This window comes from Oncorhynchus gorbuscha, linkage group LG25, assembly GCF_021184085.1.
Source record: "Oncorhynchus gorbuscha isolate QuinsamMale2020 ecotype Even-year linkage group LG25, OgorEven_v1.0, whole genome shotgun sequence".
Lineage (NCBI taxonomy): Eukaryota > Metazoa > Chordata > Actinopteri > Salmoniformes > Salmonidae > Oncorhynchus > Oncorhynchus gorbuscha.
The window spans coordinates 6,926,709-6,998,797 of NC_060197.1; the positions used below are offsets into that span (position 1 = coordinate 6,926,709).

At 46.3% G+C, this 72,089-nt stretch overlaps 3 protein-coding genes across 9 annotated transcripts in view; 1 reads left to right on the top strand and 2 right to left on the bottom strand.

Moving 5' to 3' along the window:
- The window catches only part of LOC124014107 (KICSTOR complex protein ITFG2-like), a 39,228-nt gene extending 30,237 nt beyond the window's left edge, over positions 1–8,991 (bottom strand). Inside the window, exons 1-8 of one of the 2 annotated variants that reach the window (XM_046328820.1) lie at positions 8,684–8,991; positions 8,078–8,173; positions 7,558–7,893; positions 7,182–7,325; positions 6,137–6,291; positions 5,703–5,794; positions 5,502–5,619; positions 4,615–4,788 (exon numbers count right to left, since the gene is read on the bottom strand). In XM_046328820.1, the coding sequence (XP_046184776.1) occupies positions 4,615–4,788; positions 5,502–5,619; positions 5,703–5,780 (370 nt within the window). In that variant the 5' untranslated portion in view covers positions 5,781–5,794; positions 6,137–6,291; positions 7,182–7,325; ... (1 more) ...; positions 8,078–8,173; positions 8,684–8,991. The remainder of the gene's footprint in view (positions 1–4,614; positions 4,789–5,501; positions 5,620–5,702; positions 5,795–6,136; positions 6,292–7,181; positions 7,326–7,557; positions 7,894–8,077; positions 8,174–8,683) is intronic. The other variant, XM_046328819.1, reaches the window with a different exon arrangement.
- Positions 8,992–12,956: 3,965 nt separating this feature from the next.
- Positions 12,957–14,774, top strand: LOC124014380 (achaete-scute homolog 1a). The gene is made up of 2 exons (XM_046329287.1): positions 12,957–13,748; positions 13,901–14,774. Exon 1 carries the CDS (start codon positions 13,146–13,148, stop codon positions 13,728–13,730), a length of 585 nt encoding a protein of 194 aa, XP_046185243.1. The 5' UTR covers positions 12,957–13,145; the 3' UTR covers positions 13,731–13,748; positions 13,901–14,774.
- A 3,982-nt stretch (positions 14,775–18,756) lies between these two features.
- On the bottom strand, positions 18,757–53,926 carry LOC124013671. 6 transcript variants are annotated; one of them, XR_006834911.1, is made up of 6 exons: positions 53,397–53,926; positions 44,013–44,278; positions 33,900–33,970; positions 29,508–29,542; positions 29,271–29,368; positions 18,851–18,986 (listed from the first exon to the last, which is right to left on the bottom strand). XR_006834911.1 is itself a non-coding variant. In XM_046328050.1 (6 exons), the coding sequence occupies exons 1-4, from the start codon at positions 53,666–53,668 to the stop codon at positions 30,492–30,494; spliced, it is 657 nt and encodes a 218-aa protein (XP_046184006.1). In that variant the 5' UTR covers positions 53,669–53,926; the 3' UTR covers positions 29,278–29,368; positions 29,508–29,542; positions 30,486–30,491. The 6 variants fall into 6 exon arrangements, 4 of the variants coding, with proteins under 4 accessions (XP_046184004.1, XP_046184002.1, XP_046184006.1 ...); XR_006834910.1 differs by having other exon boundaries at positions 18,851–18,989; XM_046328050.1 differs by lacking the exon at positions 18,851–18,986 and adding an exon at positions 30,486–30,539 and having other exon boundaries at positions 29,278–29,368.
- Positions 53,927–72,089: the final 18,163 nt, after the last annotated feature.

Below are 72,089 nucleotides of genomic sequence, written 5' to 3' on the forward strand. Positions count from 1 at the left end.
ATGCATCTCTCCTCACGACGCCTTGTACAGCAACAGCCAGAATTATCCTGCATTGTCACATTGTGAAGCCAGAGAAAATAAGCTTCCTGATAAACATAAAACACACTGTAGATACATTTACTTTACTCCCTTCCGTGTTATTAAGCAATGACTCATATATAATACCTCAGGTCTGTCGACAGTCAGAGAAGGGTGTTGCGTTTGGTTGTTATTTGTGATGGGTGGGTGGGTGAAGATGTCTACCATTGTGTGTGGAACTCAGACTTGGTGACAGGCGACAGCTACACACACACAGGCAGCGCTATCTATCAGCAATAAACTGATGTCGCACTGCAAACTGGGTTTAGCCATAAGGACCTCTCTCTCTCTAGCTACAGTCTGTCGCTCCTTTTCTCTCTAACATCTCCCTCTCTTTGAGCCTCTTTCTCTTCCACTCCCTTCTCTCTCTCCCAACTATCTCTCTCTCTCTCCCTGCCCCCTCTGTCCCTGCCACCTCTGTCTCTCTCTGTCCCTACCCTCTCTGCCCCCCCTCTCTGTCCCTACCCTCTCTGTCCCTACCCTCTCTGCCCCCCCTCTCTGTCCCTACCCCCTCTGTCTCTCTCTGTCTCTACCCCTCTGTCTCTCTCTGTCCCTACCCCTCTGTCTCTCTCTGTCCCTACCCCCTTTGTCTCTCTCTGTCCCTACCCCTTTGTCTCTCTCTGTCCTTAGCCCCCTCTGTCCCTACCCCCTTTGTCTCTCTCTGTCCCTACCCCCTCTGTCCCTACCCCCTCTCTCTGTCCCTACCCCCTCTGTCTCTCTCTGTCCCTACCCTCTCTGTCCCTACCCCCTCTGTCTCTCTCTATCCCTACCCTCTCTCTCTCTGTCCCTACCCCCTCTGTCTCGCTCTGTCCCTACCCCCCTCTCTCTCTGTCCCCCCCCTCTCTCTCTCTGTCCCTACCCCCTCCTCAGTCTCCATGACTACTATGTGTCTCATGATGAGTTAGGTAACAGTTCTCTGAAATCGCAGGAAGGAGCACCAACACGCCCAGGGGTTCAATTATTAACACGCTGCAGGAACAGGAAGCTACGAGGCTTAGCTGCTGTTAGGATATATTTTGTTTTTTTTATGAATAAGGCCTACCTGAAATGGTTATCTGCAGACTATGTAATCATTTAGGCGAGCAGTCAGCTCACCAGACCTTTGATTTAATCAAGAGGCTAATTAAGGGATTCATGATCATTTCTTTGGGCCAAATTGATTTACCCTGCTAGTGCTTCATTCTGTTGTTGAAACAGGAGACAGTTCAACAGCATGTCTGCCCCTGTAGCCAGGATGGCAGTGTTTATATAGAAGCTGTCAGTGTCGTGCACAGGAGGTTGGTGGTACCTTAATTTGGGAGGACGGGCTCATTGTAATGACTGGAGCAGAATCAGGGAATGGTATCAAATACATCAAACACATGTTTTCCAGGGGTTTGATGCCATTCCATTTGCGCCGTTCCGGCCATTATTATGAGCCGTTCTCCCCTCAGCAGCCCCCACTGGGTCAGGTAGCTGGACCATCTGTCACTCTGTGAGCACAGCAGCTACTGGCTCCGACAGAGAGGGCCATGCAGAGCAGCAGAGTATAGTACAAACGAACAGTCACACAGTACGTGCATACGCAACACAAACATAAACAGACAGGAAGCTAGCTACTGTATTATGTAGTGCAGTCTATGTCATTCATTGGTGGGAGCCCAGGGACAGATGGAGATAGTGCTCATGTAGCAGAAAGATAAGCCTGAATAGAGCTCGGCAGCTTGTCGTCCTGAAAAAAACGGAAAAGAGATACCTCTGGTTCGTTTCATTGGGGGAAATGAATGGGAAAGAACGGGGTTTTGGGATAAACGCCGAAAATAAGGTCTGAGGTTAACACAGGCTTAGGAGATCTTCTACGTTTTGTTCGATGAGATAAAGGCCACGTTTACTGCCTGATATTATGAATTATGAAGCCTTTCATGTGCACTGTGTGCTTTTTTTGATGGCATAAATGCTTCAGAATTCACAAAAAAAAGTGATGTTAGCGGATGAAGATCGTCTCATAGAACAAGATCCCTTAAACCTGTGTTTAGCACCAACCTTGTTTCATCGCGTATATCCAAAATCTCCATTAATTTACCCATAGGCCTTGCCCAACGAACCATGGCAGAGTGGTGCCTACAAAAAGACACCATTACCATTTCTCTCTATTCACATCACATATAATACAGTTGAAGTCAGAAGTTTACATACACTTACGTTGGAGTCATTAAAACTCGTTTTTCAACCACTCCACAAATTTCTTGTTAACAAACTATAGTTTTGGCAAGTCGGTTAGGACATCTACTTTGTGCATGACACAAGTCAATTTTCCAACACTTGTTTACAGACAGATTATTTCACTTATAATTCACTGTATCACAATTCCAGTGGGTCAGATGTTTACATACACTAAGTTGACTGTGCCTTTAAACAGCTTGGAAAATTCCAGAAAACGACATCATGGCTTTAGCAGCTTCTGATAGGCTAATTGACATCATTTGAGTCATTTGGAGGTGTACCTGTGGATGTATTTCAAGGCCTACCTTCAAACTCGGTGCCTCTTTGCGTGACATCATGGGAAAATCAAAAGAAATCAGCCAAGACCTCAGAAGAAAAATTGTATAGTTCATCCTTGGGAGCAATTCCCAAATGCTTGAAGGTACCACCTTCATCTGTACAAACAATAGTACGCAAGTATAAACACCATGGGACCACGCAGCCGTCACACCGCTCAGGAAGGAGACACGTTCTGTCTCCTAGAGATGAATGCACTTTGGTGCGAAAATGCAAATCAATCCCAGAACAACAGCAAAGGACCTTGTGAAGATTCTGGAGGAAAATGTCAAACCAGTCCTATATCGAAATAACCTGAAAGGCAGCTCAGCAAGGAAGAAGCCACTGCTCCAAAACCACCATAAAAAAGCCAGACTACGGTTTGCAACTGCACATGAGGACAAAGATCGTACTTTTTGGAGAAATGTCCTCTGGTCTGATAAAACAAAAATAGAACTGTTTGGCATTAATGACCTTCGTTATGTTTGTAGGAAAAAGAGGGAGGCTTGCAAGCCGAAGAACACCATCCCAACCGTGAAGCAAGGGGGTGGCAGCATCATGTTGTGGGGGTGATTTGCTGCAGGAGGGGCTGGTGCACTTCACAAAATAGATGGCATCATGAGGCAGGAAAATTATGTGGATGGAAAATTATGTGGATATATTGAAGCAACATCTCAAGACATCAGTCAGGAAGTTAAAGCTTGGTCGCAAATGGGTCTTCCAAATGGACAATGACCCCAAGCATACTTCCAAAGTTGTGGCAAAATGGCTTAAGGACAACAAAGTCAAGGTATTAGAGTATTGGAGTGGCCATCACAAAGCCCTGACCTCAATCCCATAGAAAAACTGTGGGCCGAACTGAAAAAGCTTGTGCGAGCAAGGAGGCCTACAAACCTGACTCACCCAACTTATTGTGGGAAGCTTGTGGAAGGCTACCCGAAATGTTTGACCCAAATTAAACAATTTAAAGGCAATGCTACCAAATACTAATTGTGTGTATGTAAACTTCTGACCCACTGGGAATGTGATGAAAGAAATAAAAGCTGAAATAAATGACTCTCTTTACTATTATTCTGACATTTCACATTCTTAAAATAAGGTGGTGATTCTAACTGACCTAAGACAGAGAATTCTTACTAGGATTAAATGTCATGAATTGTGAATAACAATGTATTTGGCTAAGGTGTATGTAAACTTCTGACTTCAACTGTATATCCCCAGTCTGTCCTGTGCATGTCCACCCACACCCTACAATGAACAGCTGTGTGATGGAACTTCTGTACGTCTCTAGATGTGTCCCTCAGTGTGTGTGTGTGTGTGTGTGTGTGTGTGTGTGTGTGTGTGTGTGTGTGTGTGTGTGTGTGTGTGTGTGTGTGTGTGTGTGTGTGTGTGTGTGTGTGTGTGTGTGTGTGTGTGTGTGTGTGTGTGTGTGTGTGTGTGATGTGTTTGTGAATCTGGGCAGCCCTTTGACAGTGTTGCTAGCCTGCTGAGAGAGAATTCCCCTGGGATATAGAGAGCAAAGAAGAGAGAGGCAGAGAGAGAGAGAGATGAAGAGAGTGGTCCCGTCTGCTCCACAGGAGTGAATGCGTGGATTCCAGCCTCTGCCTCTATAAATACTCCAGTCACGCATCAGAACAAAAGTCTGCTGGCGGCGACAGGTTTCTACATACATTTAGATGAGTAGAGGACACACACATTTAATCTGTTTCCCTTACTCTCAGTTAGAGGACATGAACACAGGACAGGAGATGCACTGTTTGTGTGTCAGGTAGCATTAGCTGAGTTAATGGCGAACTAAACAACATAGTGGACAGGGGAAACCAGGAGCTTCTACCTGGTGCTGTGTTCTAATTAAATTACATGCAAGATTATTTTTGTATTTTGACCTACTTAGTCCACCTGTCGGCTCTCTCTAGTAACGAGCCTGCGGAGGAGGTTAGAACTAACTCATTTTTTTCCTTGATATGGTTTGAGTGAGAGTAGCTTTTAGGTTTACATTGTTGTCTAACTCCAACTCACCCACTCCCAGTTGCTCCAGCCGGGCCTTGAACTCTGGCCTCTCCTCCAGGACCCTAAGGAGATGGGTGGGCTCCATGCGCTCCAGCTCCACCCTCCAGTACACATAGATCTTGTGGTTAAAGCTGACGTACACCAGACAGGGGCTGTTCTTGCCATCCTTACAGGTGTACTGACCTGTTAAACACCAACATGCAAGGCCAGTTAGACAACAAGGGTTTCCCCTAATCACATGTCTTAATCAGGAAAAACTCCAGGCCCTAGTCATTACAGTAAAAGATACATTCGGTGACAATAGGAGAGGCTTAGAAATAGGATTGTTCAAATCAAATAAATCAAAACCAGATGTTATTTGTTACATGCGCCGAATACAACAGGTGTCGTAGACCTTACCATGAAATGACAAGCCCTTAACCAACAATGCAGGTTCATCGTTGCAACATTCTGCATTTATTCCTTGTGGTATTATTAGTATTTGCATTATCCTCTGCGCTGTTGAAAAGCGCCCGCAAATTAGCATTTCACAGTTACTCCACACCTGTTGTTTAAGAAGCATGTGACAAAAAGAATTTCATTTGATTCTCTCTTGCCCATTTCTTTAATCCTCTTATTAGATAACAATAGGATCTCTCTCTGCTCGCAGAGGCAGTGGGGCTCGTGCAGAAATTGGAGAGACAGCATTTTGACAGCGAGCGAGAGAGTGGGAGATAGAGAGGATGTAGCTTGTTTATGTGAGCCTGAAGTCCAACACTGCCATCTAATGGTGACATGAGCTGGAAACATTTTTTTTGTATTAATACTGTCAATATCATTTGCTTCGTCATCACGTAAATCAGGTATACATAGGTGAGGGATCTGACAAGAATGAGTGGTTCAGAATGAGATCTCACCTGCACGGAAAGCATTGACATTTTCGTCAAACTGGAAGCGCACCACCATGCGGTTGTGGTCGATGATGTAGGTCTGACCATCCCAGGCACACGCCACCACCTCCTCTCTGCCGTCGCCCTGGAGACAAGAGGCACAGTCAAAAACTGCACGGTCACAGGTAGTCACAAAAAAAAAAACGTATACTGTTTTTATAGACTCACTGTGATGTCCAGCTTCTGCAGAGCAAAAAGCTGGTGATCCACCTGCACTGACCACTTCAACTGCTCTGAACTGTCCATCAGTTTCAGTGTGCCTGGAACACAAAAGAAAAACTACACGATCACATTGTTCACATATTAAAATTACCAACATTTTATGCTTAAAATTGTTAATGGCATCAAGAGTATTGTTTAAACTGCATATAATAATAATAATAAGACAGTCTGATACTTTTTTTTAAAAGAACTAAAACAGCTCAAGACCTGCAGATCACTGGTTCTCACGGGGTTAAGGAAAACATTAAAGCCATAGAAATGGAATTAATTATTCATACGTTTACAGCAGCACTCAGTGCTGGACACCAACACAGTCATCTAAAGATGTATTAGGTTCTCTGCATAAGTATTAGGTGCTCTGCATGTCCAGTGGTATGTACCTGCCAGGAGTGGGTGGAGCCTCCTCCCCAGGCGCCGCCTCAGAGGAGCCCTGTTGTGTCCATGTGCACAGCAGGATGGCAAAGCCACAACCAGGCTGGGACACCATCAGTTCAGGAAGACCCTCTAGGTCTGGGTTTACTGACAGGCTGTCCACCTGTCACAGGAGGAAATCATGGATTAGAAATAGTAGAGTGTACACTTTACAGGATGTGAAGTCATCCAGTGTTATGTGGGGTTTATATGTCGGGCCAGAGTTCAAGTTGGGATAACTGGTCATACAAAAGTAGCTCAGCTTTTAGCCAGGTCAATTTCTATGGCAACGAATCTTTCAGAATGAACCTGCTCCTGGGCAAGCTAACTCCACTTACCCTGTATGAAATGACTGAGCCACGAGTTGAGGATCAATTAACTCAGATTCACTCCCTCTTGCAAAGACTGCATCATCCCCTCCATTTGAGGAAGACGACTGACTCAATATTTTATTAATCAAATGTTTGTTGTGTGCTACAAAATACTAATGTTAAGATATCACATTTGACATTTAGTAATGATAGAATGCATTTTAAACTTCACGCAATGTAACACTTTTGTGTGACTTAATAAATAACAAATATCAATAGGAGTGGGAAGGTGCTTGTGCATTGATACACACACCAAAGACGGCCTTAACGAAAAGTTGGAAAATAAAGACGGCACTTTTAATAGCCTATTTCACACCATAGCCTGCTGAACTTGCAAGAGAATTTTTCTCTCCGAACAAATAAAAATGTGGCACTGATTAATTCATAGATGAAGGTTTCAGCATTGTCTCAATGAAGAGTTCGACTAGCCATGTGCGACATGCGCCGTTACTAGCCTGTTAGAGTTAGCGGGAGGCGGACGAGCAATATCCACCGTCGTAGAACGGACCAAGCCTGAGCTGGAATGTAAAGCTTACTGAAGATGGTAAGAAAACCCTGAGTAGAGTAATCTAGATGACTCTGTAGGAAACCCCTCAGGAGTTTTTCGGCCTTTGATTGACATATGCCATGTTTGTGTATAGACCTGCCAGTCCCTCCAGAAGCCACTCCTTCAGCAGGACCAGCTGTCCAGAGCTCAGGTCTGAAGAATCGTTGGGCTCCTCCCAGCGGAACGTTCTCACCACACGGTCTGTGTATCCCACTACAAGCTCACTGCGCCCATCCCCATCTGCAAAGCACACACACACACACACACACACACACACACACACACACACACACACACACACACACACACACACACACACACACACACACACACACACACACACACACACACACACACACACACACACACACACACACACACGGCTGAGAATAAAGCAGTCAAAACAGAAACGGTCAATTGTATTGAGGGCCCCTACATCAAGGATGAAATGGGTGCAGAACAGAGAGGTTACCTATGTCACTAATAAGGATATCTTTGGTGCTGGCAGAAATGTGCTGAGAGAAGCAGGGTTTCTGGTCATTAGAGAACAGCGCCTCCTGCTGGCTGGATGAATCTGACTTGGCTCCTGCCACTGCAGACAGGTCAAACAGGTGAAACCATCCCTCTGCACCCACAGCAACTACAAAGTTCTGATGGATGACTTAAGGCGGTGAATAGTTAGGTGATAGCACACACTGGATGCAAGGGGGAAAAACACAACTATTCCTCATCTGACTGGAGGACTATGCAGTTTCTGCACACCCACCCTTCCGTAGTTGCAGATGTCTCCAACACCAACACAGGTGAGCTAAAGAAGAAACAAAAAAGAGAATTCATGAAATATTTGTCTAAATCTGCTCAAATAACAACAGAAATCAGATGTGCAGGCAGCGGTGTTCAAATTCCCTCTTTAACGCCACTACAGTTGTACTGAAATGTGCTGACATTTGAACTCAGAGAGGTGATGAAATGCCCTCTAAGCAGCCACTTACCATGCCCACGCATGTTCTAGTGATCCAAGGCTTGGAGTCATCGTTCTTGTACACATGCAGCTTTCCACTGGTGTCACCCACGATAAGTTCATTTAGCTGTTCAAAAATAATAACAGTTCATGTCAAGGTTTTGGTGTCAAGGCCATGGGTACAGTCAGGACATTTGATTTCCATAGATATAAGATACGTTGTCTTAAATATGTTGAAGGTCAAGGAGTGTGATAAGAGGCCTGTTATGGCATCTACTATTTCACTCTTGACCCTCTTATCGTGACTGGAGGGAATGAGTCAGAGACCCTCTAAACTAAAGCAAGAGTTGTTATTTACAGTACAGGGACTAGAAAGGCACAGCTGGACAACGAGTGGGCAAGTGGAGAGTGGGCAGAGCAGTTTATGACTTCTGGAAAATCATTTATATGTTGCCAGGTAGGTGGGTAAATAACTGGCAAAAACGAGTTGATATACATGTCATTGGTAGGCTACAGTATGTAGAACTGGTCCTAGGAGGTGGATACACTAACGCCGTGAGCATTGAGACTACACATGTCTGAAAACATGGACACAATGAAAGATCGCTGAATAATTGTCTAACTGCTGATGTTTTACCGAGTCATTGTCCGCCTCCCCAAGACAAATTGCACGAGGGAAAAGGGTTCCGGTGAAATCCAAACTAACAAACTGAACATAGCTCAAGGACCGCATATCACCAGATAACAGTTTGACAGCTGAGCTGGACCCTGACAGCTGCAATTTGCACCATCCAGATGCAAGTTAGAGAAACCTCCAGTAGTTAGCTGTGTTAAAGCGTCTATTTAAGCATAGCTTCTGCTTTTAAACTTGGCGTGATAACTATTATCAACCATAACCACTCAAAATAACAGAAAGCTATACTAAACTTGTAAGACCTGAGGATTTGTACGCTCCTCCTTAAACAACTCTCACATGACAAAAACAGTACGGACACATACTTGAGACAGACTTCGCGCGTTTTGTATTTTGCGATTCGTATGGTCACGTGGCGATATTTAATTATAATCCCACGGATATCGTTAGTTATTGAGAAGTAAAGAAAAAATGAAACAGCCAACGGAAATGTGATATTGTAACATAATCCCTGAATTTGTATTTATGCACAAATACTGAATCCCACCTAGCTGATTATTCAATTGTTCATAATATAGACTAATGTCACACTCACATGTAGCCTAGTAATTCCAGAATATTCTATGAGTGTAAATGATAAATTATAATGTCAGTAAACTAAAAGAATAACGTGGTAAACTGCTGTGGGCATTAAAACAAAAGATGTAAAAACTAAGTACAACTGCCATCAAGTGGTTACTCGTCGGGGTGCATTTGGGTGATGCACTGTCAATCCTCTAGAGGGTGCTGTTGTACAAGACAAAATATTTTCCAACTATTTCACCTCATCCATACTGTCTAGGGACCCAAGGCCCTTCTGACCCATATGACACTTTGAGTGAGGAACCCAAGCCACCATTGTTTTGCCTACATGTTTGAAAGACCTACATTTGTTGGTATATTCTCAGAAGTGCGGAATAATTTCAGTGCACAGCCTGTGGATATTTACTGCAGCAGAGCTGCTGTTTTCAGTGATCTCCAGAGGTGTAAAGTACTTAAGTAAGAATACTTTAAAGTACTACTTAAGTCGTTTTTGGGGGGTATCTGTACTTTATTTTACTATTTATATTTTTGACTACTTGTACTTTTATTTCACTACATTCCTTGAGAAAATATTGTACTTTTTACTCCATACATTTTCCTTGACACCCAAAAGTACTCATTACATTTTGAATACTTAGCAGGACAGAAAAATTGTCAAATTCATGCACTTATCAACCGAACATCTCTGTTCATCCCTACTGCCTCTGATCTGGTGGACTCACTAAACACACTAATGCTTCGTTTGTAGAAAATGGTGCCATCTGGCTTGTTTAATATAAGGAATTTGAAATAATAATAATAATAATAATATATGCCATTTAGCAGACGCTTTTATCCAAAGCGACTTACAGTCATGTGTGCATACATTCTACGTATGGGTGGTCCCGGGGATCGAACCCACTACTGATTTATACTTTTACTTTGATACTTATGTATATTTTAAACCAAATACTTATAGACTTCTACTCAAGTAGAATTTTACTGGGTGACTTTTACTTGAATCATTTTCTATTAAGGTAGCTTTTCTTTTACTCAAGTATGACAGTTGGGTACTTTTTCTACCGTCTCTCTAATTGTGTGTGTGTGTGTGTGTGTGTGTGCGTGCGTGTGCGCGTGTGTGTGTGTGCGCGTGCGCGTGCGTGTGTGTAAAGACCAGAACAGGTATATATGACCCATTAAACAGCTGCACATCACTGGCCACAGACAGGACTGGATTATTGTCCACATCGATTGTAGGGAATTTCAGATAAATATTCAGTTCAGCATCTCTTCAATAGGCTAACTGCTGAGAGAAGTAGATTCAGATTACTCAGATGCCTTGTGATGGCATGGGTCATTACCATTCACTCCAGATGTTCTTGACAGGTCTCATTAATTAATTCATGCATAGCACAACAGTTTTCTGTTACTCAATAAGTAAAACAAAAACATCAGATAGATGTTTAAAGTAGCCTAATTTTAAACGTCCAAAACTTTCAAAATTAAAGTCCCCTATACTGTCATGTAAGCCAGCTAGACAACACTATGCTATAGTCCACTTCAAATGTTTTATTTCAGATATGGTCTTTCATCTAAAACTCTATTTTTAGCACAATTGAATGGGTAATGCAGCTGAATATAGGCTATGCCCTTCAAACTTTTTATTTAGACCTATTCATGTATATAAATTGTTAGTAAATAAATCAGAATTTTGATAACCGTGATCACTGTGTTTGTATCTTTCAGAATGCATTCAGTGGCGGCTTTTCACGTTATTATAAGACTAATCTGTTGTAATGCACCTGCAGAAATTATACAAAGTATAGTCAGTGCCATGGGCGACCCCCAAACGACCACATTTTAAATAAACACCACAATTTAGTTTAACAGCTAACAAATTGAAAATTAATCCCGCATATCACATAGGGATTATTTCCCAGGACAAATGTGCCCTTATGAGTTTTGTTTTATGATGTCTCAGTGAACTCCAAAAGCAGAAAGACAGAGGTGTTTCAATGGAGTTTCAATTGAGACTCGGGCGCCCAGATGTCATATTAATTATTACACTCGGCTATGACTGGAACCCTCGAATAGAGGGAGCGCTCTGCCTGCCTCTGGAAGATCTGCAGTAGAAACAAGTCTTTACAAAGCGCTAATTGGACTCTGGAACCGCACTGACAGGGGATGGTAGATAGGTTTCAGAAAGCCGACGATGGCGAGGGGACTGGGGGAAACTGAATAGAACCCACGCTTATTTTCTAAACTCTCTTGCTGTGCAAAAAAGGGAGGAAAAAGAAAAGAAAAGTTGGCGGGGGCTGGGTTCTTCAATGCAGGCTTGATTTTGAATGCCACAGCCAACACAGAAAAATTTCACAATTTACCCCCTCCCCTCAAACACACACACACACACACACACACACACACACACACACACACACACACACACACACACACACACACACACACACACACACACACACACACACACACACACACACACACACACACACACACACACACACACACACACACACCCCATGAGTGGAGTCGGTTGGTTTTGTTCTGAGTGAAAGACATGTTCTATTATGCTGCCCTTTAAAAGAAAACAAAATTGTCGAAATACACTGTGTCGAGTCGTTACTGTAACAAAATAGGGTGTATCAAATCATACACAAAACATCCTCGAATGCGTCCTTCTTTATGGCCCCTTCTCAGAAATACCCTTCCGTTCCGCCTCTCCGAGGGTGATGATTAGCTCTAGCCTAATGAAAGTGGGAAATTCGCCTCTGCTGGACAAAGCTCCATTCTTCGAAAGACGAAGCATTCAAATGCGGTTGTAAAAGTGTTAACAATAAACTGTGGGTCATCCAAGACTGTGGGGTCTGCTTGTGCCTGTCAACCCGACAGTGTTCCAAACAACTTACAGTCAATGGGGTCTATAAGGTGTACCTTATAGTATACTGCCCATACTGTATGGACCGCAAAGACAATGCAAACAACTAAATCTTAACATCTTTGATGAGCGCCTTTAAGGTCCGCCTGAGTTTGAGAGCTGCCTTTCAGCACTACTTTTCGGTCCACTAAAGAAATTGGTTATTTGCATGCGTAAAAAGCTAGTATAGCCTAATAGGTTCGCTTGTATAAGCTAATTAAAATATATATATATATATATATTTTAAATCTAAGTTGTTTGAGTCACCCATAAAGAGACACGTTTAACTCATTTTACACATAAAATGAAATTACGCCTTATTTGTCTTTTGACCTCGATCTTATTTTATATTCTATCACATTGTGGCCAACTTTTATGAACAAGACCCCCAATCTCTCATCCGCCATGAAACAATTCAATATATATATATTATATAAGGTCCATTTCTGAACCAAAGACGCTCTATTTTTAGGCATTTTATATGAGGAGCATTTTGGAACCTTTGTGCGTAAATCATGCGATCCGGTGCCAGATTTTCAAAGCAGAGTTGAATGAAAACTAACATTCTATTAGTGCTCAAAACTCTCAAGACATCTGGAACAAGTCGGCATGCTGCAACCAGTTGTGCTTTGGTGACTGTTTGTTCAGTGGTTCAAGTGGCACGCGACCGGCGTACGCATTGCAACAGCACAGGAGACAAGGTGAATACAACTAGCACGAGGAGGAGGCGTGGTCAGGTCCAGCGCGTGGGGCTGCCAGTGTATAAGCCTCGCTACTAGCCTTTCGCAGGACTCAGTTCAGACTGAGGAGTGTGCGAGGCAGAAGCCCACAAGACCGCCCATTAAACACGGCTAAAGTGAGCATTAAGCCACACGTGAACGCCACGAGCAGGACGCAACTGCTGCCGATCAATCCAAAGAAGAACTCTGAGATTCTCTGCAGCTCTTATATTTTATTTTTCAATACGTGCCAATGGACATCACAGCAAAGATGGAAATAAATGTGAGCCAGCAGCAGTTCATGCCGCCCTCCTGCTTCTTTGCTGCCGCAGCGCAGAGTATCCAGCTCAGCCCTACCAGCAGCCAAGGGAGCGGCAAGTCAGCATCCAAGGTGAAGAGACAGCGCTCATCCTCGCCCGAGTTGCTAAGATGCAAGAGGAGGCTGAACTTTGCCGGCTTTGGGTACAGCCTGCCGCAGCAGCAGCCGCACACTGTGGCGCGGCGGAACGAGAGAGAGCGCAACAGAGTGAAACTTGTCAACAACGGCTTCGCCACTCTCCGGGAACACGTCCCCAATGGCGCCGCCAACAAGAAGATGAGCAAAGTGGAAACGTTACGGTCGGCGGTGGAGTACATTCGCGCACTACAACAACTTTTGGATGAGCACGACGCCGTGAGCGCAGCGTTTCAGTCCGGGGTCCTGTCGCCCAACAACTACCCCAACGAGATGAACTCCATGGCAGGCTCTCCAGTGTCCTCCTACTCGTCCGATGAGGGGTCCTACGACCCTCTCAGTCCCGAGGAGCAGGAACTCCTGGACTTCACTAACTGGTTCTGAGAAACTGTATCCTATAAGGTAAAAATGTTTTTAAAATAGGCCTATCATTCATATTCTACAAGTACTGTATTATGCTTTGTTATAATAAATATTTGCATTATTAGGTTTTCAAGATCAATTGAAAATAACTGAACCAATGTCTTACCCCCTTTTCTTGTTCGTTACTATAGGAATATGGATCAATTGAATGATGTAAGCTCTCAGCACGGCTCGGGAGGATTACAGAGGAGCTCGCGCCCTCTAGAACAAGACGCACTGAGCTGGCGTTCTGCTCCGGTCGTCCACGACCCAGTCCACCTAAAGGAACCGCCTTGAAACCAGAGAAACTGCGGACATGCAGGCCAGTGTTGAGCAAAAACGCCAAAGGACTAAAAAGAAAACAGGCTCTCCATGTCTGACAGCGTGGGAATCCAACCTTCCAGCACATTCGCCCACGAAAACAACATTTCAAAAGTGATTTTACAACAGCACACAAAAACACAATTTAAAATGTTGTTCTCAAACTATGCTTAATCCAATCAAAGAACATCAACCCTTCTTTGTCAACTCATGTGACATTTAGTTCTAAAATGCTTCCAATGTGCGGATTTTATTATATGAAATTCTATATCAAACATGTTTTTGCAATATATCAAGATATTTTTGTATGTAAAGAGATTTTTTTAGATTTTTTCTTTTGTATATATTTATATTGATAAGTTGCTCTTACCTCTTGCCTATTTTAGACTTGTATAATGCTCTGCAGCTGGCTATTCTGTGTATGGTCATTGATTAATGAGGTTTCAAGAAGGGGTTTGACACTCCGACGTTTGAATTTAGCACCAATGTGTCTTATTTAATAGGAAATACATGTTATTGTACATGGAGTTCACGATGATCAAAGGTTATGCAGCTATTGTCCAAACAGAGCACAATGGCGATTCATTGTCTATTGCTAAACTGCCAGCTCCACACTGCCTTTACTTATATCATGTTGGTGGAAAAGAGAAAAGCCTATAACCATATTTTCTACACTCTAGTCTCATAATAAAACATTTTCTAGTATTTCCTTTTGTACCTCAGACTTTTTTTTACGGGGGGGAATGAAATATATTTCTGTTATATTTTTTTGTACAAATATCACCCATTTTACTCACACTTCCACCAACGAACACATTTTATGCGAGTCTCCATTTGCGTAAAAAACGGTACATCCTGTAATATAAGTTATTAACATACAAATAGAGTAATATAACAATAGCAAATTCGAATCCTCAAGAATCCAATAGCCCTGTTTCTAGCCCGAGGATACTTAATGGGGGGATAATACGTCTTGCCTGGCTTTAGGCTCGCGGAGACGTGTCATGAATATTGGAGCGTTCATGCTGCATGTCAATTCTGTTGTGCACCAGCTCAATGCTGAAGCGCGCAAGCGCATGCATATCAGAGTGAGAAAAATATGTAGCTAAGCTCAGCACCCCAAAATAGCACTTGAAAAAGTCCCAGTTGTGACAATTACTCCGTCAGTCCGTCTATGGCATCCTCTTTGTCAAATCCATTACAATAAACTCTAAAAACAACTTTAGTAAACGAAACGGTATAAATAACTGAATTATATCAGTTTCCTATGTTTTTGGAACCTCTAATATATTGTGCAATTATGTAAAACAAACAATCATATTTCTAATTTAAACATACTTATTTCGTTGGCAAACCATCAACATTAGGATTCTGAATCATATAGAACTGTAGGGGTTTAAGCTCTGAAAATAAAGTTAATTGCGATGACAATAAAAAACGCAAAGCTTAAAAAGTTCTTCTTGTTTAGCCTACATGTAAATGATCTCACCTGTGGTAAGTTGCAGGTGCCTACAGTGTAAAAATAGACACACAAACAGTTCTGCAAAGAGCACCCATAACATTCTGCTCCATTTCGCTCTGTAAAGTGCTAAGGTGACAGTATATTTGACCGTAACTGTAGGCTATATATTGAAACTCACAATAAGCATAATCAAGGGGAAGGACATCATTTGTAGTTGTTTGATTATATTGATTACAAAAGTTGGCAGTTGGTAGTCTTGTTTGCCTTGGTTCATAAGATTGAATCGATGAAACAGAGACTGATTAAATATTTTAGATGAAAATATGTTTAGTTCAGGTATTCCCTGAGGCCAAGAAGCATCGAGTGTGACAGGTAGGGACGCGTTTGCTTCGAGGCGCGTGCCTGGTTTAATGAGTGAATGCGGTTGTCTGGTGGTGGAGTGGAGACAGAGCATAGAATTGGCTGACGGCGTGTGCCTTTCCTACAGCAGCGCGCGACTAGCACTCAACAAATGTCCTTGTGAAGAAAAAAACCAGTTTGGCTGAATTTAAACCATTTGTTGCGTGCAGCTGCCAGGGGGAATATCGTCAAAGAGTGCCAGGTATTGTTCACCACTATCTCTAGCTGAAAGGGTTATTGCTCAGCAGTTATGAACTTGTGATGTTACCACAATACAATTCCTTGACACCAAGATAAACATCATAGCTGATGCTTCATTAATGATTTATTCGGTAAAATGGTAGTCACATAAGAATATATTCTAAGGCGTGGCTACTAGGCCTACATATTATTTGAGTGGAGCCTACTATTACATCAAGCCTGTGCATTGTGTATAATGCACCATTATCTAACTATCTAGAGGGACAAATACTGATTTGAAAAATCTATTGCTAGGACCAAGTTCTTTACAGACAGGGCACAACGTGTATTTTCCGATGGTGTTAAGTCAGGTTTCCTTGATATCAGGAAAGGTGTTATACAAGGTTTGATTTTGGGTCCTGTACATTTTACTAACTACAGTACAGAAACAATATTGGTTTGTCTGTAAAAAAAACTGTTTTACCTTCACTTGTGTGCGCGGGCATACCGTTGTGTGTTCTGCTGCCCTTTCTGTTGACATGGCTCTATCTGATCATCAATCTGCCTTCATTGATTTACAGAAAACCTTTATTGACCTCAAACTAGAATTTAATTCTATGTTTTCTAGAGCACATGTACTTGAGATTGTGCTAACATCGACTGTGTCCCTGCATGCACATATCTGGGCATCTGGATAGACGATGGGCTGTCTTTTAAAAAGCATATTGATGATTTAGTGAGGAGGCTGAGAATAAAAATGGGCTTCTACTATAGAAATGGGCCCTGCCTCTCGCTTAATTGTAGAACGCAGATCATTTTATCGACGTTCCTACCGTTCCTAGACTATGGTGACATCTATATGAATGCAGCAGCCACTTCATTAACGCCGTTAAATGCAGTTTACCATAGCGCACTTCGTTTTATTACTGGCGGCAGGTTCAATACACATCACTGCCTTTACCAAAAAGTAGGCTGGCCCTCTTTGAAGTCACATTGGTTGATTCATTGCGCTCTTTTTATTTATAAAGCTCTCTTACAAAAACGCTGGCCGTACCTAGCATAATTAATAACTTTTAGAGATACGAATTACAGTATCATACCTGGTCTCAGGGATGGCTTACTCTGGAAATCCCTTCGGTCTCTGCTTTTAGTTTGTTAGCACCCTATGAATGGAACAATCTATAGAGTTCCCGGATGTGATGTGGTGCCTCTCGTTGAAATTGTTGATTGGGGACCTCTTTGCTGAGGAATGTGATTGTTTGTCATTTTGTATAGGCCTATTTGTATTATATTTTAAATGTTGTATATGCTGGGCTTGCTTGGTAAATAGACCTTGGTCTCAATGGAACTCCCTGTTAACCTTTTACTGCAGTGGGCTACGTCAGGGTCACACCTTCTTTCTTGGTAGTCTTAAACAAATCTACTGTACTTTGAAACAAAATATACACTTCACACACGGTTATGGTCTTAAACCACAAATAAAAAAATTGGCAACTGAAAACATTAACGCTTTCAGATGAAAAGCGTCAGCGAAAATGTATTACATTTTGACTTTGCATCCCAACATTATACATCACAGAAGACTGAAATATAACAAAACCGTTTGACATAGAAACACCGAATTCTCTGCGTAAAAAACAGAAATTGTTTATTAATTATGAAAAATATAACATTACACCCAGGATTGTTCTAGAGGGCGATTTGATCATTTGACTGCAGGAACGGGTTACAATAAAGATGAAATAAAAATAGAGATTACCAAGAAGGGCACAAGACACAAAAACGACAGGCAATATGTATAGCTCTCTTTAGTACCCTTATTAGGCATTATAGAATTTCTATGACACAGCTACTCGAAAACAGCAATGAATGGTCCGAACAATTCCGTGACCGCCTGTCAGAGTGCGTTAACGCCCCCCCCCCCGACTCTGTCAAGCCTGAGGGAAATTAAAGAAAGAACTGCTATATCTAATTTGTAATTTCTTGCCGGACCCTCTCACTTGAAGCTGAGGGAGCTGATTGAAAACACATAGGAGATTTAGGTTAGGTCATGCTTCATTTATTTTATTTTCATAATGCCACATTACTCAGTTACTAAAGCGGTGGAGAGCCATTATATTCACCCCTCTATCTGAAAAACCCGCACAAAGGTTTGGCATAAATCATGCATTAAATCAATGCTTGATTTGTGCAAAAGTTTGAAGTTGCACCTGCATCTTGCATTTTCGGATTTCCCCCCCCATGAGCATCAATTGTGTATCCCTTGTCTAATTGGAGTCTAAACGTGTTATGTTCCTATTCAGTGCATTACTGATTCAGCATGAACCGCAACTGAAAAGCCCTGCATATTTCAGTACCATAGACAGCACCCTTCTCAAGCTTAGATGTCCACCTTCAGTAGGCTATTTATCAATGCATATTCCAAAGGGTGTCTCCAAAGCCCTTTTGAAGAAATGTCTCAGAATGTCAACCTTATTACATGAAAAGTGCCCCCCCCCAAAAAAAACATCTAAAAAACAGCTTTAAGTGCATTAGCTAGCATTTTAGAAAGAGAACCCTGGAACCCTGTTGCCACAGTGTGTGGTAGCTAATGACAAATAGGGATCAAGCCTGTGTAGCCAATGACAACACAGGTTGATGGAGTCATCCAGTGGGTTGGCGATGACCGAGTTGTGGATTAGGACGAAGAGGGGCTGGTACGCCAGGAAGTCCAGCAGGTCCAGGGAGCTGATGTATCGGAGCTCCTGTTTGATGGCTTCTTCTCGTTCTGGTCGGATGCCCCCAGCCTTTAGCTCCACCAGGAGCTGCTCTGCGCTGATACAGCCCTGCTGGGCCACAGCACCCCCTGTCTGCACCTCCAGCAGGAACAGGAACAGCTGCTGTGGAGGGACAAACACCATGGTGGAAAAAAAGAGAGGCCCTTTCAATATGCAATGGTGTGGACTTGGTTTAGACAGGGCAGAGGTGTGCGTGTGTGTCTCGTATGTGTGTGTGTCGGTCGGTGTGTGCCTCTCCTAGCGTCTCATGTTACATCAGCCTGTTTCTAGTCTTGTATGAGTGCACCTGTTTGCACAGTTAAATGCATTCTAGGTAATAATTGGGGGGAGGGGGTATAATCCTCTGGCAATCAGCCCACTTCTACCCTCCAGCTCCTGCAGCCCAGTTAACAACCTTATCCCTACCACCAGCTCTATAATTACAAAGCCTTCCTCCACCTAGACCAGGCTCAGTTTCCACACCCTTGGCCACATGCTTTCATGTTCCCTATGTGCCTTTCAGCAGCCCCGTCGGCCTGCCCTCCCCATTTGAATGCGACGGGCTGCCTTGCCTCTTGTGAATGGCCATCCTATAACCCTGGTCCATCTGAGATGAGTGGTAGTGTGTCTCAGGGCTGATTAAAGGGAGGGAGGGGCGGAGCGGCGCGGGAGGTACACCGCTGGACACTTTAATGAGATTAAGGCCCCGCAATCCATGAAAGCGAAAAGGAGCCTCTCTCTCTCTCGCTCTCTCTCTTTCTCTCTCTTTCTATAGATGCACTTGGTCCTTCTGGAAAAAGCTAGTTTTACTAAGATTTCATTTGAAATGCCCTTCAAAGTGTTTACCAAGTCTTTATTTCACTGTAATTACCCTCCCGGGGCCAAGAAAGAGGGAGAGGTGCCGCAGGTTGGAAGAGATTGTGATGTAAGCATGAAAATACCTTCATGAGAGTGATTATGGTAAATACTCAACTATACTGTACATGGTAAAGATGGGCTTTACAGTTAGGGAGTAAGCAAACTACTTGAATTATATTGAATATTATTACCACATGAATAGTGCATTCAGAAAGTGGGATTAAAATGGATTTCATTGACATTTTTTTGTCAGCAATCTACACAAATTACTCAGTTAATGTAAGTAGTCAATACATGTTAGAATCACCTTTGGCAGTAATTACAGCTGTGAGTCTTTCTGGGTATGTCTATAAGAGCTTTCCACACCTGGATTGTGCAACATTTACCCATTATTCTTTGCAGAATTCTTCAAGCTCTGTCAAATTGGTTGTTGATCATTTCTAGACAACCATGTTCAGGTCTTGACATTAGACTTTCCAGCAGATTTAAGTCAAAACTGTAACTCGGCCACGAGTAAAATTCAATATTGTCTTGGTAAGCAACTCAAGTGTAGATTTGGCCTTGTGTTTTAGGTCAGGGTTTTCCAAACTTGGTTCTGGGGCTCCCGCTGGGTGCAAGTGAAATGTTTTGCCCTAGCTGTCATGTTTGTCATTTATTATCATGTCTTGTCCCTGTGCTCCCCATGCTATTCGTTTCCCTCTGCTGGTCTTATTTGGTTCTTTCCCTCCTTCTATCCCTCTCTCTCCCCCTCCCTCTCTCACTCTCTCGCTCTCTCTTCTCTCTATCGTTCCGTTCCTGCTCCCAGCTGTTCCTATTCCCCTAATCATCATTTAATCTTCCCACACCTGTTCCCGATCCTTTCCCCTGATTAGAGTCCCTATTTATTCCTTTGTGATCCGTTCCTGTCCCGTCGGTTCCTTGTATTGTATTCACCATGCTGTGATTGCGTTTCGCCCTGTCCTGTCGTGTTTTTGCTGTGATTGTGTATCGCCCTGTCCTGTCGTGTTTTTTTGCCTTCATCAGATGCTGCGTGTGAGCAGGTGTCTCTGTCGACTACGGCCTGCGCCTACCCGGCGACCTGCAGTCTGTGGCCGCTTCTCCAGTTATTTCCCCTCTACAAGTCTAGAGGATTTCTGTTATTCCCTGTTTGGACTTAAATAAACTCTGTTTCTGTTAAGTCGCTTTTGGGTCCTCTTTCACCTGCATGACAGAAGGAACCGACCAAGGAATGGACCCAGCGACTTCAGACGCTCGTTACACTGCCGTCGAGATCCAAGGAGCCATGCTCGGCAGACACGAGCAGGAATTGTCTGCTGCTCGCCATGCCGTGGAGAACCTGGCCGCTCAGGTTTCCGACCTCTCTGGACAGTTCCAGAGTCTACGTCTCGTGCCACCTGTTACTTCCTGGCCTGCCGAGCCTCCAGAACCTAGGGTTAATAACCCACCTTGCTACTCCGGGCAGCCCACTGAGTGCCGCTCCTTTCTCACGCAGTGTGAGATTGTGTTCTCTCTCCAACCCAACACATACTCTAGAGAGAGAGCTCGGGTTGCTTACGTCATTTCACTCCTTACTGGCCGGGCTCGAGAATGGGGCACAGCTATCTGGGAGGCAAGGGCTGATTGCTCTAACAAATTCCAGAACTTTAAAGAGGAGATGATTCGGGTTTTTGACCGTTCAGTTTTTGGTGGGGAGGCTTCTAGGGCCCTGGCTTCCTTATGCCAAGGTGAACGGTCCATAACGGATTATTCCATTGAGTTTCGCACTCTTGCTGCCTCTAGTGAGTGGAACGAGCCGGCGCTGCTCGCTCGTTTTCTGGAGGGACTCCACGCAGTGGTTAAGGATGAGATTCTCTCCCGGGAGGTTCCTTCAGATGTGGACTCTTTGATTGCTCTCGCAATCCGCATAGAACGACGGGTAGATCTTCGTCACCGGGCTCGTGGAAGAGAGCTCGCATCAACGGTGTTTCCCTGCTCCGCATCGCAACCATCTCCCTCCTCTGGCTTTGAGACTGAGCCCATGCAGCTGGGAGGGATTCGCATCTCGAATAAGGAGAGGGAACGGAGGATCACCAACCGCCTGTGCCTCTATTGCGGAGTTGCTGGACATTTTGTTAATTCATGTCCAGTAAAAGCCAGAGCTCATCTGTAAGCGGAGGGCTACAGGTGAGCGCAACTACTCAAGTCTCTCCATCAAGGTCCTGTACTACTTTGTCGGTCCACCTACGCTGGACCGGTTCGGGTGCTACATGTAGTGCCTTGATAGACTCTGGGGCTGAGGGTTGTTTCATGGACGAAGCATGGGTTCGGAAACATGACATTCCTTTCAGAGAGTTAGATAAGCCTACGCCCATGTTCGCCTTAGATGGTAGTCATCTTCCCAGTATCAGATTTGAGACACTACCTTTAACCCTCACAGTATCTGGTAACCACAGTGAGACTATTTCTTTTTTGATTTTCCGTTCACCGTTTACACCTGTTGTTTTGGGTCATCCCTGGCTAGTATGTCATAATCCTTCTATTAATTGGTCTAGTAATTCTATCCTATCCTGGAACGTTTCTTGTCATGTGAAGTGTTTAATGTCTGCCATCCCTCCCGTTTCTTCTGTCCCTACTTCTCAGGAGGAACCTGGCGATTTGACAGGAGTGCCGGAGGAATATCATGATCTGCGCACGGTCTTCAGTCGGTCCCGAGCCAACTCCCTTCCTCCTCACCGGTCGTATGATTGTAGTATTGATCTCCTTCCGGGGACCACTCCTCCTCGAGGTAGACTATACTCTCTGTCGGCTCCCGAACGTAAGGCTCTCGAGGATTATTTGTCTGTGTCTCTTGACGCCGGTACCATAGTGCCTTCTTCTTCTCCGGCCGGGGCGGGGTTCTTTTTGTTAAGAAGAAGGACGGTACTCTGCGCCCCTGCGTGGATTATCGAGGGCTGAATGACATAACGGTTAAGAATCGTTATCCGCTTCCCCTTATGTCATCAGCCTTCGAGATTCTGCAGGGAGCCAGGTGCTTTACTAAGTTGGACCTTCGTAACGCTTACCATCTCGTGCGCATCAGAGAGGGGGGACGAGTGGAAAACGGCGTTTAACACTCCGTTAGGGCATTTTGAGTACCGGGTTCTGCCGTTCGGTCTCGCCAATGCGCCAGCTGTTTTTCAGGCATTAGTTAATGATGTTCTGAGAGACATGCTGAACATTTTTGTTTTTGTCTATCTTGACGATATCCTGATTTTTTCTCCGTCACTCGAGATTCATGTTCAGCACGTTCAACGTGTTCTACAGCGCCTTTTAGAGAATTGTCTCTACGTAAAGGCTGAGAAGTGCTCTTTTCATGTCTCCTCCGTTACTTTTCTCGGTTCCGTTATTTCCGCTGAAGGCATTCAGATGGATTCCGCTAAGGTCCAAGCTGTCAGTGATTGGCCCGTTCCAAGGTCACGTGTCGAGTTGCAGCGCTTTTTAGGTTTCGCTAATTTCTATCGGCGTTTCATTCGTAATTTCGGTCAAGTTGCTGCCCCTCTCACAGCTCTTACTTCTGTCAAGACGTGTTTTAAGTGGTCCGGTTCCGCCCAGGGAGCTTTTGATCTTCTAAAAGAACGTTTTACGTCCGCTCCTATCCTCGTTACTCCTGACGTCACTAGACAATTCATTGTCGAGGTTGACGCTTCAGAGGTAGGCGTGGGAGCCATTCTATCCCAGCGCTTCCAGTCTGACGATAAGGTTCATCCTTGCGCTTATTTTTCTCATCGCCTGTCGCCATCTGAGCGCAACTATGATGTGGGTAACCGTGAACTGCTCGCCATCCGCTTAGCCCTAGGCGAATGGCGACAGTGGTTGGAGGGGGCGACCGTTCCTTTTGTCGTTTGGACAGACCATAAGAACCTTGAGTACATCCGTTCTGCCAAACGACTTAATGCCCGTCAAGCTCGTTGGGCGTTGTTTTTCGCTCGTTTCGAGTTTGTGATTTCTTACCGTCCGGGTAGCAAGAACACCAAGCCTGATGCCTTATCCCGTCTGTTTAGTTCTTCTGTGGCTTCTACTGATCCCGAGGGGATTCTTCCTTATGGGCGTGTTGTCGGGTTAACAGTCTGGGGAATTGAAAGACAGGTTAAGCAAGCACTCACGCACACTGCGTCGCCGCGCGCTTGTCCTAGTAACCTCCTTTTCGTTCCTGTTTCCACTCGTCTGGCTGTTCTTCAGTGGGCTCACTCTGCCAAGTTAGCTGGTCATCCCGGTGTTCGAGGCACTCTTGCGTCTATTCGCCAGCGCTTTTGGTGGCCGACTCAGGAGCGTGACACGCGCCGTTTCGTGGCTGCTTGTTCGGACTGCGCGCAGACTAAGTCGGGTAACTCTCCTCCTGCCGGTCGTCTCAGACCGCTCCCCATTCCTTCTCGACCATGGTCTCACATTGCCTTAGACTTCATTACCGGTCTGCCTTTGTCTGCGGGGAAGACTGTGATTCTGACGGTTGTCGATAGGTTCTCTAAGGCGGCACATTTCATTCCCCTCGCTAAACTTCCTTCCGCTAAGGAGACGGCACAAATCATTATTGAGAATGTATTCAGAATTCATGGCCTCCCGTTAGACGCCGTTTCAGACAGAGGCCCGCAATTCACGTCACAGTTTTGGAGGGAGTTCTGTCGTTTGATTGGTGCGTCCGTCAGTCTCTCTTCCGGGTTTCATCCCCAGTCTAACGGTCAAGCAGAGAGGGCCAATCAGACGATTGGTCGCATACTACGCAGCCTTTCTTTCAGAAACTCTGCGTCTTGGGCAGAACAGCTCCCCTGGGCAGAATACGCTCACAATTCGCTTCCTTCGTCTGCTACCGGGTTATCTCCGTTTCAGAGTAGTCTGGGTTACCAGCCTCCTCTGTTCTCATCCCAGCTTGCCGAGTCCAGCGTTCCCTCCGCTCAAGCGTTTGTCCAACGTTGTGAGCGCACCTGGAGGAGGGTGAGGTCTGCACTTTGCCGTTACAGGGCACAGACGGTGAGAGCCGCCAATAAACGCAGGATTAAGAGTCCAAGGTATTGTTGCGGCCAGAGAGTGTGGCTTTCCACTCGCAACCTTCCTCTTACGACAGCTTCTCGTAAGTTGACTCCGCGGTTCATTGGTCCGTTCCGTGTCTCCCAGGTCGTCAATCCTGTCGCTGTGCGACTGCTTCTTCCGCGACATCTTCGTCGCGTCCATCCTGTCTTCCATGTCTCCTGTGTTAAGCCCTTTCTTCGCACCCCCGTTCGTCTTCCCTCCCCCCTCCCGTCCTTGTCGAGAGCGCACCTATTTACAAGGTACATAAGATCATGGACATGCGTTCTCGGGGACGGGGTCACCAATACCTAGTGGATTGGGAGGGTTACGGTCCTGAGGAGAGGAGTTGGGTTCCGTCTCGGGACGTGCTGGACCGTTCACTCATCGATGATTTCCTCCGTTGCCGCCAGGATTCCTCCTCGAGTGCGCCAGGAGGCGCTCGGTGAGTGGGGGGTACTGTCATGTTTGTCATTTATTATCATGTCTTGTCCCTGTGCTCCCCATGCTATTCGTTTCCCTCTGCTGGTCTTATTTGGTTCTTTCCCTCCTTCTATCCCTCTCTCTCCCCCTCCCTCTCTCACTCTCTCGCTCTCTCTTCTCTCTATCGTTCCGTTCCTGCTCCCAGCTGTTCCTATTCCCCTAATCATCATTTAATCTTCCCACACCTGTTCCCGATCCTTTCCCCTGATTAGAGTCCCTATTTATTCCTTTGTGATCCGTTCCTGTCCCGTCGGTTCCTTGTATTGTATTCACCATGCTGTGATTGCGTTTCGCCCTGTCCTGTCGTGTTTTTGCTGTGATTGTGTATCGCCCTGTCCTGTCGTGTTTTTTTTGCCTTCATCAGATGCTGCGTGTGAGCAGGTGTCTCTGTCGACTACGGCCTGCGCCTACCCGAAGCGACCTGCAGTCTGTGGCCGCTTCTCCAGTTATTTCCCCTCTACAAGTCTAGAGGATTTCTGTTATTCCCTGTTTGGACTTAAATAAACTCTGTTTCTGTTAAGTCGCTTTTGGGTCCTCTTTCACCTGCATGACACTAGCACTACACAACTGATTCAAATAGCCAACTCATCATCAAGCTTTGATTATTTGAATCAGCTGTGTAGTGCTGGTTAGTTTTGTGGAGTAACTACAATGTTGTTGATCCATCCTCAGTTTTCTCCTATCACAGCCATTAAACTCTGTAACTGTTTTAAAGTCACCATTGACCGCGTGATGAAATCCCTAAACGGTTTCCTTCCTCTCCGGTAACTGAGTTAGGATGGACGCCTGTAACTTTGCAGTGACTGGGTGTACTGATAAACCATCCAAAGTGTAATTAATAACTTCACCATTCTCAAAGAGATATTCAATGTCTGTTTAGTTTTTTTACTTACTCGAGGCATTGGAAAACCTACCCGGTTCTTTGAATCCGTGTTTATAAAAAAATAAGTATTTAACTAGGTAAGTCAATTAAGAACAAATTCTTATTTACAATGACGGCCTACCCCGGGCCAAACCCGGACGACGTGTTTTTTGGCGGGGCTCTCCCATGTGACGCTGTTTGGGGAGACGTGATGGTAAAGTGTTCTGAGCCCATTGTGGTTGCTCACAGTGGCCTGTCCTCAAAACAATGACCATGGATAAGGGGACATCCCGCCACAGATAACGGATAAAACTGCTCTGGATGGAGACAGTGAGTGGGTGGTGAGGGGTAGTAGGGTTGGGGGGGTTCAGTGGAGGTAGATTAGAGGAAGAGGAGGGAGAGACCGGGATCAGGGCACGCTCTGGTGCAATATGACCACTCGCTGACCGACACAATCTAGTCCCCGTTCAGATAATTAGACAGAGACACAGAAGATTGTGTTGGGACAGACCTCTCCTGTCCAGCGTGTGGCACAGCGACGGCCGTCCCTCGGTCTCTAACGAGCCCCCCGTGCTAATGAGCCCTTGTCCCTCCCCGGCCAGGCCCACGCGCTGAATGGCCTGTTAGTGGGAAAGAATGGAATCCGCACTCTGCCACCGAGTTGAGCGCACGCCTGAGTGCTCACAGCTCTGCGATTGGCCCACTTCCCCAACCGGGGCCAAGACGGGAGGGGCTTGATGGGAACGAGGGGAGACAGGGCAGCTAATGATCATTAATTGCACTTGGTTTGCAGTAAAAGAGCCCAAACGACAGTGCAGGGAAGGACAGTCATGATAATGGCCGCCCTAAACATGGGTCCGGGAAGGACCAGTGAGGATAATAGCAGCCTAACCCACTTCTTTTGTTGGCCCTCCTACGGCACCCTGCCATGGACAACCCAGCAGACTTCGTACTTACGTAATGTCCAACATTTCGGTCACTCCTCCATTAGGGGGGCAGGGGCATGATGAGGTTGGGGGTCAGTGTTGGAACGCAAATGCATGCTGACCCAGTTAAAATCGAGTGACAGGGAGAAATTGAGACTTGTTTTTGGAAGAGGGGGATTTGAGCAGGCCACAGTTGGTCTGAATGCAGTGTGAAGGAAGGAGAGAATTAATAAAAGCAGGTCTGAGGGAGAAGAAGAGGAGAATGCATTTGGAGGGACTCAGAAGTGACACACACACACAGGTCAGAGTGAGGAAAGACGACTAGGAGTGACATTCTACTACAGATCTTCCAGGTTCGGGGGGGGGTCCACTGGTGTCCTGTAAGGGAATGCAACCCTGGCTCTGATGGGCTGCTGCTGCTGTATGGAAATGTGTCTCTCAGGTCATGTGACCTGCCCTGAGGGAATAGCAATGTACAAGGCAGGCTGAGAAGCACAGTGTTATACAGGGACAGATGGACTGAGTCAGGGGGCAACACGCCAGAGAGAGAGAGAGAGACATTGAGAGAGAGAGAGACATTGAGAGAGAGAGAGAGAGAGAGAGAGAGAGAGAGAGAGAGAGAGAGAGAGAGAAAGAAAGACATTGAGAGAGCGAGAGACATTGAGAGAGCGAGAGACATTGAGAGAGAGCGAGAGAGAGAGAGAAAGAAAGAAAGACATTGAGAGAGCGAGAGACATTGAGAGAGAGTGAGAGAGCGAAAGATACTGAGACACAGAGGGGAGAACTAGATTGAATAGTAGAGTGACATTGCAAAGGATATAAAGGGAATTGTGGGGGAAGGGGGAAATAAGGGCATGGTACATCATTATTTGGTATACTTATGCTGGTCAATCCTCAAAGGCAACCAGAGAGTAGAATTTTTCGGGTACCGTTACAGATTAGTTTTACGCTAGGACTAAAGTCAACAGGATTAGAGCAGGTAACAGGATCAATTTAGTTCAGCTAGGGCCAGATGAGAGACTGACGCTATTGTTTTTTAGGGAAGGGTATTAAGATGACTAATCTTTGTCTTGAAGCTTGTACTTCCATCTAAGGACCTACAGATGAAAATCGGCGGTTTAGGAAACTCTGGAAGTATTATATGCCAGCATTATCTGAGATGTTAATGATTGGGCATGGTCCCTGTTAGATATATCCAGGAACCATTTACAAGATCCCTGAAAAGAGTACCATTTCCATGCACAGGGCGTTAAAATGAATCACGATCACAATGACTTCTTCCCAGACTAAACACCCCAGTTAGTCCCTCTCCATTTCTGGAGAAGTCAGACAGTCTATAGTCATAGATGGGATTGAGTAGGAACCTCTTCTCCTCTTCACCGGGCAGCACAAAGGGCCCGCCGTAAATCAGGGGACCCATGACCCTGGCCACATCCACCCTGAGAGGGAGCTCTCACACTGGACTGTGTCTCCCTGAGCAGCCCCTGACCCCCGGAGACCCCTGGAGCTTCACGCGGGCCCTGTTCACAGTACGTAGTACTCAGCCATAAACCACGGCCAGGGAGAAACGTGCAGTGTGTGGGAATCTGTGCCATATGGGACATAATGTAGTGACAGAGGCCCCAAACTCTAATCAGTGTGATGGGGTTCTGTATTGGGATCATGACTGCCCAGGTCAGATTTAATGGCCTGACTAGGCGTGTTGTAGTCTTAATATATTCACAGGCATACACAAACACACTCAAAACAGTACACACGCACTGAGTCATACACAGTGGACAGACATACCGATGCACACCCAGTGGACAGACATACCGATGCACACCCAGAGGATAGACATACCGATGCACACCCAGTGGACAGACATACCGATGCACACCCAGTGGACAGACATACCGATGCACACCCAGTGGACAGACATACCGATGCACACACAGTGGACAGACATACCGATGCACACCCAGTGGACAGACATACCGATGCACACCCAGTGGACAGACATACCGATGCACACACAGTTGACAGACATACCGATGCACACACAGTGGACAGACATACCGATGCACACACAGTGGACAGACATACCGATGCACACACAGTGGACAGACATACCGATGCACACTCAGTGGACAGACATACCGATGCACACACAGTGGACAGACATACAATTAGTCTTATTCATGGTGGGGGGTTCAGTGACACCTCTTTTGACTTCATTGTGAAAAGGGAGTTGGATTAGTGACTTGGACTACTCACTCCATGGTAGCTATTTTCTGCGCCAGGCTCGCAATCACAGCAAAGAGCCTCAGGTCTGTAAGTCCATCTGTCACCCTGAAATCCACCATCTCCAGGATCTGAGAGAAAAACCATCATGGTCAAAGTGATACGGAAGGTGTTGTGTGTGTGTGTGTATTCACCCTGTAGACGTATATCTTGTCTTCATCAGAGAGCAGCTCTGGAGGAATAACCTTCTTTATTGCCATCAGCACTTACAGGCAGGAGATGTAACCATCAGCATCGATGACAACCTGAAGGGATCATCATGAACATGATCATAATCAACAACAACATCATCATGTAAGCAAAGTTAGGATCACGAGAAACAGGAAGAGTGAAGTGGAGAGAGAGAGGAAGAACTAGAGAAAGAGAGAGACAGGAAGAGTGAAGTGGAGAGAGAGAGGAAGAACTAGAGAAAGAGAGAGACAGGAAGAGTGAAGTGGAGAGAGAGAGGAAGAACTAGAGAAAGAGAGAGACAGGAAGAGTGAAGTGGAGAGAGAGAGGAAGAACTAGAGAAAGAGAGAGACAGGAAGAGTGAAGTGGCGAGAGAGAGGAAGAACTAGAGAAAGAGAGAGACAGGAAGAGTGAAAAGGAGAGAGAGAGTAAGAACTAGAGAAAGAGAGAGACAGGAAGAGTGAAGTGGAGAGAGAGAGGAAGAACTACAGAGAGAGTAAGAACTAGAGAAAGAGAGAGACAGGAAGAGTGAAGTGGAGAGAGAGAGGAAGAACTAGAGAAAGAGAGAGACAGGAAGAGTGAAGTGGAGAGAGAGAGGAAGAACTAGAGAAAGAGAGAGACCGGAAGAGTGAAAAGGAGAGAGAGAGTAAGAACTAGAGAAAGAGAGAGACAGGAAGAGTGAAAAGGAGAGAGAGAGTAAGAACTAGAGAAAGAGAGAGACAGGAAGAGTGAAGTGGAGAGAGAGAGGAAGAACTACAGAGAGAGTAAGAACTAGAGAAAGAGAGAGACAGGAAGAGTGAAGTGGCGAGAGAGAGTAAGAACTAGAGAAAGAGAGAGACAGGAAGAGTGAAAAGGAGAGAGAGAGTAAGAACTAGAGAAAGAGAGAGACAGGAAGAGTGTAGTGGAGAGAGAGAGGAAGAACTAGAGAAAGAGAGAGACAGGAAGAGTGAAAAGGAGAGAGAGAGTAAGAACTACAGAGAGAGTTAGAACTACTTTTTTAATGTTTTAATTTTATTTCACCTTTATTTAACCAGGTAGGCTAGTTGAGAACAAGTTCTCATTTGCAACTGCGACCTGGCCAAGATAAAGCATAGCAGTGTGAACAGACAACAACACAGAGTTACAGATGGAGTAAACAATAAACAAGTCAATAACATAGTAGAAAAAAATAATCTATATACATTGTGTGCAAAAGGCATGAGGGGGTAGGCAATAAATAGGCCATAGGAGCGAATAATTACAATTTAGCAGATTAACACTGGAGTGATAAATGATCAGATGAACATGTGCAGATACTAGTGTGCAAAAAAGCAGAAAAGTAAATCAAATAAAAACAGTAAGGGGATGAGGTAGGTAAATTGGGTGGGCTATATACTGATGGACTATGTACAGCTGCAGTGTTCGGTTAGCTGCTCAGATAGCAGATGTTTAAAGTTGGTGAGGGAGATAAAAGTCTCCAACTTCAGAGATTTTTGCAATTCGTTCCAGTCGCAGGCAGCAGAGAACTGGAAGGAAAGGCGGCCAGGTTTTGGCTTTAGGGATGATCAGTGAGATACACCTGCTGGAGCGCGTGCTATGGGTAGGTGTTGCCATCGTGACCAGTGAACTGAGATAAGGCAGAGCTTTACCTAGCATAGACTTGTAGATGACCTGGAGCCAGTGGGTCTGGCGACGAACATGTAGCGAGGGCCAGCCGACTAGAGCATACAGGTCGCAGTGGTGGGTGGTATAAGGTGCTTTAGTAACAAAACGGATGGCACTGTGATAAACTGCATCCAGTTTGCTGAGTGGAGTATTGGAATCTATTTTGTAGATGACATCGCCGAAGTCGAGGATCAGTAGGATAGCCAGTTTTACTAGGGTAAGTTTTGCGGCATGAGTGAAGGAGGCTTTGTTGTGAAATAGAAAGCCGACTCTAGATTTGATTTTGGATTGGAGATGTTTGATATGAGTCTGGAATGAGAGTTTGCAGTCTAGCCAGACACCTAGGTACTTATAAATGTCCACATATTCTAGTTCGGAACCATCCAGGGTGGTGATGCTAGTCGGGCGTGCGGGTGCAGGCAGCGAACGGTTGAAAAGCATGCATTTGGTTTTACTAGCGTTTAAGAGCAGTTGGAGGCCACGGAAGGAGTGTTGTATGGCATTGAAGCTCATTGGAAGGTTAAATAGTACAGTGTCGTCCAAGGAAGGGCCAGAAGTATACAGAATGGTGTCGTCTGCGTAGAGGTGGATCAGGGAATCGCCCGCAGCAAGAGCAACACCATTGATATATACAGAGAAAAGAGTTGGCCCGAGAGTTGAACCCTGTGGTACCCCCATAGAGACTGCCAGAGGACCGGACAACATGCCCTCCGATTTGACACACTGAACTCTGTCTGCAAAGTAGTTGGTGAACCAGGCTAGGCAGTCATTAGAAAAACCGAGGCTACTGAGTCTGCCGATAAGAATATGGTGATTGACAGAGTCGAAAGCCTTGGTCAGGTTGATGAAGATGGCTGCACAGTACTGTCTTTTATCGATGGCGGTTATGATATTGTTTAGAGGTGTGCACCCGTGACCGGCTCGGAAACCGGATTGCACAGCGGAGAAGGTACGGTGGAATTCGAGATGGTCAGTGATCTGTTTTTTAACTTGGCTTTCGAAGACCTTAGATAGGCAGGGCAGGATGGATATAGGTCTGTAACAGTTTGGGTCCAAGGTGTGTTCCCCTTTGAAGATGGGGATGACCGCGGCAGCTTTCCCAATCCTTGGGGATCTCAGATGATACGAAGGAGAGGTTGAACAGGCTGGTAATAGGGGTTGCGACAATGGCAGCGGACAGTTTCAGAAATAGAGGGTCCAGATTGTCAAGCCCAGCTGATTTGTATGGGTCTAGGTTTTGCAGCTCTTTCAGAACATCTGCTATCTGGATTTGGGTAAAGGAGAAGCTGGGGAGGCGTGGGTGAGTAGCTGCGGGGGGAGGGGGGGGGGTGGAGCTGTTGGCCGAGGTTGGAGTAGCCAGGAGGAAGGCACGGCCAGCTGGGAGGTGGTGCTCTTATTCTCCATGGACTGTACAGTGTCCCAGAACTTTTTGGAGCTTGAAAAAGCTGGCCTTTGCTTTCCTGACTGACTGCATGTATTGGTTCCTGACTTCCCTGAACAGTTGCATATCGCGGGGATTATTCGATGCCATTGTAGTCCGCCACAGGATGTTTTTGTGCTGGTCGAGGGCAGTCAGGTCTGGAGTGAACCAAGGGCTCTATCTGTTCTTATTTCTGCATTTTTTTGCAGGCATGCTTGTCTAAGATGGTGAGGAAGTTACTTTTTAAGAATGACCAGGCATCCTCAACTGACGGGATGAGGTCAATATCCTTCCAGGATACCCGGGCCAGGTCGATTAGAAAGGCCTGCTCGCAGAAGTGTTTTAGGGAGAGTTTGACAGTGATGAGAGGTGGTTGTTTGACCACGGACCCGTAGCGGATACAGGCAATGAGGCAGTGATCACTGAGACCCGGATTGAAGACAGCAGAGGTGTATTTGGAGGGCAAGTTGGTCAGGATAATGTCAATTAGGGTGCCCATGTTTACGGATTTAGGGTTGTACCTGGTGGGTTCCTTGATGATTTGTGTGAGATTGAGGGCATCTAGCTTAGATTGTAGGACTGCCGGGGTGTTAAGCATATCCCAGTTTAGGTCACCTAACAGAACAAACTCTGAAGCTAGATGGGGGGCGATCAATTCACAGATGGTGTCCAGGGCACAGCTGGGAGCTGAGGGGGGTCGGTAGCAGGCAGCAACAGTGAGAGACTTATTTCAGGAGAGATTCATTTTTAAAATTAGAAGGTTGAACTGTTTGGGCATAGACCTGGAAAGTATGACAGAACTTTGCAGGCTATCTCTGCAGTAGATTGCAACTCCTCCCCCTTTGGCAGTTCTATCTTGACGGAAAGTGTTATAGTTGGGTATGGAAATCTCAGAATTTTTGGTGGCCTTCATAAGCCAGGATTCAGACAGGACAAGGACATCAGGGTTAGCAGAGTGTGCTAAAGCAGTGAGTAAAACAAACTTAGGGAGGAGGCTTCTGATGTTGACATGCATGAAACCAAGGCTTTTTCGATCACAGAAGTCAACAAACACAGGAATAGTGAAAAGGAGGGAGAGTAAAAACTACAGAAAGAGAGAGACAGGAAGAGTGAAAAGGAGGGAGAGTTAAAACTACATAAAGATAGAGACAGGAAAAGTGAAAAGGAGGGAGAGTTAAAACTACATAAAGATAGAGACAGGAAGAGTGAAAAGGAGGGAGAGTAACAAGGAGAGAGAGAGAGACAGGAAGAGTGAAAAGGAGAGAGAGAGTAAGAACTAGAGAAAGAGAGAGACAGAAAACAAGGAAGAAAGAGGGAGTGTATCTGAGGCATAGTGTGAACAGAGAGGGTTTAAATCCCCTTTCACTTACCGCTTCAAAAGCCCTTTTGTATTCTGCCAGCTTCTCCTGGCTGAAAATGCAATACTTTGCCAAGAAGTCGACTGCAAGAAAGAGAGGAAGAGGAGAAGAGGGAAGAAGAGAGTAAATACAAACCTCTGTGTTTAAACAGGCTCTCTAGCGGGAAGAGAAGCCACACACAACCCTCTGCTATAGTGTGCAATTCAAATCCACTGCTCACAAATCCTCACACATCACCAAACTGAAATATAAACTTAATATTCTCTCAAACTGGGTTTATATCTTATTTCATACTGATCACGAAACATCTGTGAGCATTTTGAACATTTTCTAATAATATCTAGATATACAGTATGCCAGGCTTCAGGTGTATGCATGTGTATGTGTGTGTGTGAGAGTCTGGTCTTTATCAATGTGAGGCCAGCAGCATCCCTCTGGTGGTGAGTGGGGTGGGGGGTGGGGGGGGGGGGGCAATAAGGGCCAGTGTGTCCATTGGGGTTCCCAGCCGGGCAGGCAGCACACGCTGTGGCCTCCTGTGGCACTTGGCTGCTAAATCTTCGTGTGTGTCGAGGGAGAGGAGTTTTTACAGACCTGGGGTAGGCTGAGGTCAATGTATTGTTTAACTAAGAGAAACAGGCATCATAACTCACTTTAGGGGAAACGTTTAATACAAGTACAAGGGTTTGAGCATGTAGTACATGTTTTAGAGATGATATATACGGATGGTGAGGACGCCAGTCTACAGTGGTCAACATTTCAGATAGCAAATGAAGGGCCTACAGCTTGTTTGCTATGATCGCTATTCACACATCCACGTCAATTTCAGAAAGCAAATCTGGAGGAGGAGAAGAGAAAGCAGCAGAAAGGAGAAACGGGATAGAAGAGAAGAGAAGCGGAGAGAAGAGAAACGGGAGAGAAGGGGAGAGAAACGGGAGATAAGGGGAGAGAATGGGAGAGAAACGGGAGAGAAACGGGAGAGAAGGAGAGAGAAACGGGAGAGAAGGGGAGAGAAGAGGAGAGAAGGGGAGAGAAATGGGAGAGAAGGGGAGAGAAGAGGAGAGAAGGGGAGAGAAGGGGAGAGAAACGGGAGAGAAGGGGAGAGAAACGGGAGAGAAGAGAAGCGGAGAGAAGAGAAACGGGAGAGAAGGGGAGAGAAACGGGAGAGAAGGGGAGAGAAGGGGAGACAAGGGGAGAGAAGGGGAGAGAAACAGGAGAGAAGAGAAGCGGAGAGAAGAGAAATGGGAGAGAAGGGGAGACAGGGGGAGAGAAGGGGAGAGAAGGGAAGAGAAGGGGAGAGAAGGGGAGACAAGAGAAACGGGAGAGAAGGGGAGAGAAGGGGAGAGAAGAAAAATCAGAGAAACGGGAGAGAAGGGGAGAGAAGAGAAATGGGAGACAAGGGGAGAGAAGAGAAATAGGAGAGAAGGGGAGAGAAGAGAAATGGGAGACAAGGGGAGAGAAGAGAAATGGGAGAGAAGGGGAGACAAGGGGAGAAGAAGGGGAGAGAAGAGAAATGGGAGAGAAGGGGAGAGAAGGGGAGAGGAGAGAAACGGGAGACAAGGGGAGAGAAGGGGACACAAGGGGAGAGAAGAGAAATGGGAGAGAAGGGGAGAGAAGGGGAGAGAAGAGAAACGGGAGACAAGGGGAGAGAAGAGAAATGGGAGAGAAGGGGAGAGAAGGGGAGAGAAGAGAAACGGGAGAGAAGGGGAGACAGGGGGAGAGAAGGGGAGAGAAGAGAAATGGGAGAGAAGGGGAGAGAAGAGAAATGGGAGACAAGGGGAGACAAGGGGAGACAAGGGGAGAGAAGGGGAGAGAAGAGAAATGGGAGAGAAGGGGAGAGAAGGGGAGAGAAGATAAACGGGAGACAAGGGGAGAGAAGAGAAATGGGAGAGAAGGGGAGACAAGGGGAGACAAGGGGAGAGAAGAGAAACGGGAGAGAAGGGGAAACAAGGGGAGAGAAGAGGAGAGGAGAGAAACGGGAGAGAAGGGGAGACAAGGGGAGAGAAGGGGAGAGAAGAGAAACGGGAGAGAAGGGGAGAGAAGGAGAGAAGGGGAGAGAAGAGAAACGAGAGACAAGGGGAGAGAAGGGGAGACAGGGGGAGAGAAGAGAAATGGGAGAGAAGGGGAGAGAAGGAGAGAGAAGAGAAACGAGAGACAAGGGGAGAGAAGGGGAGACAAGGGGAGACAAGGGGAGAGAAGGGGAGAGAAGAGAAATGGGAGAGAAGGGGAGAGAAGAGAAACGGGAGACAAGGGGAGAGAAGAGAAATGGGAGAGAAGGGGAGACAATGGGAGAGAAGAGAAACAGGAGAGAAGGGGAGACAAGGGGAGAGAAGGGGAGAGAAGAGAAACGGGAGAGAAGGGGAGACAAGGGGAGAGAAGGGGAGAGAAGAGAAACGGGAGAGAAGGGGAGACAGGGGGAGAGAAGGGGAGAGAAGAGAAATGGGAGAGAAGGGGAGAGAAGAGAAATGGGAGAGAAGGGGAGAGAAGAGAAGGGGAGACAAGGGGAGAGAAGGGGAGAGAAGAGAAACGGGAGAGAAGGGGAGACAAGGGGAGAGAAGGGGAGAGAAGAGAAACGGGAGAGAAGGGGAGACAAGGGGAGACAAGGGGAGAGAAGGGGAGAGAAGAGAAACGGGAGACAAGGGGAGAGAAGAGAAATGGGAGAGAAGGGGAGACAATGGGAGAGAAGAGAAACAGGAGAGAAGGGGAGACAAGGGGAGAGAAGGGGAGAGAAGAGAAACGGGAGAGAAGGGGAGACAAGGGGAGAGAAGGGGAGAGAAGAGAAACGGGAGAGAAGGGGAGACAGGGGGAGAGAAGGGGAGAGAAGAGAAATGGGAGAGAAGGGGAGAGAAGAGAAATGGGAGAGAAGGGGAGAGAAGAGAAGGGGAGACAAGGGGAGAGAAGGGGAGAGAAGAGAAATGGGAGAGAAGGGGAGACAAGGGGAGAGAAGAGAAACGGGAGAGAAGGGGGGACAAGGGGAGAGAAGAGAAACGGGAGACAAGGGGAGAGAAGGGGAGAGAAGAGAAACGGGAGAGAAGGGGAGAGAAACGGGAGAGAAGGGGAGTCAAGGGGAGAGAAGAGAAACGGGAGAGAAGGGGAGACAAGGGGAGAGAAGAGAAATGGGAGACAAGGGGAGAGAAGGGGAGAGAAGAGAAACGGGAGAGAAGGGGAGAGAAACAGGAGAGAAACGGGAGAGAAGGGGAGACAAGGGGAGACAAGGGGAAAGCACTTTAAGCTGCTTCCACTTCAATTCAGTAGAGATGAGAAAGAGTCCACTGAATAATGGATCTATTCATTGGGTAGCAGAAGAAAGTAACAGAAAAAGAGTTTATATCAGTCTGACTTAAACCCCTGGACCTCTGGGTTGCTCCCCGGTTGCAGGGGGCCGTTTCAATCTGCCATTTATCTGCTTAGGCCTAATCAAAACCAGGCCTTCCGCAGCCTCCGCCTTTCACATGCAAAGCATTACATTCGCATCCAGTCAACTTGACTTGTTAAAGCTTGATTGATCAAAACCTGCGGTGGAGCTGTGTACATCTGTTTGCAAATATCTGTGACAAGAAGGGGCTTTCGCTGAGACCCACGAGTCACACGTTCGGTCCCAGAGCAGCATCTGGGCTGGGTATTAGCTAGCCCCCAGACCCCAATCTAACCCTCTTCAATAGACACACACACACACTCCACTGCCTGGATCAGTGCACTGATCAATCCAATGAAGTGAATTGACAGCTTATGTGACAGAGTAAATGGATCCCCCGTCTCCTCTCTTTAGCATGGTGGCGGGCTGAGGCAGGTCCCATCAGTCCTGTCCCTGGTAGGTAGTGCTCCAACCCCCTAATGGGGACTCTATTCTACCACACTCTCTCTCTTTCTCTCCCCTAGGCCTGCCTCTCTTTCCTGGGCCTCTGCCTTGCACCTCTCAAGCCTGATGTGTGCCCACAAGCACTCACTTTTACACACACACACACACACACACACACACACACACACACACACACACACACACACACACACACACACACACACACACACACACACACACACACACACACACACACACACACACACACACACACACACACACACACACACGTCCGTGCTGAAGGGAGATCAGGGGGTCTGCAACTGAGGGGGCCACTCCGTCGGGAAATCAGCCGGACAAAAGGTGCAGTGGAGTGAGAGATTGAGGGAGGAAGCGAAGGCGGGTGGAGGAACGGGACAAAGCCCAGGCACTAAAACCTCCTGCCAGATAGCCTTATCTGATTCCACTCCAGCGCATGATGGCTTTTTTTTTCAGATGGCCTTTAAAGCACACAGGTTGTGCCTTTGGTGTGAAGCCTAGCAGAAAATGTTAATCAAGAGAAGGACCGTGGCACAGAAAGGCGAGAGAAAGGGGACAGTCACTCCGCTGAAGCTGTAATCTGTAATGAGAGTGAGGTGATTCAGTAGCGATTGAGGGAGGAACAATGGGGCCGTGATGATGATGATGAGCAAGGAGGTTCACTTTTACTGCCGCTTGTTTTGCTTCTTTTTGTTCAGTTTCTTCAGTCACCACAGAGACGTCCACCGTCGGTCCCGCAGGCGGCGAAAAGCCACCCGTCACATCTCATTTAACACACACTTGGACATCACTGTCAATGACTCCAGCTGACAGATGACAAACGGCCTGATTGCTGATCTGACGCCGTGCAGGCATTCATGAACGCCTGATTCAGATTTTCTCACAGAATCACAACCTGAACAAAACAAACATCATTCAAAGTGAGAAAGTAGTTTGCATATAACCGCTATTTTATCGAAATCAAGGTTAAGTCGGAATAGCTGAAGGGCTGCAACAACATTTCTCAATAACGTACATTATAGTCAGGAAATACAGTTGGAGGTTTACATACACCTTAGCCAAATATATTTAAACTGTTTTTCACTATTTCTGACATTCATTCCTAGTAAAAATTCCCTGTCGTAGGTCAGTTAGGATCACCACTTTATTTTAAGAATGTGAAATGTCAGAATAATATTAGAGAGAATTATTTTTTTCAGCTTTTATTTCTTTCATCATATTCCCAATGGGTCAGAAGTTTACATACACTCAATTGTATTTGGTAGCATTGCCTTTAAATAGTTTAACTTGGGTCAAACGTATCGGGAAGCCTTCCACAAGCTTCCCACAATAAGTTGGGTGAATTTTGGCCCTTTCCTCCTGACAGAGCTGGTGTAACTGAGTCAGGTTTGTAGGCTCCTTGCTCGCACACGCTTTTTCAGTTCTGCCCACAAATCTTCTATTGGATTGAGGTTAGGGCTTTGTGATGGCCACTCTAATACCTTGTCTTAGTTGTCCTTAAGCCATTTTGCCACAACTTTGGAAGTATGCTTGGGGTCATTGTCCCTTTGGAAGACCCATTTGCGACCAAGCTTTCAAATCAAATAAAATCAAGTCAAATCAAGTAAAATTTATTTATATAGCCCTTCGTACATCAGCTGATATCTCAAAGTGCTGTACAGAAACCCAGCCTAAAACCCCAAACAGCAAGCAATGCAGGTGTAGAAGCACGGTGGCTAGGAAAAACTCCCTAGAATGGCCAAAACCTAGGAAGAAACCTAGAGAGGAACCAGGCTATGTGGGGTGGCCACAACACTGCACCTTGGTCCGGTCATTTCCCTGACGACGTTCGTGACAGATATAGATACTTTTGTAACTGTTTCCTCTAGCATCTTCACAAGATCTTTTCCTCTTGATATGCACTTTTTGCACCAAAGTACGTACATCTCTGGGAGACAGAACTCGTCTCCTTCCTGAGCGGTATGATGGCTGCGTGGTCCCATGGTGTTTATACGTGCGTACTATTGTTTGTACAGATGAACGTGGTACCTTCAAGCATTTGGAAATTGCTCCCAAGGATGAACCAGACTTGTGGAGGTCTACAATATATTTTCTGAGGTGTTGGCTGATTATTTTTTATTTTCCCGTAATGTCAAGCAAAGAGGCACTGAGTTTGAAGGTAGGCCTTGAAATACATCTACAGGTACACCTCCTATTGACTCAAATTGTATCAATTAGCCTATCAGAAGCTGCTAAAGCCATGACAACAATTTCTGGAATTTTCCAAGCTGTTCAAAGGCACAGTCAACTTAGTGTATGTAAACATCTGACCCACTGGAATTGTGATACAGTGAATTAGAGGATTATTTCACTGTCTGTAAACAATTGTTGGAAAAATTCCTTGTGTCATGCACAAAGTAGATGTTCTAACCGACTTGCCAAAACTATAGTTTGTTAACAAGACATTTGTGGAATGGATGAAAAACGAGTTTTAATGACTCCAGCGTAAGTGTATGTAAACTTCCCACTTCAACTGTATGTAAACAGTGTCGGGACTGTGGTTAGAATAGATTGTGTTGTATGGCGTGTTGTCCTCTTGTTTATTTCTAATCCCTCTCTTCCCCGCTTAATCCCAGACCTGTGTTTCTGCTCATCATCACATGAATAAAGTGTCCATAATTCCCCAAACAAAGGTCACATTCAGTGCTAGAAGAGAAATGACCCTGTTTTTCCAGCGGGAGAACGTTAGAGCCCCACCTAACCCGCACAGTGTCTGATTAAAAACCTGTATTTAGAGTAATTGCATTCATGTAATGAGCATGGCTTTTCCATGGCGTTGGCTAGGCTCAAACGTTGTCCACTGTGACGGTAACATAACAGACAGACTACATGGGAACATTTGGGGATACGTTGGGTTTTAAGCTCTTTTAAGTGCTGTGATCTTTTAATTCTGTAGCGTCAAAACATGACGAGTGCTAGTCCTACATTCTTAAAATAAACCGACGCTTCAGTATAGTTTGAGTAGCTTGACATGTTGTACGATGATGATGATAAAATCATCCAGCCACTGTCATTAATTCAACCAAACTGGTCTAGATTATTTCATGATATGATTCTAGAGTATATTTGAGTGTATTAATTACACAATGGAGCGACCAATGAGGTGTATATGAAGGCTACATGTTACAGTACCACCATTATACAAGCAGGAAGTTGAGCGCTTCAGTAGGCCAGTAAGAGGTGCAGGAGGGGATGCAATAATCCGTCCTTTAATTCCTGAGTTCCACTCAATGTTTATGCTCATTAACAGAGAGTGTGTATCTAAGACAATGTCCACATCCACACACAACTGTTAGCTGAAGACAGGGGTCTGGACATTACTTAAACATGTACAGTACATTTCCTCTAGTCTTGGAATAGCAGTGGCCAGACTAGCCAATTCATCAATGACGATTCCGTGATGTTATCGTTTTACAGGGAAGCAATTTAGAACCATATCTACAGGATAGTTCATCAACTCTGTGATTCTTTAATAACCCGACCAAATGTTATTCAACATCTCTTTTGAGTCTGAGAATTTGGCACTGTGCTCCAGTCCCTTTGAGCGTGGTGGATTCAGGAGGGGGGCAGAATTTGGCACTGTGCTCCAGTCCCTTTGAGCGTGGTGGATTCAGGAGGGGGCAGAATTTGGCACTGTGCTCCAGTCACTTTGAGTGTGGTGGATTCAGGAGGGGGGCAGAATTTGGCACTGTGCTCCAGTCCCTTTGAGCGTGGTGGATTCAGGAGGGGGGCAGAATTTGGCACTGTGCTCCAATCCCTTTGAGCGTGGTGGATTCAGGAGGGGGGCAGAATTTGGCACTGTGCTCCAGTCTCTTTGAGCGTGGTGGATTCAGGAGGGGGGCAGAATTTGGCACTGTGCTCCAGTCCCTTTGAGCGTGGTGGATTCAGGAGGGGGGCAGAATTTGGCACTGTGCTCCAGTCCCTTTGAGCGTGGTGGATTCAGGAGGGGGGCAGAATTTGGCACTGTGCTCCAGTCCCTTTGAGCGTGGTGGATTCAGGAGGGGGGCAGAATTTGGCAACAGGCCTCATTATTTCTCCATGGACCCGTGGCCCCGCCCCTACACTTTCCCCAAAAGGATGCGGGGGAAAACTCTGCGTCAGGAAAACAAACAAAGACACACGCAGCGGCCACACTCCCGACCCTGGCAGCACGCCACCCACCTCACCACAAACCACGGCGCGCACACACGCTTACACACACACACATGCCTACATCCAATCACCTAGCGCTGCTACACACGCAAACAGATCCACAAAGATAAGTCCTCAAAGCCTCTAATCATCTGCTATAACTGATCTGTACTGATAAGCTGACAAAGCCAAATGGTGTGTTATTATTTCCCAGACTCTCCTTGACATTATGTCATTAATAAAGCCATTGTGGAGGGCCCTCTCTGTTCAGACACCATATAATAGACTCTTTGAGAGATTCACTTTGCCGCTCTCTGCCTCTCTCCTTCTCTGCTCTCTTTGAAAAAAAAATCAGCAGCTAACGTGCATATTCCACACTGATGCTCATCAATAGGTTGGCTGTTTGTTTGTCCAGTCATTTGGCGCTAATGGTAAATAGACAGGTATTCTAGACCAAAGGCTGAGCAAACAGCCGTTACATAAAGGCACTGTACCCTAGCGCACGGGCACACACACACAAACACACCGACACACACGCACAGATACACACAGACACGCACACACACACACACACACACACACACCCTCTCTTCTAAGTGATTGGTCTCCCTTGCTCATTCATTGAGAAGCTATTCACTTTGGTGAAAACAACCGAGCAAACGACTGCAGTGGATTCCCCCACCTACCTGAATAGAACACTAATACACGGGAGGCTGAGTGGCGTCCAGGGGGCGGGGCTGAGACGGTGCAGTCACGGGGCCGCCAGGTGTTCCCCATCAACACTGACATTCATCAGAGACCCTGGCAGCGTGAGTCACTGACGCCAGCAGCACAGGTACAGCTACTGAGCAGCACTCCATGGGACAACAGCACACAATGGAGCTCTGAGTGGACACCAGTCTCCCTGCATGCACTTAGTCATCCCTCGTGTATCTATCCAAAACAATCATGCACTCAGTCAACACAGGCATTGTATGTTCCCAGCCTACTAGGAAAACATTGAGGTTCAGACCTGACCCCGCTCTTATCTGTATGAAAACAATCATCACTCCGCTATTGCTTAATACTTACTGTTTACAATCTACAGTCTATCTACTACTGTGCTAGCCCAGTCATGTACTCTCGATGGGAAACAGGGAGTGTGGCACAAACAGGCACTAGAGAAAGTGAATGTCTAGGGGCAGGAAGGATGGATGAGTGGGGAAATAAAGGAAGAAAGTGGGAGAAAAGTGCATAGAGGAGGAGCGGAAGAACGAGGGAGGGGTTTCTATTTTAGGAGTTCTTTGGCCAGTGACCAGTGCCAGGCGAGAGGGCGCCAATTAAGGCCAATTAATGCCTTTCAGCCAATAATGAGGGGACACGTTTACACGTGTCTGTGCGAGGGGCAGCAACACACAAACACACATGCAAACACACACACACAAACCCACAAAGAAAAACAGAAAGTAACACCAGCAGACAAAGATGATGCTTGAAGACGACTGCTAAAGATACAAAACGAGCTGAGAACTGAGAAATAGTTGAAGCCAATACACACTTATGAAAGAGAAACAGTTCCCTCTCCCCACCACACACACAAACACAAAAGCTCATCATTGGTTAAAAAAAAAAAAACGTTCTTTTGTTGTGTGGAAGGACAGCTGCAGGGTTCTTCCTCTTGGTTTATTACTGGCTGAATGAACCTGTCCAATCAGACAAGTGGCTGTGCACACAGGAGAAACCCTGACCCTGTGAACATTCTGGGGGCCCCACCCCCTTAACCTTGACCCGAGGTGTACAGGCTCATTGTCAGACTTGCCAGGCTCGGTGCAGTGACAATGGGTGACATGACAGAAATTAGACATTTGGGAGAAACTGAAGAATTTCAGGGTAAACTCTTCTTTACAAAGCAGCTAATAGAAATGGTGAAATCAAATGCTGTGCTCTGGACTAAAGGAAAATTGTGTTGGGGAGAATAATTATTTAAACAAGTAGAGAGGCCGCAGTGTTGAGCGTAGATGCGTTTGTGTTTTGCTAACATGCTCCCTTACGGTACGAGGCAGTGGGCATATCAGTATGTGTCGGTTGGCAGTTTGGGGTTTTAAATGTGTGAGGGTGGATGGATACACTGATACACTCACAGTCTTCAAACCTGGAGCGGCCCCTGTTGCGGATGGGCTGGAGGGGCCCCTGTTGCGGCTGGGCTGGAGGGGCCCGCTGTCCTGGAGTCTGGAGTAGATGTTTAGCACCTTTGTCTTTCTCGCCTCCCATTTTCACTCCTTCTCCCTCATTATGCACTCCAGCAACCCGGGCCTTCTCCTGGCCCCTGTGGAAGCCCAGCCTCGCTCCCCACGAACAGGGCAACCAGGCTCCTCCTTCACTGGAACCCCCTGGTCTGGGATGGGGCCTGGATGGGGACACAGAGATGGTGAATAAGAAGTCGTCATATTGCAGTCATATCCCCATAAGCAGATCTATGAAACTAACACGGTTTATGGTTATGGTTCGGTACCTTCTTGTTTCTGGTGCTCATTCACTGGTTATTGTATTTTCATGATGCTGAGCCACTTACATTTAAGTCATTTAGCAGACGCTCTTATCCAGAGCGACTTACAAATTGGTGCATTCACCTTGTGACATCCAGTAGAACAGTCACTTTACAATAGTGCATCTAAATCTTAAAGGGGGGGGGGGTGAGAAGGATTACTTATCCTATCCTAGGTATTCCTTAAAGAGGTGGGGTTTCAGGTGTCTCCGGAAGGTGGTGATTGACGCCGCTGTCCTGGCGTCGTGAGGGAGTTTGTTCCACCATTGGGGGGGCCAGAGCAGCGAACAGTTTTGACTGGGCTGAGCGGGAACTGTACTTCCTCAGTGGTAGGGAGGCGAGCAGGCCAGAGGTGGATGAACGCAGTGCCCTTGTTTGGGTGTAGGGCCTGATCAGAGCCTGGAGGTACTGAGGTGCCGTTCCCCTCACAGCTCTGTGGGCAAGGACCATGGTCTTGTAGCGGATGCGAGCTTCAACTGGAAGCCAGTGGAGAGAGCGGAGGAGCGGGGTGACGTGAGAGAACTTGGGAAGGTTGAACACCAGACGGGCTGCGGCGTTCTGGATGAGTTGTAGGGGTTTAATGGCACAGGCAGGGAGCCCAGCCAACAGCGAGTTGCAGTAATCCAGACGGGAGATGACAAGTGCCTGGATTAGGACCTGCGCCGCTTTCTGTGTGAGGCAGGGTCGTACTCTGCGGATGTTGTAGAACATGAACCTACAGGAACGGGCCACCGCCTTGATGTTAGTTGAGAACGACAGGGTGTTGTCCAGGATCACGCCAAGGTTCTTAGCGCTCTGGGAGGAGGACACAATGGAGTTGTCAACCGTGATGGCGAGATCATGGAACGGGCAGTCCTTCCCTGGGAGGAAGAGCAGCTCCGTCTTGCCGAGGTTCAGCTTGAGGTGGTGATCCGTCATCCACACTGATATGTCTGCCAGACATGCAGAGATGCGATTCGCCACCTGGTCATCAGAAGGGGGAAAGGAGAAGATTAATTGTGTGTCGTCTGCATAGCAATGATAGGAGAGACCATGTGAGGTTATGACAGAGCCAAGTGACTTGGTGTATAGCGAGAATAGGAGAGGGCCTAGAACAGAGCCCTGGGGACACCAGTGGTGAGAGCGCGTGGTGAGGAGACAGATTCTCGCCACGCCACCTGGTAGGAGCGACCTGTCAGGTAGGACGCAATCCAAGCGTGGGCCGCGCCGGAGATGCCCAACTCGGAGAGGGGTGGAGAGGAGGATCTGATGGTTCACAGTATCGAAGGCAGCCGATAGGTCTAGAAGGATGAGAGCAGAGGAGAGAGAGTTAGCTTTAGCAGTGCGGAGCGCCTCCGTGATACAGAGAAGAGCAGTCTCAGTTGAATGACTAGTCTTGAAACCTGACTGATTTGGATCAAGAAGGTCATTCAGAGAGAGATAGCGGGAGAGCTGGCCAAGGACGGCATGTTCAAGAGTTTTGGAGAGAAAAGAAAGAAGGGATACTGGTCTGTAGTTGTTGACATCGGAGGGATCGAGTGTAGGTTTTTTCAGAAGGGGTGCAACTCTCGCTCTCTTGAAGACGGAAGGGACGTAGCCAGCGGTCAGGGATGAGTTGATGAGCGAGGTGAGGTAAGGGAGAAGGTCTCCGGAAATGGTCTGGAGAAGAGAGGAGGGGATAGGGTCAAGCGGGCAGGTTGTTGGGCGGCCGGCCGTCACAAGACGCGAGATTTCATCTGGAGAGAGAGGGGAGAAAGAGGTCAGAGCACAGGGTAGGGCAGTGTGAGCAGAACCAGCGGTGCCGTTGGTTCAATATTACTGTTGTGTGCCTAGTAAGAGTTCCACAAAGCACTTTGAAAGTCAACATGCTAGGTGTTCTGCATTTGAGTACATCTATCTTGCTACTTAAGAAATCACTTTGCAACCACTTCTCCTTTTTGTCCCCCCTCACAAACACACGTTCACCTCTTTGTCCTCCCTAAACATCCCAGTCACATCACATCTCCACTCCTCTGTTCTTTACACATCCTAACTGAAAGAGGGACACTCCCTTCGGGAAACTTAACCACTCAGTCGATTTGGCACTGGCCCCCAATTAGGAGTCCCATTATCTGCCAATGAAAAGTCTGAATAATGCACTTCCTGTCCTGGAAGCGCAGGGACAAAGAGTGCCATCAATGAAGACTCACGCTACATTGAGGCTTGGATTGTTTGTACAATTTCCTTATATATATATTTTTAAAACTATAGTAGTCATTCTTTACCATAAGTGTTACTTGTGTTACTACCACATAAAACAAATGAGTATCAAGCATTTCAGCATTAGGATGGTGTTCGTTAGACATTACGATCGGGAGAAAGCTTGACCAACAGAGTGATAGGGTTCAGATCTATCTTTCATCAAAAGCGTCACAGGCTGTCATCATACATTGTGCTGAAAGGTCAGAGGTCAGCAGCTCAGATGGATATAGTCATGTCTCATTTGACAGTCCGTCTTCCACCACAGTGAACACAATCACATCTCTACTTCAGTTTCTGTGTCGGGCACGATTCTCAATGTCAAAGGCATTTGGATAGTAGGATACTGTCCACCGATACAACATATAATTTATCATTCGGTCTAGAATATTTATTTGTGTGCAACATCAATCATGTTTAGATGATTTATTTAAACAAAATTGGAAGGACCAAGGAGATGGATAACACAAATGATATCATACTGTATACAATGCATGCCTATACACCATGAAATGAGAAGGAACGGTGACAGAATGTTAGCTCAATTGCTATCTGAAATGATGCATTTGTGCAAGCGCTTTAACATCTTACATAAACACATTTCATCATATATTTATGTTCATTATTGGACAAGATGTACCCAACTAGACTGGTCATTTTAAACATAGTGTCTCTGAGACATGCTTGATACAAAGGAAAAGCTTTGCCCAAATGATTGATGATTTGGTACCTTCCTTTCTGAAAGCTCCTGTTCTACCATGGCCTAATCCGTGAATGCTGGGGAGTGATTACTGGTCAGTTCAAGCTGGAAACAAGACAGTGGCCTGCTTAGAAACCATCTAAAACACACAGACCAGGTTACCATACCAACAGAGCCATCTGAATCGTGGCAGATAGCTGGATTTGGCTGTGTGTAGCCAAGTCAAATCCCCTCCCTGATCTCAAAAGGCCACCGAAGACAAAAAAAAAAGTCACACACCACCCCCCCCCCCCCCCTCTGGCCGGCTCTGCCCCTGAACACAAACACAAAAATCCACACATCGACTGCTCCTCCACACAGGAACACCCCAACATCCAGTGCACCAGGAAGGAGGCAAGAAGGTCGGACTTGTATCTTTTTCTTTGTGTGTTTGAGAAAGGGAGGGGCGTCAGTGAGACAATCAGTGCCATTCACCGATGCCACCCAGAGCCTCGACTCCTCTATCTGTCCAGAAGAAAGGCTGGAATAAAGGGAGGGGCGGAGGAAAAAGGCAAATCCTTCCAGATTATTATTCATGGGGAGGGATTGGCCTTTTCAGGTCTCCTCTATTGGCCGGTTCGTTTTCCAACACGTCATCCTCTCTATCAAGCCGCTGACAAGTGCCAATCAAAGAGCCTGGATGAATCCAGGTTTGAAAAAGGGCAAGGAGGGAGAGAAAACGATGGTGGATTTTGGAGGAGACAATGGCCGCTGAGCCCACAGTAGCAGTGGTTTAGAGACAATGGTGACACAGCTACATTGTCAGTGTGTGGTCCTCAGGGGGGGGGGGGGCATCCTGCTTGGAACACGACTAATCTCTACTCCAGTGTCTTTCCCTTCTTTTTCACCGGTCCTAATCTGTTCAGCTAGTGGCTCCCCGAAGCCTTCATGAACAATCTACCAGGGTCAGTCCAGATTAGTCCTCTTTGTGGCCCCGGCTCATAACGATATTCACTTAGGGCATTGACGTCTTCAGTAACAGCTGAATGCTAAACTCTGGGGTAAACACAGGAGTGACGGGGCCGAATTGAAACAGTCATGAAACAATTATGAAGGGGATTATAGTACCTATGAATGAATTATGACAGAGAGAGGGACAAAGACCTTATCAGAGAGCTCACTGGGGACAGACCACATAGCTTACTGACTTATCTTATTGCATGAAGTTTCTGACTGGGTAAGTCCTTGGCCTAAGTGACATTGGCCTGTATTCTGCCTATTGGTTCATGCACAGGTGGACATTGTTTGGAACAAGCCACATTATAAAGCTATGAAACTGTTATAAGAAAAAACTGATAACGACGACAACAGGGCCTGTATTTCACATTTTTCATATATTCTTTATTTGGATACATACTTTTAGGTCAAAGTCCATTGGATTCGTAAATTCATACTGGAACGCCATGCTGTCACCCTACAATGCTGTCCCCATAGTGTCACATTGAGTCCTAACAGTTTCATCCTATGGACTACTTAGGGAGCTCTATTGAGAGTTTCAACTGCGCCGTTCCTCCGCTTGGAAACCCAATTTCACCTAACCTATGGCCACACAAAGCCATCCCACACACTGGGCACCTCTCAAAGTCTCGCTGACCCCGGGGCTGACCTCTCAGCGCCCTCCCCATGACCCTCTCCTGGGCTCTGACCATGTCTTTGGCCTCCCAGAGGTCATTGTGCACGAACACACAGACCATCACCAAGGATACCTGGGAGGATCTTTTTTTATGTGACAAGTTTGTTCTCGCAGAGCTGCAGTAAATAAGACCGTGTCTTGGGGTTTCTGGATGCTTAGGGCTCCACCACAACAAACGGCTGTCTTATGTCCCATGAGCATTATGAGCGTTCCATTGCAGGCGTGTCAAATAGAGGTAATAATACAGTGGGGAAACTATCCCACATTAAGACGTCTCACTAAAATGTCACTCACCCCTGTCATTTAAGGTGGTAAGGGCCTGGCTGGTTTGGTCACTTCCCTCGGACTCCGCCCCATCTGTAAGTTAACATAGATGTAGTCATGTGACACAGCTCCTGGTATCTGACCAGGGAGTGTAACCCACCAGTCATGGTGTCCTGACATCAGACAACAAGCAGTGGAGCCAAGAGGACATGTTAAAAGTCGCTGTGGCCTTGGTCGTAGTTAACGGCTGAGCACGGTGGCCTTCATGCACGGCCGCTGAATCACAGGTATGACAACTGGGTTTGCAATGGTGCTGTCGCTGAGCCGCGACACAGCGAGCCATGGGCCATTGGTGTCTCCCGACCACTCCTGTCTCAGCCTCCAGTATTTTTGCTGCGGTAGTTTGTGTGTCGTCGGGGTGCTATCCGTTGTCCTGTGTGAATTTAAGTATGCTCTCTCTTTTTCTCGCTCTCTGGGGACCTGAGCCCTAGGACCATGCTCCAGGACTACCTGGCCTGATGACTCCTTGGTGTCCCCAGTCCACCTGGCCGTGTTGCTGCTCCAGTTTAAACTGTTCGGCCTGCGGCTATGGAATCCTGACCTGTTCACCGGACGTGCTACCTGTCCCAGACCTGCTGTTTTCAACTGACATTTACTCTGACATTTACTCCTGAGGTACTGACCTGTTGAACCCTCGACATCCACTGTGATTATTATTTTGACCCCGCTGGTCACCTATGAACATTTGAACATCTTGGCCATGTTCTGTTATAATCTCCACCGGGCACAGCCAGAAGAGGACTGGCCACCCCTCATTGCCTTGTTCCTCTCTGGGTTTCTTCCTAGGTTCTGGCCTTTCTAGGGAGTTTTTCCTAGCCACCGTGCTTCTACACCTGCATTGCTTGCTGTTTGGGGTTTTGGCTGGGTTTCTGTACAGCACTTTGAGATATCAGCTGATGTAAAGAAGGGCTTTATAAATACATTCGATTTGGTTAGGGCCAACAGTCACTCAGCGTTAAAACACATGGTATGACCTCAGGCTGAGGACAGATATAGTGAAACAGAGGTGGAGAAAGAACAAAAAGGACAAAGAAGAACGTGATGAGAGGAAAGAGGGAAAGTTTTAGCTAAAAAAATGTATCTCTCTGCTTCACAGAAGGGAGAGAAATGGGAAGGGGGTAAGTCAAACCCAATTGATCCTTCCTTTCCCTTTCCTTCCCATGAAGCCTGTTTTCTCTGTGTTTCTGGTCCTACAGTACTTGCTCTGCCTTTGAACCCATTATTCATCAGTGTACACAAGACGGCCACACAGGAGAGGACCACTCTGCTCGCCAGCCGGCTCTACGGAGGATTATCAGGCTTAAATGTACCGGACGCAGAGAAACACGGCCAAACACAGCGGTGACAGTAAGAACACAATGGCTTTGAATAAGACCCGCTCTAGTATGGACAGGAGGGGGCTTTTACGGAGACCAAACCCTCATGTTAAGGACAGCCTCTTGTAGGTATTGACTGATTCAAGATAGCTGCTACGGGTTTCCTGAGCTGTATGCTTCGTTTCAGAGAGAAGGGTCGAATGCATAATATGCAGAGCAAGCTGAAGTACAACGGTTTAGGATATCAAATCATTAAGGTTGTTAAGCGATCACGTTCATTAAGTGTGGGTGTGGCAAGAGTTATACGATACAGGACTCGCATTGGGAACTGGTGGACCCGGATATGATGCCTGACGGACTGGAATCACTGATCCATGACGATGGTGACCTGGAACCATCCTCGGTGTGGGACTGCTGAAAACACAAGCATAAAACCGCGACACAACGATCACATTATTCAATCTGACCTGTGTTCAAACTACATTGAACAATCAAGCATGACTATTACAACAAAAAACAAACAAACATTAGAACCACATAATGAGGGACAAATCCCGTACCAGCACACTAGACTCTAACCCTGTGGTGTAGTAGTGGTCCATTATGCAAATAGCCTAACATGAATCATGCCCCGGGTACTCAGAACGCTTCATTGTGGTTAGACATAATCACAGGGGGCTTATAAGACACATTGAGCCTTTCAGAGAGCAGAGGAAGCTCTCTCCTCCATCATAAAGAGGAGATGAATAGTCGATCGCGTGGAGCACCTGCATCCATTCCACTGCACCCCGGCACTCGCAGCGCTGCGTTTACCCCCTGACCCCTCACCCCTGACCCTGTCTGATCCATCCCACCAGCGGCGCATCCTCCAAAAGAGTCCCCCCCTGTATAGAGCCACATCTAAGTGTGAGTGAGTGGACCCCCTTTGGATAGAGCAGTGGGCTGAGTGGAGCGTGGTGTAAATAGGCTGTCTGCTCTTTCAGTGGTACAGTCACCAGCCTCTGCCTCCGGTGGCCTGTGACTGATTAACTACACACCTGCTGCACTGCACGCTTCTCTCACTGTTGTTATAGTGTGTTTCAATTATCAACAACAATTTGGCTGCTTGATCCGGGATGGCAGTTACAAATTCACGCCAGTTCAGGTTTATACTGTAAATAGAAGTCTTTGTCTCAGTCAGTGTCTGTGTGTTTGTATAGTCCGTGTTTAAACAACAATGTGCAATAGTCATTTAAGGAGACGGATGAAAGCTACAAGGGGGAGTTGTTGTGAGGGGTAGTTTGAGGAGGGGCTACAGACACTCACCATTGTGTGGTCACCCTGTCCCTGGACTTTGCCTGTGGCGACACACCTCTCAGACACACTGTCGTCTCCACAGCTGCCAGCTGTGAGGGGTTGCAGGACGCCTGACAACACACACACACACACACACACACACACACACACACACACACACACACACACACACACACACACACACACACACACACACACACACACACACACACACACACACACACACACACACACACACACACACACACACACACACATCCATGCAGGCACACCAATTTGAAGACACAAACTGGATAGATAGTCTGTGCGCGTGCCAACGTGCCCGGTGTACACGCTTGCGTGTCGGTTTTCCTTTGTGTTTGAGTGTGTGCACCGATATGAGTAATGCCATGTATTAGTCAAAAGTATGGTTCCTAATCTCTCTGCAAACACTGATATAAAAAGAGGGGGGGAAAAGAACATGGAGGAGCACCTGTCTCGCAGAAGCATGCCAGGTGCAAACACAGAATGGGAAAACATTGTTCTGGAGACACACCTAAGAGGACAGACAGACAGACGAGCTCCCTGCAGTGTCTACATCTCCAGGCAGGCCACAGTGATACGTCAACGAGTGAAGAGGATTTAGTTTGATTCAATGACTGTATTCAAGGCCATCGCCAATTCAGAGGAGAAGCATCACACTGAGCATTAGTACTGTCAATGTCATGGAAAACAAGTTACACATATTTTGTTTGCCTATAAAACTACAATAGGACGTGCTTATTTCAAACTGTTTGCGCATCGACCACTTACGTTCCTTTTACCACTTTACAGGACGTTTGTTCTACTTTCTATGCCATTTCTTGCATCACCCAGACTGATATGCGCATGCCGCACAGGAATAATCACATCCAGATAGTGCCATTGTTAAAATAGATATTTTTAACTAGTTGTCGGTGTGTCTGGGCTCAGGTCTCCAGGTTAATGATAAACGCGAGGCGGTTTGATCTTTATTAATATGGCATATCATATCCCAATAAAACGTTTTGCCAAAGCCAGAAATGAGCCTCCATATCTTTATGGCCTTTCAGTTAAGATGCTGCAGCAGCATGCCTGGGAGCAGATGAGAGGCGGTTCACACTGTAAAGACATTACTCTCAAGGCCGGCCAACGACTGGCAGGCACACACCCATAACGCTGCTTGGTATTCCCCTGTCCAGGCTATTCTACAGAATACTCCTCTGTCTGGATTTTCCCTGTTGTGAAATCAACGGTTTTGCTGTTTCTATCAAAGGTCATAGTTTGGCTCATTGTAACTGTCAAAAGAAACTGTCGAAGGAGTCTAGTAATCTAGTAATCTTACTGAGACAATGTCTCAAACACAGTGTGTATATAAAGACGTGTGTCAGTCCAATCACATTCACTGACTCACAAATCACAGACTGGGTTGGGTGTTGAGTTGTAAATCAGGGATACCTGTAGTATACAGCGTTGGACTGAGAGGTCTTCTGGCTCGGAGCGCCGCTGTGTGGCCTTTTGTTCCGTCTTCTGTTGGGGAGTACATGTCCTGACCAGCGAGCCAGTGGGGCTCCACAGGGTCCGCCCGGTCCAGGAGCTGCACACGGGACAGGGAGCCCAGGTCCCTCCCCTGAGTCACAGCCCACTGTCAGAGCAGCCATGCCTGTGGACATCTCTGCAGAGGTGGCATACAGTATACAGGACAACTGAAGCATTATGTGAAACAGCATATCCAACACATCAAAACTAAAGCATTAAAAAGGGACTACTGCAAGTGCCATGCTCTACCAACTGAGCCACACAGGACTCAACAAACAATACATTAGTCAGGACCAGAGTGACCACCTTCTCTGATTCCCTACATTCAGGGGGGTTATCACAGGGATTCCATTAGATATGGATAACCAGAGATCGTGTAGGCCAAGGCCAGGGATAGCCTCTCTGAACCAGATTAGAGGTAGAGGAAATAGTCCTGTATGGATCATTGAGGTGTATGTGCAAATATGACTGACAACCCTCAAGCTCCACCCCCCCCCCCCCCAGTCCTAGGCTCCAGGGTTCTCTGTCACCGCCAATTAAAAGGGGATCAGTAACAGTGTGGGCTCCCTGCCCATGCAAATCCTCGGCCCACGCCGTCCAGGCAGAGAGCAGGGTGTGGAGCTGCTGTTCCCTGGGAGGGGATTTCACATAGTGAAAGTGGAATGATTTGTGTTTTATAGCACATAAAAAGTATCACATCTGGATAGTTTTCTAGTTAAGTACAGTACTGTGTTTTTACAGTATGCCCTTAGAAATAACTTTTAGAGACTTTGAGCGACTTGAAATGAATTCCACCTAGATCAGGGGAAGACAACCCTGTTCCTGGAGTGATGCAGGTACTGCAGGATGACGTTCCAACTAGGCACCACACCTGACCAACAGAGCTAATTACGCAGTTCAATGATTGCCTACATTCAACACACCTGGTCTTCCAGGTCAGGTAAATCAAAAACATGACCTGCATGTGGACCTCTAGGACCAGGGTTGCCTACCCCTATCATAGGGAATGCGCCTGCCTCTACAATGCGTTGCGTGTGTCTCTGGGTGTGTTTCTGTTTGCCAGGTAAACCCCTTCAGGTGAGACAAAAAGGGAACTGGCTGTCTGATTGATTAAGGAGTTGTGGTGAAGGAAGTCCCGTGGTGAAACACATTGTGATGACACACTTTCAGTTAGGCTGGGAGTTAACCCCCTCATTAGCCATGACAATGCAACCCATTGTAAAGACACACTGTTACAGATAACAAGGGTCTAACCCAGTGATTAAAGTGTTAACTAGCTATACTGCCACCCAGACGGGGTCACTGGAGTTTTGACAGACACACATGGATGCCTGCGAGTCATTAGCAAAGTTTAAGCAGTCAGTCAGTTTAAGACAGTTTTACATTTCTTTGCTTTCCAGGCTCTATACGGATGGTAGATGTCTATATTTGTCAATTGAGGAAGATGTTACACCACAGAACAGAAGAGTGCTGCAGCAGTGGTGGTAGCTGACATGAGCCAATCACATCCTCAGGGCAAAGGTCATAGAGGTCAGACGGAGGTTCAGGTCAAGCGAGCAGGTTAAACATCCTAAACACCTTGTCAGGGATTAGAGGGAATGAGAGAAGCTTGAGGAAGTCCTCAGTGAGTGAGAAAATCACTGTCTGCGTTGGGTAATGTTCCACTTCACAGCTCACTGAACTGACTAACTTCAGTAGACACACACACACACACACACACATTTACTGTACACACACAAAGACGTGACAGACTGTTCCACAACAGAGCGCCGAGATCCACACATCACCGTCACACCCCAATCCATTACACGAGAGAGGCTGAGGAAGGAGTGCATGTCCAACTGAGGCATTAACGGTGGTCAGACAAACATGTCCACAACAACCACAAACAGGAAAAAGATATCAGGTGCCGTGACCTTTTCATTGACATAACTGTCTAAATGACGCTAATGAATTCTAACACCATGGACTGCCCAGGTAGAAACAACTCTAAACATAGAGTAGTTAAGCATTCACCTGCTATAAAATTTAAAAAACGGTTAATTCACCAACTTTGATGCAAAGTAAAAAGCCTTCTTTTTCAAGTGTCTACAGTTTGAGGAGCACATGTATGCATGTATGACATAAATATAGAGAACGTTTCTGATGTAATTGTTGTGTAGACCCTTGGCAGGTATGACATCAGTGGTGTTTTATACGATCTACTGGACATAATCTGGGGGTACAGGACCTGTACCAGGTGGGCTGCAGTCCGCTGGGCTGAGTGGGTGGTCTAGGGACAGACAAGAGCCGGTCCGCGGGGCGATGGCCTCCAGTTCATCAAACACATGGGACTGGCTAGAGCTGACCTGAGAACAGCGGGACGAGGAGGACACTGTCACCGCCATCTGAAACAGCACAAGCAGGATTGGCATATCACGTAGAGAATATACTACTGTACTGTGTTACGTGATGCAATAGAAAGAGAGGATCCTTTCTGAGCAGAACCCCTATTTATTTATTTACAGTGTTCCATCCAGCATAATAAAGTTCTGAATCGGTTCGATCCTCCTAAAAAAGTAATGGTTTGTCCATTTTTTAACCCTGTGAAATCAACATCATTCTTTCATTTGGTCCACCGATAAGCGTGGATAGAGCAGCTTGCTGTGGAACATGTAAGCTAGTTGTTTACATGTTTGAGGACAGATAAGTGCAGGCGAGAGATGTGACTGACGAGAGATGTGACTGAAATTTCACGGGGAGAGAGAGAGAGGAGTGGACGTGGAGGGGGCTTGGCTTGAAGTGCTGAGCACCATGACATGATGTGAATTGGAATATGTTTAACTTCACTGATTTACAGAATTACAGTATATACTAGACACTGGTTCTCAAGATTTAAAAGTAACGGTTCTGTTCCGCAACACTAGAGATCACTTTCTTTCCAGGTTCTGTTTCTGTTCCTCTAAAAATAAAATGGATTTATGCTGCTCCCTGAACCAGTTCCAACACCTGGTTGTAACTCAATTAGTGCCAGAATGCCTGTCCCCTCAAGGCTTCAGAAACGGCTCGGTATCGTACCCATGCACACACAACAAACACACACTTCACCCAGACACCCAACAAACTCCCATTCCTCCTTGCCCTGAGCCGGTGTCATCAACCCTCCACCACCACCACCACGATACCAGGACCTCCACGGGAGAGGATGCCCCCCCAGGTGGAGTCTGTCAGCCTACACAGAGCCAGTCAGACCCTGGGGCTATGGGAGATGGTACTATACACACAGGAGCAACGCTCTCCCTCTAAGCCCTCATTACCACATACCTCACTCACAGGACTGGCCAAACTGTCCGCCCTTAAATCACTCATTACTTGACTCTTCTCAAAACACACCTGTTTTCTTTGCCTTTTTTGTAACGGTAACTGAAAGTAGTGTGCTGAGGGTTTCTGTCACGATGACAGCCTTAGAGAATGAACTCTTCTTCTCTCATGTGGACATGTAAAAAAAGATAGCAGACAAACTAGTAATATATACACAAGCAAATAAAGAACACGCAAACTCAGCTCCTTTACGTCTGACTCCACACACACACCATTGTGCATTCCAGTGCCTCGGCTCTCTACGCAGAGAGACAATGGAGGGACTTGACTTGACACTTTAAAGCATATTGCTGCTGTCAAGTCAGCCGTCATTCCGAGGAGAGCTACGGAGTCGGGAGGTGGTGTTGGAGGAAGGGGAGGTGGATAGGGGGGCGTAGGGGCAAGGCCAGGCAAGCCAGGAAGGAGTCAGCCCAGACAAGGCTCCTCTGTGTCTCCATGTACCCCCCATGTCTCCCCACTCTGGCCACATCATGGGGCTGAAAGGCTGGGTGGTGTCCGGGGTCTGGGTGGTGGATCGTCCGGGCCAGGGCACCACAATAGGCCAGCGTCCCGCTCCATCCCTCTCCATTGTCAAGGACAGTTACACTCTGGAGATGATGCTCAATGAGGGGTCGCCTTGGGGTCACCCTCTGATTGTTGGGCCCTGGCGTGGGGATGTTAAAGGGAGCTGAGGGGAGCACACAATGAGAGGACCCCATCTGAAAAGGGCAGCAGAGGGTTGAGGAGTTTCTGCACACCCATACTCTGGGCGCGCGCACACACACACACACAAGGGATCATTAACTTGTATAACACTCTGGCCAAGGCATTGAGATGACTAACTATGGGAATGAAATCCAGCAAGATTTCTATTTTGTTCTCACATATTTATACAGTAACATATATATTTTTTATATGGAAAAAATAACAAACTTCATATTGAATGTAGAATTGTTGACTGATGAAATGTTTTCACCAAAACCTGGGTCTGTCTACATATGTTTCAAATATTTTTTACATTGAACCTTTATTTAACTAGGTAAGTCAGTTAAGAACAAATTATTTTTCAACATTTATTTATTTTATTTTTCTCCCCAATAGAGAACAGTGTATCACCATATAGATGTATCTCCCCATATCACCATATAGATGTATCTCCCCATAGAGAACAGTGTATCACCATAGAGCTGTATCTCCCCATATCACCATATAGATGTATCTCCCCATAGAGAACAGTGTATCACCATAGAGCTGTATCTCCCCATATCACCATATAGATGTATCTCCCCATAGAGAACAGTGTATCACCATAGAGCTGTATCTCCCCATATCACCATATAGATGTATCTCCCCATAGAGAACAGTGTATCACCATAGAGCTGTATCTCCCCATATCACCATATAGCTGTATCTCCCCATAGAGAACAATGAATCACCATATAGATGTATCTCCCCATAGAGAACAGTGTATCACCATATAGATGTATCTCCCAATAGAGAACAGTGTATCACCATATAGATGTATCTCCCCCATAGAGAACAGTGTATCACCATATAGATGTATCTCCCCCATAGAGAACAGTGTATCACCATATAACTGTATCTCCCCCATAGAGAACAGTGTATCACCATATAGATGTATCTCCCCATAGAGAACAGTGTATCACCATATAGATGTATCTCCCCCATAGAGAACAGTGTATCACCATATAGATGTATCTCCCCCATAGAGAACAGTGTATCACCATATAACTGTATCTCCCCATAGAGAACAGTGTATCACCATAGAGCTGTATCTCCCCATATCACCATATAGATGTATCTCCCCATAGAGAACAGTGTATCACCATAGAGCTGTATCTCCCCATATCACCATATAGATGTATCTCCCCATAGAGAACAGTGTATCACCATAGAGCTGTATCTCCCCATATCACCATATAGATGTATCTCCCCATAGAGAACAGTGTATCACCATATAACTGTATCTCCCCATAGAGAACAGTGTATCACCATATAGATGTATCTCCCCATAGAGAACAGTGTATCACCATAGAGCTGCATCTCCCCATATCACCATATAGATGTATCTACCCACAGAGAACAGTGTATCACCATAGAGCTGTATCTCCCCACATCACCATATAGATGTATCTCCCCCATAGAGAACAGTGTATCACCATAAAGCTGTATCTCCCCACATCACCATATAGATGTATCTCCCCATAGAGAACAGTGTATCACCATAGAGCTGCATCTCCCCACATCACCATATAGATGTATCTCCCCATAGAGAACAGTGTATCACCATAGAGCTGTATCTCCCCACATCACCATATAGATGTATCTCCCCATAGAGAACAGTGTATCACCATAGAGCTGTATCTCCCCACATCACCATATAGATGCATCTCCCCATAGAGAACAGTGTATCACCATAGAGCTGCATCTCCCCATATCACCATATAGATGTATCTCCCCATAGAGAACAGTGTATCACCATAGAGCTGTATCTCCCCATATCACCATATAGATGTATCTCCCCATAGAGAACAGTGTATCACCATAAAGCTGCATCTCCCCATATCACCATATAGATGTATCTCCCCCATAGAGAACAGTGTATCACCATATAGACGTATTTCCCCAATAGAGAACAGTGTATCACCATAGAGCTGTATCTCCCCATATCACCATATAGATTTATCTCCCCATAGAGAACAGTGTATCACCATATAGATGTATCTCCCCATAGAGAACAGTGTATCACCATATAGCTGTATCTCCCCATAGAGAACAGTGTATCACCATATAGATGTATCTCCCCATAGAGAACAGTGTATCACCATATAGATGTATCTCCCCATAGAGAACAGTGTATCACCATATAGATGTATCTCCCCTATAGAGAATAGTGTATCACCATATAGATGTATCTCCCCCATAGAAAACAGTGTATCACCATATAGCTGTATCTCCCCATAGAGAACAGTGTATCACCATATAGATGTATCTCCCCATAGAGAACAGTGTATCACCATATAGATGTATCTCCCCATATTTACATTTACATTTAAGTCATTTAGCAGACGCTCTTATCCAGAGCGACTTACAAATTGGTGCATTCACCTTATGACATCCAGTAGAACAGTCACTTTACAATAGTGCATCTAAATCTTAAGGGGGGGGTGAGAGGGATTACTTATCCTATCCTAGGTATTCCTTAAAGAGGTGGGGTTTCAGGTGTCTCCGGAAGGTGGTGATTGACTCCGCTGTCCTGGCGTCGTGAGAGAGTTTGTTCCACCATTGGGGGGCCAGAGCAGCGAACAGTTTTGACTGGGCTGAGCGGGAGCTGTACTTCCTCAGTGGTAGGGAGGCGAGCAGGCCAGAGGTGGATGAACGCAGTGCCCTTGTTTGGGTGTAGGGCCTGATCAGAGCCTGGAGGTACTGAGGTGCCGTTCCCCTCACAGCTCCGTAGGCAAGCACCATGGTCTTGTAGCGGATGCGAGCTTCAACTGGAAGCCAGTGGAGAGAACGGAGGAGCGGGGTGACGTGAGAGAACTTGGGAAGGTTGAACACCAGACGGGCTGCGGCGTTCTGGATGAGTTGAAGGGTTTTAATGGCACAGGCAGGGAGCCCAGCCAACAGCGAGTTGCAGTAATCCAGACGGGAGATGACAAGTGCCTGGATTAGGACCTGCGCCGCTTCCTGTGTGAGGCAGGGTCGTACTCTGCGGATGTTGTAGAGCATGAACCTACAGGAACGGGCCACCGCCTTGATGTTGGTCGAGAACGACAGGGTGTTGTCCAGGATCACGCCAAGGTTCTTGGCGCTCTGGGAGGAGGACACAATGGAGTTGTCAACCGTGGTGGCGAGATCATGGAACGGGCAGTCCTTCCCCGGGAGGAAGAGCAGCTCCGTCTTGCCGAGGTTCAGCTTGAGGTGGTGATCCGTCATCCACACTGATATGTCTGCCAGACATGCAGAGATGCGATTCGCCACCTGGTCATCAGAAGGGGGAAAGGAGAAGATTAATTGTGTGTCGTCTGCATAGCAATGATAGGAGAGACCATGTGAGGTTATGACAGAGCCAAGTGACTTGGTGTATAGCGAGAATAGGAGAGGGCCAAGAACAGAGCCCTGCGGGACACCAGTGGTGAGAGCGCGTGGTGAGGAGACAGATTCTCGCCACGCCACCTGGTAGGAGCGACCTGTCAGGTAGGACGCAATCCAAGCGTGGGCCGCACCGGAGATGCCCAACTCGGAGAGGGTGGAGAGGAGGATCTGATGGTTCACAGTATCGAAGGCAGCCGATAGATCTAGAAGGATGAGAGCAGAGGAGAGAGAGTTAGCTTTAGCAGTGCGGAGCGCCTCCGTGATACAGAGGAGAGCAGTCTCAGTTGAATGACTAGTCTTGAAACCTGACTGATTTGGATCAAGAAGGTAATTCAGAGAGAGATAGCGGGAGAGCTGGCCAAGGACGGCACGTTCAAGAGTTTTGGAGAGAAAAGAAAGAAGGGATACTGGTCTGTAATTGTTGACATCGGAGGGATCGAGTGTAGGTTTTTTCAGAAGGGGTGCAACTCTCGCTCTCTTGAAGACAGAAGGGACGTAGCCAGCGGTCAGGGATGAGTTGATGAGCGAGGTGAGGTAAGGGAGAAGGTCTCCGGAAATGGTCTGGAGAAGAGAGGAGGGGATAGGGTCAAGCGGGCAGGTTGTTGGGCGGCCGGCCGTCACAAGACGCGAGATTTCATCTGGAGAGAGAGGGGAGAAAGAGGTCAGAGCACAGGGTAGGGCAGTGTGAGCAGAACCAGCGGTGTCGTTTGACTTAGCAAACGAGGATCGGATGTCGTCGACCTTCTTTTCAAAATGGTTGACGAAGTCATCTGCAGAGAGGGAGGAGGGGGAGGGGGAGGAGGATTCAGGAGGGAGGAGAAGGTGGCAAAGAGCTTCCTAGGGTTAGAGGCAGATGCTTGGAATTTAGCGTGGTAGAAAGTGGCTTTAGCAGCAGAGACAGAGGAGGAAAATGTAGAGAGGAGGGAGTGAAAGGATGCCAGGTCCGCAGGGAGGCGAGTTTTCCTCCATTTCCGCTCGGCTACCCGGAGCCCTGTTCTGTGAGCTCGCAATGAGTCATCGAGCCACGGAGCGGGAGGGGAGGACCGAGCCGGCCTGGAGGATAGGGGACATAGAGAGTCAAAGGATGCAGAGAGGGAGGAGAGGAGGGTTGAGGAGGCAGAATCAGGAGATAGGTTGGAGAAGGTTTGAGCGGAGGGAAGAGATGATAGGATGGAAGAGGAGAGAGTAGCGGGGGAGAGAGAGCGAAGGTTGGGACGGCGCGATACCATCCGAGTAGGGGCAGTGTGGGAGGTGTTGGATGAGAGCGAGAGGGAAAAGGATACAAGGTAGTGGTCGTAGACTTGGAGGGGAGTTGCAATGAGGTTAGTGGAAGAACAGCATCTAGTAAAGATGAGGTCGAGCGTATTGCCTGCCTTGTGAGTAGGGGGGGAAGGTGAGAGGGTGAGGTCAAAAGACGAGAGGAGTGGAAAGAAGGAGGCAGAGAGGAAAGAGTCAAAGGTAGACGTGGGGAGGTTAAAGTCGCCCAGAACTGTGAGAGGTGAGCCGTCCTCAGGAAAGGAGCTTATCAAGGCATCAAGCTCAATGATGAACTCTCCGAGGGAACCTGGAGGGCGATAAATGATAAGGATGTTAAGCTTGAAAGGGCTGGTAACTGTGACAGCATGGAATTCAAAGGAGGCGATAGACAGATGGGTAAGGGGAGAAAGAGAGAATGACCACTTGGGAGAGATGAGGATCCCGGTGCCACCACCCCGCTGACCAGAAGCTCTCGGGGTGTGCGAGAACACGTGGGCGGACGAAGAGAGAGCAGTAGGAGTAGCAGTGTTGTCTGTGGTGATCCATGTTTCCGTCAGTGCCAAGAAGTCGAGGGACTGGAGGGAGGCATAGGCTGAGATGAACTCTGCCTTGTTGACCGCAGATTGGCAGTTCCAGAGGCTACCGGAGACCTGGAACTCCACGTGGGTCGTGCGCGCTGGGACCACCAGAGTAGGGTGGCCGCGGCCATGCGGTGTGGAGCATTTGTATGGTCTGTGCAGAGAGGAGAGAACAGGGATAAACAGACACATAGTTGACAGGCTACAGAAGAGGCTACGCTAATGCAAAGGAGATTGGAATGACAAGTGGACTACACGTCTCGAATGTTCAGAAAGTTAAGCTACGTAGCAAGAATCTTATTGACTAAAATGATTAAAATGATACAGTACTGCTGAAGTAGGCTAGCTGGCAGTGGGTGCGTTGTTGACACTACACTAATCAAGTCGTTCCGTTGAGTGTAATAGTTTCTGCAGTGTTGCTATTCGGGGGCTAGCTGGCTAGCTAGCAGTGTTGTTTACGTTACGTTGCGTTAAAAGAACGACAATAGCTGGCTAGCGAACCTAGAAAATCGCTCTAGACTACACAATTATCTTTGATACAAAGACGGCTATGTAGCTAGCTATGTAGCTAGCTACGATCAAACAAATCAAACCGTTGTACTGTAATGAAATGAAGTGAAAATGTGATACTACCTGTGAATGCGACCGGGTTGTTGAGTTCTATTCAGAAGACGTTGGCTAGCGTTGGCTAGCTAGCAGAGTCTCCTACGTTAAGTGTGGTCCTTCTGTAGCTCAGTTGGTAGAGCATGGCACTTGTAACGCCAGGGTAGTGGGTTCGATTCCCGGGACCACCCATACGTAGAATGTATGCACACATGACTGTAAGTCGCTTTGGATAAAAGCGTCTGCTAAATGGCATATATTATTATTATATTATTAAGGACGACAAATAGCTGGCTAGCTAACCTCGGTAAATTAGGATAATCACTCTAAGACTACACACTCTAAACCTAAACAACACAATTATCTTGGATACGAAGATACGAAGACAGCAAAGACAGCTATGTAGCTAGCTAACACTACACTAATCAAGTCGTTCAGTTGAGTGTAATAGTTTCTCCAGTGCAGTGCAGTGCAGTGCAGTGCAGTGCAGTGCAGTGCAGTGCAGTGCAGTGCAGTGCAGTGCAGTGCAGTGCAGTGAAGTTTCTCCATATCACCATATAGATGTATCTACCCACAGAGAACAGTGTATCACCATAGAGCTGTATCTCCCCATATCACCATATAGATGTATCTCCCCATAAAGAACAGTGTATCACCATAGAGCTGTATCTCCCCATATCACCATATAGATGTATCTCCCCCATAGAGAACAGTGTATCACCATAAAGCTGTATCTCCCCATATCACCATATAGATGTATCTCCCCCATAGAGAACAGTGTATCACCATATAGACGTATTTCCCCAATAGAGAACAGTGTATCACCATAGAGCTGTATCTCCCCCATATCACCATATAGATGTATCTCCCCATAGAGAACAGTGTATCACCATAGAGCTGTATCTCCCCACATCACCATATAGATGTATCTCCCCCATAGAGAACAGTGTATCACCATAAAGCTGTATCTCCCCACATCACCATATAGATGTATCTCCCCATAGAGAACAGTGTATCACCATAGAGCTGCATCTCCCCATATCACCATATAGATGTATCTCCCCATAGAGAACAGTGTATCACCATAGAGCTGTATCTCCCCACATCACCATATAGATGTATCTCCCCATAGAGAACAGTGTATCACCATAGAGCTGCATCTCCCCACATCACCATATAGATGTATCTCCCCATAGAGAACAGTGTATCACCATAGAGCTGTATCTCCCCACATCACCATATAGATGTATCTCCCCATAGATAACAGTGTATCACCATAGAGCTGCATCTCCCCATATCACCATATAGATGTATCTCCCCATAGAGAACAGTGTATCACCATAGAGCTGTATCTCCCCATATCACCATATAGATGTATCTCCCCATAGAGAACAGTGTATCACCATAAAGCTGCATCTCCCCATATCACCATATAGATGTATCTCCCCCATAGAGAACAGTGTATCACCATATAGACGTATTTCCCCAATAGAGAACAGTGTATCACCATAGAGCTGTATCTCCCCATATCACCATATAGATGTATCTCCCCATAGAGAACAGTGTATCACCATATAGATGTATCTCCCCATAGAGAACAGTGTATCACCATATAGATGTATCTCCCCTATAGAGAATAGTGTATCACCATATAGATGTATCTCCCCCATAGAAAACAGTGTATCACCATATAGATGTATCTCCCCATAGAGAACAGTGTATCACCATATAGATGTATCTCCCCATATCACCATATAGATGTATCTACCCACAGAGAACAGTGTATCACCATAGAGCTGTATCTCCCCATATCACCATATAGATGTATCTCCCCATAAAGAACAGTGTATCACCATAGAGCTGTATCTCCCCATATCACCATATAGATGTATCTCCCCCATAGAGAACAGTGTATCACCATAAAGCTGTATCTCCCCATATCACCATATAGATGTATCTCCCCCATAGAGAACAGTGTATCACCATATAGACATATTTCCCCAATAGAGAACAGTGTATCACCATAGAGCTTTATCTCCCCCATATCACCATATAGATGTATCTCCCCATAGAGAACAGTGTATCACCATAGAGCTGTATCTCCCCATATCACCATATAGATGTATCTCCAAATAGAGAACAGTGTATCACCATACAGATGTATCTCCCCCATTGAGAACAGTGTATCACCATATAGATGTATCTCCCCCATAGAGGACAGTGTATCACCATATAGATGTATCTCCCCATAGAGAACAGTGTATCACCATAGAGCTGTATCTCCCCCATATCACCATATAGACGTATTTCCCCAATAGAGAACAGTGTATCACCATAGAGCTGTATCTCCCCCATATCACCATATAGATGTATCTCCCCATAGAGAACAGTGTATCACCATAGAGCTGTATCTCCCCACATCACCATATAGATGTATCTCCCCCATAGAGAACAGTGTATCACCATAAAGCTGTATCTCCCCACATCACCATATAGATGTATCTCCCCATAGAGAACAGTGTATCACCATAGAGCTGCATCTCCCCATATCACCATATAGATGTATCTCCCCATAGAGAACAGTGTATCACCATAGAGCTGTATCTCCCCACATCACCATATAGATGTATCTCCCCATAGAGAACAGTGTATCACCATAGAGCTGCATCTCCCCACATCACCATATAGATGTATCTCCCCATAGAGAACAGTGTATCACCATAGAGCTGTATCTCCCCACATCACCATATAGATGTATCTCCCCATAGATAACAGTGTATCACCATAGAGCTGCATCTCCCCATATCACCATATAGATGTATCTCCCCATAGAGAACAGTGTATCACCATAGAGCTGTATCTCCCCATATCACCATATAGATGTATCTCCCCATAGAGAACAGTGTATCACCATAAAGCTGCATCTCCCCATATCACCATATAGATGTATCTCCCCATAGAGAACAGTGTATCACCATATAGACGTATTTCCCCAATAGAGAACAGTGTATCACCATAGAGCTGTATCTCCCCATATCACCATATAGATGTATCTCCCCATAGAGAACAGTGTATCACCATATAGATGTATCTCCCCATAGAGAACAGTGTATCACCATATAGATGTATCTCCCCTATAGAGAATAGTGTATCACCATATAGATGTATCTCCCCCATAGAAAACAGTGTATCACCATATAGATGTATCTCCCCATAGAGAACAGTGTATCACCATATAGATGTATCTCCCCATATCACCATATAGATGTATCTACCCACAGAGAACAGTGTATCACCATAGAGCTGTATCTCCCCATATCACCATATAGATGTATCTCCCCATAAAGAACAGTGTATCACCATAGAGCTGTATCTCCCCATATCACCATATAGATGTATCTCCCCCATAGAGAACAGTGTATCACCATAAAGCTGTATCTCCCCATATCACCATATAGATGTATCTCCCCCATAGAGAACAGTGTATCACCATATAGACATATTTCCCCAATAGAGAACAGTGTATCACCATAGAGCTTTATCTCCCCCATATCACCATATAGATGTATCTCCCCATAGAGAACAGTGTATCACCATAGAGCTGTATCTCCCCATATCACCATATAGATGTATCTCCAAATAGAGAACAGTGTATCACCATACAGATGTATCTCCCCCATAGAGAACAGTGTATCACCATATAGATGTATCTCCCCCATAGAGGACAGTGTATCACCATATAGATGTATCTCCCCATAGAGAACAGTGTATCACCATAGAGCTGTATCTCCCCCATATCACCATATAGATGTATCTCCCCATAGAGAACAGTGTATCACCATAGAGCTGTATCTCCCCATATCACCATATAGATGTATCTCCCCATAGAGAACAGTGTATCACCATATAGATGTATCTCCCCATAGAGAACAGTGTATCACCATATAGATGTATCTCCCCTATAGAGAATAGTGTATCACCATATAGATGTATCTCCCCCATAGAAAACAGTGTATCACCATATAGATGTATCTCCCCATAGAGAACAGTGTATCACCATATAGATGTATCTCCCCATATCACCATATAGATGTATCTACCCACAGAGAACAGTGTATCACCATAGAGCTGTATCTCCCCATATCACCATATAGATGTATCTCCCCATAAAGAACAGTGTATCACCATAGAGCTGTATCTCCCCATATCACCATATAGATGTATCTCCCCCATAGAGAACAGTGTATCACCATAAAGCTGTATCTCCCCATATCACCATATAGATGTATCTCCCCCATAGAGAACAGTGTATCACCATATAGACATATTTCCCCAATAGAGAACAGTGTATCACCATAGAGCTTTATCTCCCCCATATCACCATATAGATGTATCTCCCCATAGAGAACAGTGTATCACCATAGAGCTGTATCTCCCCATATCACCATATAGATGTATCTCCAAATAGAGAACAGTGTATCACCATACAGATGTATCTCCCCCATAGAGGACAGTGTATCACCATATAGATGTATCTCCCCATAGAGAACAGTGTATCACCATAGAGCTGTATCTCCCCCATATCACCATATAGATGTATCTCCCCATAGAGAACAGTGTATCACCATAGAGCTGTATCTCCCCATATCACCATATAGATGTATCTCCAAATAGAGAACAGTGTATCACCATATAGACGTATTTCCCCAATAGAGAACAGTGTATCACCATAGAGCTGTATCTCCCCCATATCACCATATAGATGTATCTCCCCATAGAGAACAGTGTATCACCATAGAGCTGTATCTCCCCACATCACCATATAGATGTATTTCCCCCATAGAGAACAGTGTATCACCATAAAGCTGTATCTCCCCACATCACCATATAGATGTATCTCCCCATAGAGAACAGTGTATCACCATAGAGCTGCATCTCCCCACATCACCATATAGATGTATCTCCCCATAGAGAACAGTGTATCACCATAGAGCTGCATCTCCCCATATCACCATATAGATGTATCTCCCCATAGAGAACAGTGTATCACCATAGAGCTGTATCTCCCCATATCACCATATAGATGTATCTCCCCATAGAGAACAGTGTATCACCATAAAGCTGCATCTCCCCATATCACCATATAGATGTATCTCCCCCATAGAGAACAGTGTATCACCATATAGAACGTATTTCCCCAATAGAGAACAGTGTATCACCATAGAGCTGTATCTCCCCATATCACCATATAGATGTATCTCCCCATAGAGAACAGTGTATCACCATATAGATGTATCTCCCCATAGAGAACAGTGTATCACCATATAGATGTATCTCCCCTATAGAGAATAGTGTATCACCATATAGATGTATCTCCCCCATAGAGGACAGTGTATCACCATATAGATGTATCTCCCAGTAGAGAACAGTGTATCACCATATAGATGTATCTCCCCCATAGAGAACAGTGTATCACCATATAGATGTATCTCCCCCATAGAGAACAGTGTATCACCATATAGCGGTATCTCCCCATAGAGAACAGTGTATCACCATATAGATGTATCTCCCCATAGAGAACAGTGTATCACCATATAGATGTATCTCCCCATAGAGAACAGTGTATCACCATATAGATCTATCTCCCCATAGAGAACAGTGTATCACCATATAGATCTATCTCCCCATAGAGAACAGTGTATCACCATATAGATCTATCTCCCCATAGAGAACAGTGTATCACCATATAGATCTATCTCCCCATAGAGAACAGTGTATCACCATATAGATCTATCTCCCCATAGAGAACAGTGTATCACCATATAGATCTATCTCCCCATAGAGAACAGTGTATCACCATATAGATCTATCTCCCCATAGAGAACAGTGTATCACCATATAGATGTATCTCCCCTATAGAGAATAGTGTATCACCATATAGATCTATCTCCCTATAGAGAACAGTGTATCACCATATAGATCTATCTCCCCATAGAGAACAGTGTATTTCATATAGATGTATCTCCCCATAGAGAACAGTGTATCACCATATAGAACTGTAGATGTCTCTGATGGAGAAATGGTCACATGGTACATGTAAAAGCAATAATTGATGATATTCCTCTGTCTGCTTTTGTATATTCTGTATAAAATGTAGATCATGCCGCGTCTATTGTACTAGGTACTGATTTATCGATTTTCTGATCATGTGAATTATGCAATTATCCTTATCCTTGAAATAGAAGCCAGGTGTCTCTGCTGACTATTTACACTGAGAAAGACCAAAGGCCAATCATCATCATCATCATCATCATCATCATTATTATTATGATTTTTTTCCCATCTTTCATTTATGCACTTTATTGATTTTTGGGGCACCATGATGTTCTAATAAACATATTTAGGTTACATTCAAGCCTCAGTTTTGAATGTATTCCTTTTTTCTTACTTTGACTCCTACACACGCACCTGGAACCGATACTAATCGGACCTTAGAAGAGCGCAGGCGGCACCATCATTTCTGATAGAGAAAGAAAATCCATACACAATTTCCCAATTGTTTGCTCTCTTTTCATAGTCTTTCATAAAGCCCCCCATAAAAGTCAGATGTCAGTGGCCCCGTCCTTTATCTCTATTCTAAACGGTAAATTAGCTGCGACGGAAAGCCGCTATATTCTATTGTGGACCGCAGCTCTAACTGTTTCCCCCGTCAGCGTGCGGTGGTCAGTGTGGATTTATGACCATCGGCTACACGTCTCCCTTTCAGCGACCGGGAGAATGGCGAGAGCGCGGGGAAGCCGCGGCTGAGTGGGGACGGCACACGAGGCAGGGAACCCCCCACTCCCTCCTATTGTGAAGGGGCCTCGCGCGCCTTTGAACTGGGAATCAAACGGTACCAGCTCTTCATCAAAAGAGTCCTCTTTCTATTGCCGCTTTAAAGGGAAAAGAAAAGCTTTCTGCGTTATTTATTACGAGGGGAAACAAAACAGGGCTGACAGCAGAACCTCACAATGCAGAGCGGCGATGGGGACAGGAGCATCTGAGGAGGGCGTCTCTATAGAGCCAGGCTTTGATTTCCTCTGTTGTCTGTTGGCTGCCGTCTCTTTGTACCAGGGAAGATGTCCAGCCATGTTGTGGACAATCAGCCCCGTGGCGCTAGGTAAGGGGCACCAGTGTAGGCTGCTGCTGGACAGGGAGGGAGGCTGGGAAGGAGGCTGGGAGGGTTGGGAGGAGGCTGGGAGGGCTGGGAGGAGGCTGTGAACGGCCCATATGGGACAGGCAGGAATCATTCCTCACCTCTGACAGGAGAGATGGGGGGAAGGACTGACCAGCGGTGTGATGTCCAGTCCTGCCTCTCCGCCACAACAGGAGATGAGGTCAAACCTGACCCTAACCGTGACCCTGGCCGGGGAGTTATCCTGCACTGTGGGCTGGGGTAGGACTGCCAGGTGTCTGAGGGGAAAGCTAGGGTAGTAGGGTCTGGGTTGGGATGGAGGACATGGCCTGGCTGGGGCTCCGTGGTGGTCCAGTCAGGTGGGCAGAGTTGGGCCTGGGGAGGGGATGGTGTAGAGGGTGGTGAGGGGCTGGGTTTGGGGGCTGGTGTGCTGGAGGGTCCTGTGGGTTGCATGAGGGCAGAACAGACAGGGACATGGAAGAGGAGCTATTCTGGAAGAGAGGAGAGCCACCCTCTGAGTCCAGGTCACTCAGATTTGCTATAAAAAGAAAAAAGGATATATGGAATAATTATCCTTCCATTTGACATGATAGGAAAGCAAGCCTTGGCAACAATTAAAAATTCAAGTCTGTTACAGTAATTATGAATTTCTAAATGAAATGAAACAACTAATAGCCCATGGGGAATGCAACAGCTTCGAATACATTTCACTTCAATTGCTTCAAAGCAGTGTAGGTACAATACCACATAGCGGACCGCTCAGACCACTACCCTGGTCTGTGCTTCGGCTGTACTGGCTGGATGGTGGGCTGTCAAACTCAGAGAGACCCCTCACAGACACTAGGGACTGGAGAAACCCATCTCCTCTGTTTCCCTCTCTCCTTTCTGAGTATGGCCATGAGGTAGGGCTGAGGCTGGAGCAGGGTTGGATCCAGTCCCCTGCTGCCCAGAATCAGTGACAGTGGAGGATGTTGGACGGGCAGACTGGGAGCTCAGAGGAGGCTCTGCTGGGAGAGGGGGAGACTGGCACTGGAACACAAGGAACAACAACAGCCAAGCGCCTCCCTCTGGTGGTGCTGCAGTGCTGCAGGCTCCTGCTCCTGGAGTCTGCAATAGACCGGGATAACATTATTTAATTCAAGCAGATATGACCCTACTTTATCACATTCAAATATAGGTTTTACAGAGTTCAAAAAAATGTCCTCTCCTGTTTTCAATTTTATACAGATTTCAATTTGTCTAATTTATGATGATACTGTCTTGTCAGAGACAGGGCTATGCAGGGGATACAAGCTTTTAACTCTTGGCATTGGGCATTGTTCAGTACTGATAAAGAATGGTGGTGAATAGTTAACATGTGGGGTCCTCAGAGAGGGTCATCTATAAATGGTATTCATCATCTTTTACAGCTCAAAGGCGTCTCTGCCAAAATCTGCCGGTGACATTTTCTTTCCCACTTTAGTGAGGCCCGGAGCAAACACTGTTTTCCCTGCTGTGAGGGTCAGTGCTCTAACAAAGACTGAAGAAACCCCACCCCGTTGGACC

What these genes read in the sequence shown, in the direction of transcription:
- LOC124014380 (XM_046329287.1), top strand. Translation starts at nt 13,146, where the DNA reads ATGGACATCACAGCAAAGATGGAAATAAATGTGAGCCAGCAGCAGTTC.
- LOC124013671 (XM_046328046.1), bottom strand. Translation starts at nt 53,668, where the DNA reads ATGCTGTTTCACATAATGCTTCAGTTGTCCTGTATACTGTATGCCACC. An exon ending in CCGCTCCAGGTTTGAAGACT is followed by an intron (nt 33,971 to 44,012) that starts GTGAGTGTATCA and finishes TCTTTCTTGCAG; the next exon opens with TCGACTTCTTGGCAAAGTAT. An exon ending in CAGAAAATAGCTACCATGGA is followed by an intron (nt 18,990 to 29,270) that starts GTGAGTAGTCCA and finishes GTCCCTCCACAG; the next exon opens with CAGCTGTTCCTGTTCCTGCT.